The 72089-nt window shown below is 38.6% G+C and overlaps 1 protein-coding gene across 1 annotated transcript; it reads right to left on the bottom strand.

Moving 5' to 3' along the window:
- Nucleotides 1-57777: 57777 nt before the first annotated feature.
- LOC145167514 (epi-neemfruitin B synthase L1AT-like) lies at nucleotides 57778-59501 on the bottom strand. The gene has a single exon (XM_079086726.1). It carries the CDS (start codon nucleotides 59405-59407, stop codon nucleotides 57896-57898), a length of 1512 nt encoding a protein of 503 aa, XP_078942852.1. The 5' UTR covers nucleotides 59408-59501; the 3' UTR covers nucleotides 57778-57895.
- Between the last annotated feature and the right edge of the window lie 12588 nt (nucleotides 59502-72089).

Genomic DNA, 72089 nt, shown 5'->3' with positions numbered 1-72089 from the left:
TCTCCTTTGCTGAAGCCCTCTTGCATCCCGAGCCCCGACGACCTCGTACGCTGACCGTTTCTGCTTAGATTACATAAAATCACGCTATTAAGGTGAGTTTCACGGCCCCACTTTCTAATATTTCGGGGGAAAACGCATGCTAAATATTATATATACGTTATTATTATATCTATATGATAGTATATTAGTATCAACGTAGATAGTTATAATAACAGGGTTATAGTTATTTCGTATCTAAAAGTATACAACTATCATAAAGTTGTTAGCATGTTATTGTTATAGTAGTATAGTAATGTAGATATTGAGTTATACTTAGGATTCTATATATATGTTGTGTGCGATATAGTTCCGAAGTTATATTCGGAAGTTCTATATGTTAATTTATAAAGTATGTTGTTATTGTTAGTTTTATGACAAGATAAAACTTGGTATGTTATATGTTGTTTTTGTTATTGGTTTTATGTCAAGATAAAACCTGGTTTTACTTCAAGCTATAACTGTTATACAGACTAAATGTTATGAAGTTAGGAGTAATGTTTAAAAGCATAGTCTACTAACTTAGGGTTTTAGACATGAAGATGCTTTTGTTGTTAGAGCTATAGGAAGCCGTCGAAGTCTACATGAGTAATTGTATTCATCAACTAAGATTGGGGATCTTAGTGGAAATCCTCTGAACTATAACCGTTAATCCCGTGTGAGCGAGGAAGTCATGTATAATTAGTATACGGGTTGACCACCCCACTTGTGACTGTTAGCTATAGTCAACCATAAGCAAGTGACGAATTATCCTTTTTCTTGTTATTGTTCCGGCGTCGATGAAGCGTGCGGTGTTCCTCATGGAAATCATGAGTGGGTTTTCCTCATGTAAATCATGAGTGGGTTTTCCTCATGGAAATCATGAGTGGGTTTTATCAGAGGTATTATGTCATAGCAGCGGTTACAGGCTCATGGTAGCAAATTGTTAGAAACATTATACTTTGTCGTATACAAGTATTAATGTTAAGTATAAGTTTCCCCTACTTATACCCTAGGTACTACTTGTATATAAAGTAGATAATTATACCTAACACACATACTCGTATAGAATTGAAATATGTTTATACGTAGCGGTTTTACTCGTATAGAATTGAAATAAGATTTATACATAGCAACTTTCGTTTGTATGGAATTACAAACACTTATATTTATAGTATATGAGACTTATAGGTAAACTACTTATTTGGTAAGTAAACTTTTATACCTAGGATATATATACTAAACGTTGGAGAGTCAAAATGATACTTTCAAAACTATACTTTTCAAAACCTGTGGACTCACCAACTTTATGTTGACGTATTTTAAATTGCATGTGTTTTTTAGAAAGTTGATAACTATGATACGAGAAATGACGTTACATTGCCCGGTGTTTCCGCCGACGACCGGGGTGTGACAGATTGGTATCAGAGCTATTAACTATAGTAAATTAGTACTTTCTTAGGAAAGCACGACTATAGTTTAGGGCTTACTCTATTAGGTTTAGGTATATCCCTTAACTTACAATATAAAGTATTATTAAATATTCTACTGAAGGACTACTTACGGGAGCGGTGATAGGATAGACATGTCGATTTGGGTTGCTGGATTTTAGAACGGCTATATGCTAAAATGATCCTGCCCACCGACTGTCCTGACTGGCCGGTGCCTTATCAGCTAGACCTGAAGTAACAAACAATAATTAATAATACTCGTGAATACAACAAACACAAAGATATAGAGTTATGTATGAACTCAGTCCTGCGATGAGAACGCATGTATAACCCAAAAATATAGAAAACCCAAACCCTCGATAAGAATTCAACGCAAGGTTTTAGGTCAAACTACGTAGTCGAGTTTTACTGTACATGGGCCGAACCACAACTAAACGTAGACTGATCACCTATGTTTAATTATGGTCAGACTGATGCACAACTAAACTTGGATACGGTGGTTGATAGACTAAAACACCTGAAGATTCTAGAAGATTCAAGATAGATCTCAGATCATGATACCATCAACTCGAAGTACAAGAAGACGATGTTCCGAAAACAACATTTAGGACTCGGTATGGTCAATCTAAGTTCCTAGCTAAGCCTTTGGATTGACCAGCGCCCCAAAAGTGTTTATGGATCTCATGAATCGTGTTTGCAAACCATACTTGGATAAATTCGTGATCGTATTTATCGATGATATATTGATATATTCACGAACCAAGGAAGAACATGGTCAACACCTGCAAATAATCTTGGAACTACTAAGAAAAGAAAAGTTGTACGCTAAATTCTCCAAATGTGAGTTTTGGATTAGAGAAGTACAATTTTTAGTCATGTAGTTAGCAACGAAGGAATTCATGTTGACCCATCCAAAGTTGAAGCAATCAGGAATTGGGAAGCACCAAAGACGCCAACAGAGGTGCGTCAATTCCTAGGACTTGCTGGCTATTACCGTAGATTCATAAAGAATTTCTCCAAAATAGCCAAGCCGCTTACAACACTAACCTAGAAGGATACGAAGTTCAACTGGAAAGACAAACAAGAAGTTGCTTTTCCGAAACTGAAGCAAATGTTGTGTAGTGCACCAATCCTATCCCTTCCAGATGGGACAGAAGATTTTTTCACACACCGAAACCGATGACGGAAACGTTCCGGGGCGGAGGACGTCATGTGTAGCATCACAACCAATGAATAACAGCAATCATAGCAACACAACCATTACAATGAATACTTAAATAAAATGTTTACATCAGTTTGAAACTTAGTTTGAATTACATCCAATAGCTTTGTATAGTATAAACATAAAACTCTTATTGCTCCAGTTCCTTGAAAATCCAGCAAGTACCTGTCTACTGATTTCCTGAGAATACAAGCAATTTGAAAGAGTATCAGCATAAAGCTGGTGAGTTCATAAGCGGTGGTTTGTAGTGAAAATCGTTGATGAGTTCGTAAAAGTGTTTTGTATAAATTCAAGAAAATCTGATATTTTCTTTAGTGAAAATGTAGTGTTTTCAATTCTGTATAAAACCATGAATGCTTGTCACTGAAAACTGTTGTGAAATGCGAAATTATTACTTCATGTGACTAGCTAATGCTAATCATGATGTAATAGTATTTCGTGCGTGAAACCATTGTATGTTCATTTCTGTTTGAAACCCTGAAAGTTCTCCAGTTGTAGTGTGTATTAGTTCTATTTAATGTAAATAAAACCGTTGAAGAGTGTTAAGTTGTAAACTAAAGGTGATTTATACATATTGTGAGTCGTATAACCATGCTTGATATGACTAGAGACCTTTCAAACGTTCTTCAGGCGTCGAGTTAAATGACATTTGTCACCCTAGGCATGCCTGCCTAACTGTAGCTAGCAGTTCGAGTGTGGGATTGTCAGTCCCGAATAGATCTATTCACAAATCTCACGCTCTCCCTCCAGGAGACTCTGGTTATACTATGGTAGGATTTATCCCTGTACACCTAAGGGTACAGTAGTGAAGTAGCGCCTCACAGTATCGTACAATCTAGTTTACATGTAGTGTAGTAGCGTTCTATCGTAGTGAAAATCAGTATGTATGCCGTAGGTAGTGATAATTACAGTTATGAATACCATGATAAAGTAGTGATGTAAACTGTAAACGGTTTCTGTCTTAGTGAATATGTTTAGTAGTGAAAGTTTCTATACTTGATATGTTTTAGAAAATCCCAAACTATATACCGATTATAGTTTGCATGTATAGTGAATAACGTATCCGGAAAACTATGCAATTTTAGTGAAAACGTCCCTTATGCTCAGCATAGTACAAAAGGGTTAAAGTACGAGATTTGCATAAGTTTTGAAAACATTTAGGTTTAGCTTGTATTCCCCCCTAAAAACATTAAAAATACGAAAAATGTAGGGGTATGAACTCACAGTGGTTTCGTGAAATCGTTGACTGAATTGAAGATCCTCGAGTTGTTGCACGTGACACTTAACGAAATCCTATTATCAAATAAATACATATATGTATCTAAATTAGTGATTTTGATAGATAAAGTGTTAGAGGAACACTTGTATTCGGTTGAGGAATGTTACCGGGACTTGATCGAATCGATGAAAGTGGGTTTTCAGCCAAAAGCACCACCTAAAAGGTGTTTACGGCCGTGAACAAGGGTTTACGGTCGTAAACTGGGGTTTACGGTCGTAAACTAGGGTTTACGGTTTCTGAAGGATTGGTGAGTTTACGGTCGTAAACTCAAGAACAAGGTTTACGGTCTTTGAAGGCTCGAACCGTAAACTCAAGAACAATGTTTACGGTCTTTGAAGATGGACCGTAAACTCAAGAACAACGGTGCTGATTTCGAAGAGATAAGCGTTTCCAGACGTTCCAAGGTGGATCCAAACGGTGTTTCTCGATGTTTCCCGAAGTTTGAAGGTGTTTTCAGGTGTTTACGGTCAAGGTTCTTAGAGAGAGAAGGAGAGAGTTTTTGGCCATAAATGTTCTAATGAAGGAGGAGGCCTCGTATTTATAGGGCTGTTGTGGTCGGTGGCAGGGGGTCCACTCTTTACTGACCGTAAACAGGTTTACGGTCGTAAACGAGTTTACGGTCGTAAACCAGTTTACGGTCGTAATCTCACTTAGACCGGAAATGTTTGATTTTTCGAGATATTCGGGTTTCCACGCGATTTTTGGTTCCGACTCGTAAATAATTTAATTATATATAACTAGATTATTTTCTAAACCAAGAAGTTTGACGGAAGAGTTAATGAATTCGAAATTTAATTAACAGAAATCGCGTAACGGAAACGGACAAAGTTTCGGGTTGTCACATCATCCCCCCGTTAGAGGGAATTTTGTGCCGAAATTCGAACATAGAATACAAATCATGGATTAGGAAAGAGATGTGGATACTTCTGTTTCATCTGATCTTCGCGCTCCCAAGTGAATTCAGGTCCCCGCTTGTCATTCCAGCGAACCTTCACTATCGGGATGCGACTTTTTTTCGTTCGTTTGATCTCTCTATCCATGATTTCGACTGGTTCTTCCACGAAGTTGAGGTTCTCGTTGATTTCAATCTCATCGAGAGGAATCACAAGTGTCTCATCGGACAGACACTTCTTTAGGTTCGATACGTGGAAAACAGGGTGGATGTTGCTGAGCTCTCGCGGTAATTGGAGTTTGTATGCTACGGGACCGATCCTAGCAAGGATCTCAAACGGTCCAATGTACCTTGGGTTTAGCTTTCCACGCTTCCCAAAGTGTATCATGCCTTTCCAGGGTGAGACCTTCAGAAGGACGCGGTCACCAACCTGAAACTCCAAGGGTTTTCGTCTCTTATCGGCGTAGCTCTTTTGTCTATCTAGTGAGGCTTTCAGTCGTTCCCAGATTTGTACAATCTTCTCAGTTATCTCTCAGATGATCTCAGGACCAGTGAGAGTACGGTCGGGGACTTAACCCCTGGCTAGCTGCGTGTCGCCCACCTCAGCCCAGCACAGAGGGGATCTGCACTTACGGCCATAGAGGGCTTCAAACGGCGCAACCTTGATGCTGGTATGGTAGCTGTTGTTGTAGGAAAATTCAACCAAAGGAAGATGAGTGTCCCATGACGCGCCGAAATCGATGACGCGGGCTCTTAACATGTCTTCCAACGTCTGAATTGTTCTCTCACTCTGTCCATCAGTCTGGGGATGATAAGCTGTGCTCATATCCAATTTAGTTCCAAGAGCCTTCTGTAGTGACTGCCAGAACCTCGATGTAAACTTGCTATCTCGATCGGAGATAATGGATGCAGGTACACCATGAAGGCGAACTATTTCTTGGAGGTAGATCCGTGTGAGTCTCTCCATCTTGGAATTCTCTTTGATTGGCAGGAAGTGGGCGGACTTTGTCAACCGATCGACTATTACCCAAATGGCGTCGTGCCCACTCGGAGATCTGGGTAACTTGGTGATAAAATCCATGGTTATCCTTTCCCACTTCCACTCAGGTATTTCCGGCTGCTGAAGTAAACCTGAGGGCTTTTGATATTCTACTTTTACCTTGGCACAAGTCAGGCACTTGCCCACGAAAGTAGCAATTTCCGCTTTCATGTTTGGCCACCAATAGAGTTGTTTGAGATCCAGATACATCTTATCCGAACCTGGGTGAATGGAGTATTTAGTCTTGTGAGCTTCATTCATGACAACCTCTCTGTAACCACCGAACTTTGGGGTCCAGATCCGGTTCATGAAATAGTACACTCCGTCTCCTTTGACCTCCAAGTTCTTGTCCATTCCTCGCAAAGCTTCATCTGTCACGTACTCGGGTTTTAAGGCTTCCAACTGAGCCTCTCCGATCTGCACGGACAGGTGGGAATGGATGGTTATGGTCAGTGCCTTCACCTTACGCCCTGAATACTCCTTTCGACTGAGGGCATCCGCTACCACACTGGCCTTGCCGGGATGATAGTGAATTTCGCACTCGTAGTCACTGAGTAGCTCTATCCATCGCCGTTGTCTCATGTTTAACTCCTTTTGATCAAGAATATGCTGCAAGCTCTTATGGTCGGTGAAGATAGTGCACTTGGTTCTGTAGAGATAATGTCTCCAGATCTTTAACGCAAAGACCACTGCTCCCAACTTTAAATTGTGAGTTGTGTAATTGGCCTCGTGTGTTTTCAACTGTCTTGAGGCATAGGCGATAACCTTTCCTCTCTGCATGAGAACACACCCTAGGCCCTGATTGGAGGCATCACAATAGACTACGAAGTCTTCCGTCCCTTCGGGCAGAGACAAGATAGGTGCGTTGCATAGGGCATGTTTCAAGGTTTGAAATGCAGTGTCTTGCTTGGCTTCCCAACTGAAGGTTACACCCTTCTGTGTCAGGGTAGTTAAAGGCTTTGCGATTTTGGAGAAATTCTGAATAAACCGGCGATAATAGCCCACGAGACCCAAGAATTGTCGGATTTATGTGGGTGTCTTCGGTGCAGACCAATTCTCAATCGCCTTGATCTTGGAAGGGTTCACGTGTATTCCTTCCTTGCTAATCACGTGTCCAAGGAAATTCACCTTCCTGATCCAGAATTCGCACTTCAAAAATTTCGCGTATAGCTTTTCTGCCCTTAAAGTTTCCAACACCTGCCTTAAGTGCTGTTTATGGTCATCCTCACTCCGCGAATAGACAAGTATATCGTCGATGAACACAATCACAAACTTGTCTAAGAAAGGGCGGCACACCCGATTCATCAAGTCCATGAATACTGCCGGTGCGTTGGTTAGACCAAAGGGCATTACTACAAACTCGTAGTGTCCATAGCGAGTTCGAAATGCTGTTTTGGGTACGTCATTCTCATGAACACGCAACTGATGGTACCCTGATCTTAGATCTATCTTTGAGAAATAACTGGCTCCCTGAAGTTGGTCGAAGAGATCTTCGATTCTGGGTAAGGGATATCGATTCTTGATGGTCAGCTTATTCAGCTCCCAGTAGTCAATGCACATCCGAAAAGATCCATCTTTCTTTTTCACGAATAAGATTGGAGCTCCTCAGGGTGAGGAACTTGGCCTTATGAATCCTTTGCTGATCAGCTCATTGAGTTTACTGGATAATTCTTGCATTTCTGCTGGCGCTAAACGGTAAGGAGACTTAGCTACCGGAGTAGCTCTGGGGATCAAGTCGATACGAAACTCAACTTGGCGCTCGGGAGGGGTTCCTGGGAGATCTTCGGGGAAAACGTCAGGAAAGTTACAGACTCCGGGGATGCTCTCGAGGTCCCTAACTTTTTGCGTTTCGTCGACAACATGAGCTAGGAATGCATGGCACTCATTCCGCAGATACTTCTGAACTTTGATGCACGAAATGATACGGAGGTTCGAGCTAGGCTTATCTCCGTAAATCATGAGGGTTTCGCCAGAGAGAAGATTTAGACGGATAGCCTTCTCGAAGCAAAGAATATCAGCACGATTGGAGCTTAACCAGTCCATGCCGATAATGACGTCGAAACTCTTGATGGACACAGGCATAAGGTCGATGGGAAAAGAATAATTGTCTAGAGTAAGAGTACAGCCTATGAATATGTCGTTAGTGCTCTCCTTCTTTCCGTTAGCCATCTCGACGGTAAATGTTTCGGTTAGAGGTTGGGATTTACATTTGATTATATGCTTGAATGTATGACTAACAAAACTTCTCTCCGCACCAGAGTCAAAGAGAATGCATGCATAAGAGTTGTCAAGGAGGAACGTACCCGTAACAACGGTAGGATCAACAACTGCTTCCTCTTGGCCCATCACCAGAACTCTCCCTGTATTGCCACCAGTTGTTGCCTTGGGGCAGTTTCTCCTGAAGTGCCCAGCCTCACCACATCCATAACAAGTTTGACCAGCGCCCGCTCCCGGTGCCTGGTTGGTTGGTTGAGCCGGTGTCTTGCAGTATCGAACTGTGTGTCCTTTCTTTCCACAGTTGTTGCAACTCAACTCACGGCAGGGTCCGTGATGATGAAAGTTACACTTGTTGCACAGTGGTAGTTTTCTAGCATAACCACCGGTAGGAGATTGGGTGGTTGGAACAGCAGTGGGAGCAGAAGCAGGAGCAGTAACAGCATGAACTGCCACTATTTGTTGTTTTTTGGAGGGCTCCTGCGAAGACTGACCCTTCCGTTTGTTACCAAACTTCTTCTTCTTCCCACTGATTTCCTTTTGTGGCTCAGAGACAGCTGCCACCTCATCAAGATCGATTCCATGATCGATCAGAGTCTGTGCTAGATCCTTGGCGCTTTCAAAAGTGGTCGGCCCCGCAGCCAAGACATTCCCTTTTGTTGGTTGTGTTAATCCCCAGATGTACCTTTCGATTTTCTTGCTTTCCGGGGTGACCATTCCCGGACAGAGGAGAGCCAGATCACAAAATCTCGCGGTGTAGGCAGCAATGTCGGAACCCTTCATCTTCAAGTTCCAGAGTTCGTGCTCCAACTTTTGCACTTCGCCCCTCGGGCAGTACTCCGCGAGCATGAGCTCCTTCAGTCTTTCCCAACCCATGGCATTAGCCACTGGCAGGGTTAGGGTTTTGACTCGACCATTCCACCAGGTCAAAGCTCTGTCAGTGAAGGTGCAGGCGGCGAACTTCACCTTGTTTGCTTCAGAACAGACGCAAATTTCAAAGATGGATTCGATCTTCTCGAACCATCGAGTCAAGGCGATGACACCTCCATTTCCGTCGAAGGACTTGGGTTTCGCAGTCATGAAGTCTTTGTAGGAACACTCTTTTTGATGTCCCTGACTTCCATCTTGTCTCTGAGGGTCGGTTCCACCTCCAGCCCCACTAGCATTCACTTGTGCCATTGTTGCTGTTACGGCGGCGGTAACTGCTGCCTGAAACATGACAGGGTCGAACTGAGGGGGTGGTGGTGGTGGCGGAGTGTTGTCGTTCCTTCTGATGGGTCTTGGTCGGGGAGGCATCTTGTTCTAGAACAATCAGGAAGAAGAGGATGGTAAGTCCTCGAGATATATATAAAACAAAATATATCCCATCCTGATAAAAAAAAGCATTCTACCAAGCGATAAGCACAGAAAGGTTAATAACGCAAGTAAGTTATCGCTTAAGGAAGAAGAGGTAGCAACACTTAGAGTGAATCTGTATACTGAGTTTGGCTTTAGCTAAAATACTCCTATAGTATTTTATGTGGGACGATTTTGGTAAGTTTTAGGCCTGCTGTAACACCACCGTCACTCCCAAACACATGTTGGTCATGTCTCGACTGAATATAGTTGATCAGGCTATATTCACCCTAGACATGATTACATAACTACCCAGGTTTAACCGCAGCGTTCCAGCATCCAAATACTTCTGTTCTGTTCTACTAGCGGCACAAATTTTGTTATGTATGCATCCTCGTATACTTTTATAAAAATACTTTATATTTTGAAAGTATACTTTTAGCGTAGAGCACTTAGGCCCCTTAGTGTTTATAGTTGTATACCACGTAAGGTTCGGTATACTAGTTCGCTATAAACAAGGGCTCTGATACCAATCTGTCACACCCCGAAACCGATGGCGGAAACGTTCCGGGGCGGAGGACGTCATGTGTAGCATCACAACCAATGAATAACAACAATCATAGCAACACAACCATTACAGTGAATACTTAAATAAAAATGTTTACATCAGTTTGAATTACATCCAATAGCTTTGTATAGTATAAACATAAAACTCTTATTGCTCCAGTTCCTCGAAAATCCAGCAAGTACCTGTCTACTGATTTCCTGAGAATACAAGCAGTTTGAAAGAGTATCAGCATAAAGCTGGTGAGTTCATAAGAGGTGGTTTGTAGTGAAAATCGTTGATGAGTTCGTAAAAGTGTTTTGTATAATTTCAAGAAAATCCGATATTTTCTTTAGTGAAAATGTAGTGTTTTCAATTCTGTATAAAACCATGAATGCTTGTCACTGAAAACTGTAGTGAAATGCGAAATTATTACTTCATGTGACTAGCTAATGCTAATCATGATGTAATAGTATTTCGTGCGTGAAACCATTGTATGTTTGTTTCTATTTGAAACCCTGAAAGTTCTCCAATTGTAGTGTGTATTAGTTCTATTTAATGTAAATAAAACTGTTGAAGAGTGTTAAGTTATAAACTAAAGGTGATTTATACATATTGTGAGTCGTATAACCATGCTTGATATGGCTAAAGACCTTTCCAACGTTCTTCAGGCGTCGAGTTAAATGACATTTGTCACCCTAGGCATGCCTGCCTAACTGTAGCTAGCAGTTCGGGTGTGGGATTGTCAGTCCCGAATAGATCTATTCACAAATCTCACGCTCTCCCTCCAGGAGACTCTGGTTATACTATGGTAGGATTTATCCCTGTACACCTAAGGGTACAGTAGTGAAGTAGCGCCTCACAGTATCGTACAATCTAGTTTACATGTAGTTTAGTAGCGTTCTATCGTAGTGAAAATCAGTATGTATGCCGTAGGTAGTGATAATTACAGTTATGAATACCATGATAAAGTAGTGATGTAAACTGTAAACGGTTTCTGTCTTAGTGAATATGTTTAGTAGTGAAAGTTTCTATACTTGATATGTTTTAGAAAATCCCAAACTATACCGATTATAGTTTGCATGTATAGTGAATAACGTATCCGGAAAACTATGCAATTTTAGTGAAAACGTCCCTTATGCTCAGCATAGTACAAAAGGGTTAAAGTACGAGATTTGCATAAGTTTTGAAAACATTTAGGTTTAGCTTGTATTCCCCCTGAAAACATTAAAAATACAAAAAATGTAGGGGTATGAACTCACAGTTGTTTCGTGAAATCGTTGACTGAATTGAAGATCCTCGAGTTGTTGCACGTGACACTTAACGAAATCCTATTATCAAATAAATACATATATGTATCTAAATTAGTGATTTTGATAGATAAATTGTTAGAGGAACACTTGTATTTGGTTGAGGAATGTTACCGGGACTTGATCGAATCGATGAAAGTGGGTTTTCAGCCAAAAGCACCACCTAAAAGGTGTTTACGGCCGTAAACAAGGGTTTACGGTCGTAAACTGGGGTTTACGGTCGTAAACTAGGGTTTACGGTTTCTGAAGGATTGGTGAGTTTACGGCCGTAAATTCAAGAACAGGGTTTACGGTCTTTGAAGGCTCGAACCGTAAACTCAAGAACAGTGTTTACGGTCTTTGAAGATGGACCGTAAACTCAAGAACAACGGTGCTGATTTCGAAGAGATAAGCGTTTCCAGACGTTCCGAGGTGGCTCCAAACGGTGTTTCTCGATGTTTCCCGAAGTTTGAAGGTGTTTTCAGGTGTTCACGGTCAAGGTTCTTTGAGAGAGAAGGAGAGAGTTTTTGGCCAGAAATGTTCTAATGAAGGAGGAGGCCTCATATTTATAGGGCTGTTGTGGTCGGTGGCAGGGGTCCACTCTTTACTGACCGTAAACAGGTTTACGGTCGTAAACGATTTTACGGTCGTAAACCAATTTACGGTCGTAATCTCACTTAGACCGGAAATGTTTGATTTTTCGAGATATTCGGGTTTCCGCGCGATTTTTGGTTCTGACCGTAAATAATTTAATTATATATAACTAGATTATTTTCTAAACCAAGAAGTTTGAAGGAAGAGTTAATGAATTCGAAATTTAATTAACAGAAATCGTGTAACGGAAACGGACAAAGTTTCGGGTTGTCACAGATTTCGTCGTATATTGCGGCGCATCAAATCAAGGATTGGGATGTGTGTTGATGCAAAGAGGAAAAGTTATCGCCTATGCATCACGACAACTTAAGGTGCATGAGAATAATTACACTACCCATGATCTTGAATTTGGAGCTGTAGTTTTTGCACTAAAAATTTGGAGACATTACTTATACGGTACTAAGTGTACTATTTTTACCGACCACAAGAGTCTCCAGCACATCTTCAACCAAAAAGATCTTAATATGAGACAACGAAGATGGGTCGAATTGTTGAATGATTACGAATGGGAGATTCGTTATCATCCCGGAAAGGCAAATGTGGTAGCAGATGCCTTGAGCCGGAAAGAATATATTAAAACCCGACGGGTACGAGCATTAACCATAACTATCCATTCTAGCTTTGCCACACAAATTAGAGAAGCTCAACTTGAGGCTCTAAAATAAGAAAAGATCAATAACGAAGCTTTGCGAGGAATGGAAAAGCAACTTATACAAAAAGATGACGGAACGCGACGCTTTTTGAACCGAATTTGGACGCCTAAGTTCGGTGGAGTCAGGGACTTAGTCTTAGAAGAGGCCCACAAGTCCAGATATTCTGTGCATCCAGGCTCTTACAAAATGTACTTAGATTTAAAAGTACATTATTGGTAGCCAAACATGAAGGCAGAAATTGCTACTTATGTGAGCAAATGCTTGACTTGTTCTAGAGTAAAGGCAGAACATCAAAAGCCTTCAGGTTTACTTCAACAACCGGAAATACCTGAATGGAAATGGGAGCAGATATCAATGGACTTCATCACTAAGTTACCTAAAACTCCTAGTGGGTTCGACACAATTTGGGTGATAGTCGATAGATTGACTAAGTCCGCCCATTTCTTACCAATTAAGAAGAACGACAAGATGGAGAAGCTGACTAGAGTTTATCTTAAGGAAATTGTCAAATTGCACGGAGTTCCAAACTCTATTATTTCTGACCGAGATAGTAGATTCACTTCATGGTTTTGGCAATCTCTACAAAAATCCTTAGGAACACGTCTAGATATGAGTACAACTTACCATCCACAGACTGATGGTCAGAGTGAGAGAACCATTCAGACTTTAGAAGATATGCTCCGAGCCTGTGTAATAGACTTTGGAAATGCGTGGGATACTCATTTACCGTTAATTGAGTTTTCCTACAACAATAGTCATCACACTAGCATCAAGGCTGCACCGTTTGAGGCTCTTTATGGACGAAAATGTCGTTCCCTAATATGTTGGGCAGAAGTTGTAGATACGCAGATGGGCAGAGAACGTATAGGTGATACCTTATGTGCTGAGCCAGAAATAATCCACGAGAGAAACTCAAAAGATCGTGCAGATTAAGGATCGATTAAAGGCTGCACGTGATCGTCAGAAGAGCTATGTTGACGTAAGACGTAAGCCTTTAGAATTCCAAGTTAGAGATAAAGTAATGTTGAAGGTCTGTCCTTGGAAAGCGTTAATTCGATTCAGGAAACGAGACAAACTAAACCCACGGTATATAGGACCTTTTGAAATTCTAGCAAGAATTGGTTTTGTCGCATACCAACTCAAGTTACCTCAAGAGCTCAGCAATGTACACGATGTTTTTCACGTGTCAAATCTCAAAAGATGTCTATCCGATGACACTCTTGTTGTACCTCTCGACGAGATACAAGTCAATACCAAACTCAACTTTGTAGAAGAACCTGTCGAAATCATGGATCGATACGCCAAACGATTAAAACAAAGTCGTATTCCCATAGTGAAAGTTCGATGGAACTCTTTATGAAGACCTGAATTTACTTGGGAATGTAAAGAACAGATTAAATCCCCCAACTATTTAAGAAAACCCCATCCACAAGATAAATTTTGGGACGAAATTATTCTAACGGGGGGAGAATGTAACACCTGTCAAAATTAGGTCAATAACAATCACATGTGATTATGCCAATCATGTAATGTGATTTTGTCAAAACAAGTAATGTAGTAAACTCGCTATGTATTTCATGATAATTCTAATACAAATATGAACTTTCTTTATAATACAAATCAAGTATATGTCCATACGATTCCAAAAATATAGAGAATGTTTAAATCTGACTTCGCGTGAAGAAGTTATGATAAACCGAACACTATAAATCTCTATAATAAGAGGAATTTAAAATAGACTTAGAATTAGCTATTGAAGTCTAAAAGAGAGTTGTAGTACTCATAAATACCTACGCGTGCATATAAAGAACGTCAAAAACAGAGTTCGTATGCAAAAGTTACGACCTTCCGAAGATTCGGCTGTCAGAAACCCTAATTTGACTGAACTCACGACGTGAGCACAGAAACTCACGACGTGAGGAGTCATTTTGCCACATTTCGGATCTACAAGGTGCGTGATGAGGCTACGAAGTGATAAGATCCAAACTCATGACGTGAACATTGATATTTCACGACGTGAGGAGTCATATGGCCACCTTCGGAAGCTAGAAGACGGATGGCAAGTCTACGAAGAGATAAGTTCGAAACTCACGACGTGAACAATGAGTTTCTCACGTCGTGAGGGTCCAAAATCCTTCCTATAAATAGCAGGTCCGACTTTGACACTTCCTTACACCATTTCCCTTTCTCCTCTCTCCTTTGCTGAAGCCCTCTTGCATCCCGAGCCCCGACGACCTTGTACGCTGACCGTTTCTGCTTAGATTACATAAAATCACGCTATTAAGGTGAGTTTCACGGCCCCACTTTCTAATATTTCGGGGGAAAACGCATGCTAAATATTATATATACGTTATTATTATATCTATATGATAGTATATTAGTATCAACGTATATAGTTATAATAACCGGGATATAGTTATTTCGTATCTAAAAGTATACAACTATCGTAAAGTTGTTAGCATGTTATTGTTATAGTAGTATACTAATGTAGATCTTGAGTTATACTTAGGATTCTATATATATGTTGTGTGCGATATAGTTCCGAAGTTATATTCGGAAGTTCTATATGTTAATTTATAAAGTATGTTGTTATTGTTAGTTTTATGACTAGATAAAACTTGGTATGTTATATGTTGTTTTTGTTATTGGTTTTATGTCAAGATAAAACCTGGTTTTACTTCAAGCTATAGCTGTTATACTACCTAAATGTTATGAAGTTAGGAGTAATGTTTAAAAGCATAGTCTATTAACTTAGGGTTTTAGACATGAAGATGCTTTTGTTGTTAGAGCTATAGGAAGCGGTCGAAGTCTACATGAGTAATTGTATTCATCAATTAAGATTGGGGATCTTAGTGGAAATCCTCTGAACTGTAACCGTTAATCCCGTGTGAGCGAGGAAGTCAAGTATAATTAGTATACGGGTTGACCACCCCACTTGTGACTGTTAGCTACAGTCAACCATAAGCAAGTGACGAACTATCCTTTTTCTTGTTATTGTTCTGACGTCGATGAAGCGTGCGGTGTTCCTCATGGAAATCATGAGTGGGTTTTCCTCATGGAAATCATGAGTGGGTTTTATCAGAGGTATTATGTCATAGCAGCGGTTACAGGATCATGGTAGCAAATTGTTAGAAACATTATACTTTGTCGTATACAAGTATTAATGTTAAGTATAAGTTTCCCCCTACTTATACCCTAGGTACTACTTGTATATCAAGTAGATAATTATACCTAACACACATACTCATATAGAATTGAAATATGTTTATACGTAGCGATTTTACTCGTATAGAATTGAAATAAGATTTATACGTAGCAACTTTCGTTTGTATGGAATTACAAACACTTATAGTATATGAGACTTATAGGTAAACTACTTATTTGGTAAGTAAACTTTTATACCTAGATGTGAACAATGACAGTTGTACTATGTAATGTTGGTGATGTATGTGTTTAGTTTCATGTATATTCATTGTGATGATATTTCAATTTAAGTTACACGAGCCCTCGGACGTTTCCGCCGTCTGGTTCGGGGGTGTGACAAAAAACTGCACCCAACTTATTAAAAAAAATAACAAATAGTGGTTATATACTAAAATATCAAACGATAGTTTACAAGTAGTTATCATACGTATACAATACACCCATCGATCGAGATGGGTACTTACAACTATTTATACCAATAATCAAAACTATACAATCCTCTGAGCAGGATCACTAGTTCCTGAAAAGCACATCAACAGATAACGAGGTAAGTTATAAGCTTAGTGAGTAATTCTACCTATAACATAGTCATAATCATTATCACACCAATCAAAACAATTAACAATAAGTTAAATCATAGCAAGCCTATAAATTTAGATATATAATTATGTTTACAAATCAAATGGTATTACTGCCACCAAGGCTAGCATTTACTCATCAGTCCCCAATACGTGATATTACGGAAACGAATGCTACCATGGTTTTTCAATAACATTACATGTGATACTACGGTCACCAAGGCTATCACCAAGTTATACATTCCTCCCAACCATAGCAATACAGCCACAAGGGCTGCTAGATTTTATCTTATATAACTCATATATATACCTTTCATAATTCAATCATGTATACATACACACATTATTAGTAACTCGAAAGGTAGAATTGGTATTACTCGGTTTATGACGATTTGATCACTTAAAGTTCCAACACTCGTAATCAGGGGTGGAGATAGTAGGGGTTGCTGGATGGTTTGCCCCCCTCAATCTCTTTAAAAACTTCAAAGTATAGTAATATACTATGGATACATTTGAAGCCCATGGTTTTTTGTAATGCTAAGCCCCTTCCATTATTTTTTAAAATTTCAGTTATTATATAGAAAAGTAATGAGACAATAAATATGACTAAATTAAATCCCTACGATGGACTAAAATCTCACTGAGTTCATCCGTTTATTTTAATTGTTGATTTCCCTTCATTTAGTTTAATTGGTGTCATTAATAGCTTTATCAGTTACCTGCTAATTAACTAGTATAATAAGTATTACTTTTATTTTAATTTAACCAACATGGTATATAACTCCTATTTATATGATTTTTTTCTTTTATAAATTTTTCACTATTGTCCAATATCTTTGTGGAGCTCAATATAAGCCCCCCTTAACCTCAAATTCTAGCTCTGCGTCTTCTCGTAATTGTGTCTTTAACTCTATCTCTCGAAGTTGTTAAAACAACAAATCATGTTTGAGGTATTACAAATCACAATATAGTCTATTCCTTCCTTATATTGACTTAATACTTCATTAAGTCACATTATTCCATTATACCATAAATCAACCAAATTCCATATACTACTTCCATATATTTATCTTAACTCGTTAAGACATTAATTAAGTCATATTACTTCATCAAGACAATCATTTTAAATACATTAACTTAAGGTACAAGCTCCTTAAGAACAAGATAAGTTCCATAGCTAAACCCCATAACAAATTGATTATATTTCATGAAATAATCATCCATGTGTTTAATTCATTAAGATATATGTGCTATAACACCAATCCCCAATTTCCATAGTTAGGTTTTATCATGCTTCATTCCTAAAACCAAGAATTCAACCATAAATTTTCATCTTAAATATGTAATTAGGTTATACACAACTCTAATAACCTTAACACACCTTAATTCCTAACATCTGCATCATAATTTCATTATAGGGTTCTTAACCCTCAACTCAGTTTCAACACATTTCATGAGAATTATCAATTTATAAGAGTGATTACCTTGATTTAGATGCAATGGTGATGTTTTGGTGTACTTTCCTTCCAATTCTCCTTCGATTTGAGGTGAATTCGCTCCTAAACGGGTCGTCCCATTTGTTTCCTCTGTTTGTTTTGTGTTAAGAATGCGAATGAATGATTTTAGCTATTATATTGTTTTTCCATTTTCATCATAAGTGCACCATTCTTTTTTTTGGACGTGTCATGCCCACTACCACATTATGCTTCTTTATTTCACGTCATGATCCTTCACTTTTTTCCATAGCATTATACTTTGCACGCTTGTGCACTTTATTTCTACGTGCCGCGTATTCGTAAATTATGTTGCCTTTACCCATAATAGCAGCCTTAATCACCGTGTTAGGTTAAATGGACGCGGTGCACATATACTCTAGCAAGGCACGTCACGCCTTTGTTGCAGAACTAAAACTACATTTTCTAATTTACCCCTCTTAACCACAAAAACTATACCTGCAAATTCTCATTAAAACCCACTTCATTACACAACCAAACTAACATATATATATATATATATATATATATATATATATATATATATATATATATATATATATATATATATATATATATATATATATATAATCACATAAGATCTTATAAACATTAGCAAAATATCCAATAGGCCCTTTTTATCAAAGTCTTCAATATTTTACAAAAGTTTCCAATAAACGTATATAACTAGTTTGAAAATATGGTGTTACATAAACACTCTTTCAATAACCTACAACTATAATAACATGAATACAACAAATCACATTGTAACGTCCCAAAATTTTCAAAGAGATTTTTGAATTCTAAAATATAATAACCTTTTAAAACCTTTATTTCAAAACCGTTAAGTAAAATGCATTTGATCAAAACCATACATTATCAGAGTTAAATTACAAAACTGTGGAAATGAATGTCTTTGATACGTGTGTATAGTCTCGTTGAGCTCTTCTCACGAACGATCTACAAAATGTTTAATCCACAAATGTAAGCATAAATCTTAGTGAGTTACTCAATATAACGCATATTCCATCATACATATAATGCATCAAGACAAATATCCGACTCTAATGCCAAACAGCCAAATCTCATATACACATAAACATACGCAACATTCCAACATATAATCACGGGTCTGTTGTAAGGCCCGCAGATTCGGGCTAGCCGTTTTAGAGACAATAAGCATCAAAAATGATTTTTTGATAGAAGGTTATTTAGAGTAAATAATCTTAACTAAGTTATAGTATATGTCACAAGGATTCCGTACATATAAAGAACACTAAAATCCGAGTTATAACGAAGAAGTTATGACCTGTCGAAGTTTCGCGACAAAGTCGGCACGCCGTTGTGTGACGTAAAAAGTGAGTTTACGAGAAAGTACTCTTTAGCCTTAGCAATCTAAACGAAAGTCATAGTATACGTTAAACCGATAGCGTGCATAAAAAGAACGTCCAAATCTGACTCCGTATGAGGAAGTTATGATTTTTCTAAGATTTGGCATAGCAGTATGCAGTCTGGAATTCGAATATTAGATCGACCGATTTTTAGCCGACACAACCTAAACGAGAATCGAAGATCTCGTTATTAGGAGCTCAACGATAAAAGACAGACGAAATCGGACGTCGGATGACTAAGTTATGATTTTTTTAACAGACTTTACGTGTCCAGGCCTGTTAAAATATAACTTTAAAAAGAAAGTCAAAATTAGCCGACAGAGTCTAAATGAAAGTTGTAGAGTACGTCTCCACCTATGCGTGGATATAAAGAACGTTGAAAATAAAGCTCGTACGTGAAAGTTACGGAATTTAGAAGTCGGTTGTGTGAAATGCGAAGCTGCTCATGAACGCCCCGCGTAAGAAGCCGGAACGCCCCGCGTTCTCACATGCTTGGCCTCGGATCAGCCACTTCGCCCCAGCAGACTTCGGACACCTATCCTCTCATAAGCGTCGCGTAAGCAGGAACGCCCTGCGCACCGAGGTACGCACGGCATACCTGCGAGGGTACGCTCAGCGTAACCGAGGACTGGAGCTTATAAAAGGGGTGCGAGGGTCTCCCTCATTTATCACACCAAAGCCATTCTCTTCTCTCTCTAACTTCTCTCTAAGCCCTCCCAACCTCTAAGTATTTCTTAGGTTTACATTTATTATCGTTATTATGAACTTATAATAATAATATATATATATATATATATATATATATATATATATATATATATATATATATATATATATATATATATATATATTATAAAATGTAATACATAAAGTGTTAATATAATATCTTTTAACTACTCGTGGTACGGGGAATCTGGTGTGAAGGGCCGCATAGGGTTGTTGGATTTCATAAGTGCTATAATGCCAAAATGGTCCAGCCCTCCGGTGTTTCATGTCTGGCCCATGTCTCTACATAGTGGTTGAAAAGTATTGTTTAACACTTATAAAACAATATCGCTCATAAATAGTCGCGATAAATATTAGACTAAAATCTAGTGATAATAATACTATGTTTCGTCGAAGGAAATTATATTGTCAAGAAGCGAAGCATTGTCCGAGTTTGAAATCACCACTTTAACAAGTGAGTGCATAGTCCATTTCATGAACATGATTTTAATACATATATTAATTAAAGTATTAAATATATGTTGTGTGTGAAATATTTGATATTTCCTGAAATACGTGTTAAGAGCATATGTAATAAAATATGATGATTTAAGATATAGAGTAAACCTAAATTAATTAAGAGGAATATTGGGTAGTATCTCCTTATAAGTACGAGTGTGATATACAAAGAGAGTAGAACTTTAAAACTTGTCATTGATCCGAGAGCATGGATTTGACTCAGTCATTCGTCCTTAGTCCGAGAGTATGGAGAGGACATAGTTATTTGTCATTCATCCGGGAACATGGATTGAAACATAGTCAATTGTCCCTAGTCCGAGAGTATGGAATGGGTACAATTATTGATCTGAGAGTATGGATAGATATACTTGATCCGGGAGTATGGATTAAGTTAAGAGGTTAATTTTAGATCCGAGAGTATGGATCGTGTCGTTGTAAGGATCAACGGGGTGGGATAAGAATTGCTTATATAAGATGAAGTTGTATATTTTGTGAGTTCTAATATATATATATATATATATATATATATATATATATATATATATATATATATATATATATATATATATATTATAACATTGTGGGATTGAAATCCCTATGTGCTCACCAGGTTTCCCAACCTAACCCACTCAGTTTATTTTTATCACAGGTGTCGATACAAAACTACATTACACTGAGAGATTAAAGTAGATGTAAATCACTAGTGTAAATGAATGTATGGTCTGTTTATGTTTATGTTTCTATATTGACGATGACATCCCAATTTTTAATATAAACAAAATACATTCCTTCGAAAATGTTTTGATAAATTTCTTTATCATATTTTTTGAAACAAATTCCACAACATATTTATTTAAAAGTATACTCTGGTTTTCAAATAAAGCATAAACAAATCGGTCTTTTCTGGCCGTGAAAATGGGGATGACACAGTTGGTATCAAAGCATTAGTTTAAGCGAACTAGGAATAAAGATTTATTTCTAGACATAAACTAAGGATGCTAAGCGATGATCGTGAGGAGTGTGTCTAATATATTTTAGGAAGTACACCTGAATAGACACAAGCACTAGCTTATTTAAGGAAGATGCCTAAAATGCTTTTATGTGTGAAATGATTTGTGATGCTTTATGATGCTATCGTTTGATCGGATATATGGTCTATTGCCGAACGGATCTGGAAACTTTATGTGTGCAGACTTCTAAACGTTTAATTACGGTATTAGAACTGGCATGTAACTTTTCGAAAAGATAAGGAGATTTATACGTCAATCATAAATAAAGCTTTCCTATCTAAATTCTCGTCATTGCACACTGAACGTCTGATTTGCTGTATAGATCGACATGGTGAGAAATCGAAGCGGAGTAGGAAATGCTAATGGGAAGCATCAGCCTGAGCCACGTGTGATTGAGCGTGCACCAGAAGTAGTAGCTGCACCCGAGCCAATTACAATCGCATGAGTACAAGCCATGATTCAAATGATGTTGGATCGCCAGATGGAAGAGACAAGACGTCTACTTCAACAGAAAAGGGATGAACCTATGAACAACCTGAACTGAATGAGGGTCAGTTAGAAGAAAGAACCTACAATCGTACTGTTGGCCAAGCTGAACCGCTAGTGGTTAAAAGAAATAACCAAGATGAAGGGGTTGAAAGGAATGGATGCAAGTATAAAGACTTCACAACTTGCAAACCATCAAATTTTACTAGGAAAAAAGATCCAATCAAAGTTATGGACTGGATATCTGAGATAGAGCTAGCTTTCTCAACATGTGGTTGCAAGGGCAAACTGCAAACCACTTATGCAGTGCGTCAGTTTAGAGGTGATGTTGTTCGCTGGTGGAACACCTTGGGGAATACCATAAGCCCTAGTGAGCCACTACAACTGACATGGGCAAAGTTCTTGGTCCACTTTAAACGCAAGTTCTGCTCAGCGCAAAACATGCTGGAACTAGCGAATCAGTTTCTAACATTGAAGAAGGGCATCATGTCCATTGACGAGTATACCAATGCCTTCACAGACAAAATCGAGTTTGCTTTACGCATTATCCCTGACGAGATAACAAAAATCGATAAGTACACGAAGGGACTACCATGGGATTATGTTGTGCCAGTACGGCAGACACCTACTTTTAAGGCAGCCATCTGGGCTGCTAAGTCTGTTGAAGAGATGATCAAGAGTAGAGTCGCCAACAAGGTCGAAGTTGGCGAGAAGAGAAAAATTTGAGGGGTCTTCAAGATCCGACAAGAGAAATATGTTGTCAAGATCTGACCCCAACAACAAGAGGTATGTGGATAGCAATGAAGAAAGGTGGTGTGACAAGTGCAGAAGAAAACACATTGGCAGATGCTCTAAAGAAGTGACCTGCTTCAAAGGCGGGAAGACTGGTCATTGTGCCAGCGAATGCACAACCAAAATAGAAGTCTGCTTCAAGTGTGGTGAAGAAGGAAACTTCAAGCAATACTGCCCAAATAAAGAAGGAACTACAAGGCCAAACGTATCGCCGAAGTCGAAGGCAAGAGCATTCCAGATGATCCTTAATGAAGCAGGCGATGAGGCAAGGGATCAGGAGTGAAGATTTACATATCCAAAGATCGGGATATGAAGCAGCCATATAGATAGTATCATCTGGTGTAGCCTAGTATAAGAGGCATAGTGTAGGATGAACCTAAATATCTATGCAATCGTTTCACGAATTAATATCAACCTTCGTTATGTTATCCGATGTGTTAAATCATTATGTGAAATTCTTGTATGGTGACTTGGAAAACTGCGAGACAATACTTGGGACGAGTATGAGTATGTGCGAATGGTTGTAGAGGCCTATACTACTGGAAGAACAGGACTCGCACTTGGATCAGGGAATGTCACAAGATTACCAAGAAGCTAGTAATTGATTCTGTTTTGTTCAAGTATGCCGTTACCATCGTTTCGATAATGACTAAGAAGATGATTGTTATTCCGACCCTAGAGGTCATATCATAGCGAATCCAACTGAGATAAGTATGTTACGTGCTTCAGAGAACCAAGATCAATGTAGCATCTGGCTTAAGCCAGAAGATTGTAGTGAAAGATAGTCGAAGCAATCAATACCACGATCGTTGTTAAAGTAAGAAGCTTGTAGCTAGAAGTGTTGCATGCTAGAATGTGATCATATCACATTAGAACATGAAGGAATGTATATTCCGTTCTGTAATTTGACTCTAAGAGAGCTGAGTCTAAGCATTGCATCATACGATGAGAGGTCATTAGAACATGACCCATCGATCTGTCATGATAATCGAAGTAAAGAACTTCTCTTAAGTTTGTTTAAGAAGAAGTAGGAGTCTCCAATAAGGATCGATTTTGTAACTCGAAGGTTACGATTGAAGGTCCAACATAGGATAAAGAGCGGGTGCAAGATTGAGCACCGCATGCAGTCAAGAAGTCCAAGAGTTAGATACTTGTTCGAAGGAACATAGATGTAACACCCGAAATCTGGAAGGCCAATTAAGGAAAGATAATATTCATTTCTAAAGGTCACCTCGTCGAGTTTGGGCAAGAAACTCAACGTGTTGGAAAGTTAGGCCTCGTGTTTTTGGAAGACCAGCTCGACGATTTGGGGAGGAGAAACTCAACAAGTTGGACGGGGTTTGGTAAACCCTAAATCGGTACTTTGCACCCTATTTAAACAACTTAAGCCCTAGGGTTTGGCCTCATTTCCAGCCTCCAAGTTCCTAACCCTAAACCTCGAAACCCTAAAGCATATTTGAGTGATTGTGAGCCATTTTGAGTGTTTTTGTGGGTGCTTGAAGCTCTTGGAAGGAAGGGAAACTTGAAGGAATAAGGAGGAGTTGCTAGATCCAGAAACCTCACTCCATTATCGACACTTTCTGGTAATCAAGTCTCAAACTTGCCAAGTAGTTGATTAGATCCTCATTTAGTGTCCTTTTTGCTTGTTTTGGTCCAAAGGATATGATTTGTGAGGAGTTGGACGTCCCAAGTGGAAAACACCTCAGATATAGGGTCTTAAGGGGCTTTCATGGAATAAAGGTGCCAAATTTGTGGCCCCAGAAGCCCCATGCAACATCTAAGCTCTTGTTTTGACCTCTCAAGCTCTAAATGGTCATGCATGTGGGTAAAGTTTAAGACTTTACGTGCCTTTCTAGTCCCTAGAGTCTAGATCTATGTTCTTATGCCCTATCTTGAAGTTTTGAGGACTTTTAGATTTATATTTAAGCCCTTTTGGACTTAGGTTTTAAGCTTAATCTCTTTAGGAAGGATATTAATGGGTAAAGTTGGAAACTTTACCCTTCTAGAGGCATTTCCAGTCGAGATCTGAAGTATAGGGTTTAGATCTAAAGAATAATGGATTCATGAGTTAAGAAGGGGTTATCAGACTGAAGAACTCGATGAGTTCATGGAGGAACTCGACGAGTTGAATTGAAGTGTCCTGATTCTATTGATAAGGAAGAACTCGACGAGTTCATGGAAGAACTCTGTTGGGTTTTGTATACTACAACATCCTATTGTGCACATACAAACCTAAAAGCTTTGGATCTATGTTTTCTCTAATTATACATGCAATATTGTTTCCAAATCTTTAAGCCTACAACTAGCATACAATATGACAATTTTAACAATTCAACTAGTTATATGACTTACCTCTTATTAGGACTTGTAGTTCTTGGCCATTGAAAGCTTTAGCACCTCAAGTGTGATGCCTCTAATGTGTCACAAACACCATATGCAATAGGAGGCTTGAGAGAATAAGTTATCATACACAATTTCGTTCCTCACTCTCTACGAATGAACTAGGCAACGATTTTTGATCTAAGGGGATCTTTATATAGTGTTGCAAAGGTTAGGGTTTCATCCATGAAACCCTAAAGCTCCATGACCTTCCAAATCCCTTAGGCTCAATGGGTTAAAGCTCCTTGGACTATCCATGAACCATTTAGCCCACCTTAATGGATCATTGGCCCACACTACAAGAATGATTGATTTACATAATCAACCCCTTATATTTAATTAGTCTCTTTTGATCACTAAATTAATTCCGAATTAATTCTTGACCAATACTAATTAAATAATAAGATTTCTCAATTAATATATTATACTTATAAAATATTAATAAATCACCAATAACCTTATTCTCAAAAGTCCATCCTATCAAATTGCACTGGTGAAGGCAACCCAAAAGGACCATGCTACTATCGGGTCAAATACATACCAGTTATAGTTATGGTCTTAGACACCAAATCCAACAGTCTCTCACTTGGATAAGTCTAATAACTATAACTGCAAGTACGACTTCAAGAACCGACTAGCAATCGTAAGCTTTCAAAAGCCGATGTCAAACTCTGACCTAGTCAGTGACTGTCCTTAGATAAGTGATCATATATCCTCTGTTCTACAAGATATCAGCCGGAAAAATACATGGAACAATGTCATACTTCTTGTCCAGCAGTTTGTTTCCCGATTTCCGATTAGTTTGACATAGAACATAATTGAACACATCAATTTAGTGTTGACCGGGCCCGGTACATAGGTCAAAACAAATCATCGAGGGGCCCAAGATATGGCTTTTAATCCTCTTGGGATAAAAGGAACAGATAAAGTTCGACATTATATGCTTGTACTAACTACTCGTTAAATCATGCACAACGATACGTTTTATAACATCAAGTTACTGATTCGTTTTCGTATCATCAATGCACAACCGATTCATAGTCAACAACTCATATATATTGGTTTGAAGACTATATGATATTATCATCTCACAATCACTTGTGATAAATTCCATGAAGTGATTCAGGTAAGTGCGGGTTGATCCAATGCTTAAATCTTATTTCACAAGCACTCATGAATGGTGTAGCAGACTTTTGCTATGTCTAACACTTTAGACATCTACAAGCCAACTCATGACAGTCTTGCTTCATACCTACTTCCAAAGTATGATCGACTGTGGATAATTTGAACAATGTTATTATTCGGGAAGTCAAAACATGCAAAGTGAAACACAAGAATAATACTTAATCCTATATGGCCCCAAAACTTTTGAGTGCAAATAAAACACCTTTTATTTAATCGCCATATTGATTACTCATTTTTCATTGTACAATGTTTCGAATTATCCACTTTATACTTGAATTAAAACAATAGTTATCCCATGCTCCAAGCATGCACACTATTTTTATCTTGATCCTTTCTTTGTGAAATAGATCAATTGAAAACATTTCAATGATGCTCATTTCACAATTCCAAATCCCCATAGTAAGTGTAAGAATCCCAAATTCTTGCCTTTTACTATAATCTGTTTGATTCTAAACTTAAATGCAATAATCCTTTCGTAATGTCAATGCACAAAGTCACAAAACTATGCCAGTAACTTTACAAAGTATTCCCTTTGGACATTGGTTATTGAACCAATTCCATGGAAGCGAAGTCTCATATTCAAAGTTCATTCCTTTGAACATACTTCTTGCATTAATGTTTCTAATCTTACACAGATTTTACGATTAACTTCCACTTATGGAACATTTCCATAATTCCATATGACTAGCACTTCTGAACAAGAGTCACCTCTTCTCAGAACCTGTCAATATGGACCTTCCCAAACTTATACTTCCAACTGTCCATAAGCAACCAATCTTTGGTAAACCTCAGATTGTCCTCGACAATTACTTAATCATTTTAGTCATATCCAGTTCTGCTCCTTTTTCCCTCTTAATGCCTAGACATTTGGAAAATTCAGAACACATAAATATTATAGCATATGCAATCGATCCTATACCCGAATCATATGGGATACGATTCATAATGTCTCACATAAAGACATGACCCTTGACCAATCTTTTGCTATAATGTTTCTATTTTCCATGTTCTCACAATTTGAACTATGAAGATGGATGTCGTAATCATAATCAAATTTGAGAACGCAATTAACATTTCCATATATAGAATTTCCTTATGTTGAACCATTCCAACATAACATTCATATTTATACTTGACTAAATTTGAATAAAATCTCAATCTAAGCTTTTAGAATTGGAATGAAGTATAATTTCCTCTCCCTTAATTATAGCAAAACAACTTTTCAAACCCTGCATCTTTGCAAATTGAACCTTTTGTTTTCTATAATTAACATTGATAACTTGCAACACTTACCATAATAATCATGCTCCCACTAACATGATAATTATATCTTTACCAACATAACACTTATGCTCCCATTAGCTTTGACATGTATCCAGAAATCAGCTGGACTTCTAGAAATCAATACTTATTGACTTTCTTACCAAAGTTCAGATTTCTGATACTCGATGCTTTGATAAGTCTATACCAGACTCCTCAAGCTCATACACCTTTTAGATTAAATATCACAAGTGTGTGTTTGAACTTTCAGAACTTAACCTAATAAGTCCCGAATGTTCAAACTTTTTGCCATTTCTCACAATTCGAACTATGAAAAGGGATGTCGTAATCATAAACGAATTTGAGAATGCAACTATCGCAATTGCTAACTCTAATCCTTTAAAATCTACTTAGTGAAAGCGTTTCCTCACAATCATTTTCATGAATTGGAGAGAAACCTTATGACACTTAGATTTAATGGTATATGTGTTCCTATCCATATAAACCTGTCATTTTCAACCATTATCCCAAGATAAGGTTTATGACAAATCCAAACTCATATGGACTGAACTTGTTTAATCTTAGTTTCTTGCCATCTGGTAGCTCAAGGGCCTACCATGTCTTCCAAGTTGTTTAGCATCTCACCCTTACAGATCTATGTACCTTCCATTGATTAAGGTGCTTTGCCTTATGCAAACAAATGAGAACTCATAGAACTCTCCTGCATATTCAACTTTGATTGGAATGGGCACAGAAACAAGAATATGTCAACACGATAGGTTATAAACCTCAAGTCGCGTGCTAGTGTTAACTAACAATTTTATTCTTGATTAGTACTTGAAACCATTCAAAAATCTAAAGACTCCCACTGACCTCTTGACATATAAGATTCATTTTGTCAAGGAACGCTACTTGACAAACAAATATTCAAGAGTTGGTGCGGTTTTTTATCAAGACTAACACTTCTAACAACTGGTCTTAGTTGGTCTTTGTTTTATCCAAAACATCACATCTTACCAATTTCAAATGTACGATAGTAAGAAACATTTTACTCTACATTTGATAAGTGTTATAAACCTTTCTTAAGATTATGTCACTCAAGTTACAATCTTGGAGTACAACTCTAAGATATGATTTTGGAATGAAGTATGATTCATCTATTTGATTTAACCATCCCAACAATTCACGATTCCTCTTCTTAGCCATAAAAATTCACTAAGATGTCCTTAGAGGATCAATTGCGATAAGGTTTTCCATGATCAATAAGATAATCATAAAACATGATACTAAAGTACTCTCCCATCTTTTCAGATTGAAGAAACTTTTATCTTTCTACCCAATTTGATTCTTCTTATTCGTCCTGCTATACATTGAAACCCTTCCAATGATTCAGAATTATACTTAAACTTGTAAGTATAACCATATTTACTAAACTTTAGTAAATCATGACGAATAGTCTTATAGATCTTTGTGGTGGACCTAACCAGCACACAACCAAGTGCACCAGCTCTCCCAGTCCTTCACTTGACTCACATCTTCATGTGAACAAGGAATTAGTCTTAATTTTCCATAGATGAAAATTCTCATTCATCATACAATACAAGTTGCATGATTCCAAGTTTCTATCCAATTGAAACTTGGGTGATGAGAATCTTTCCTTATTTCGTAAATTTGACACTACCACAAACGAAAGAATCAAATCCACTTTCCAATATTGCCATCAATGGAAACACATAAGCAACAATTTTTCACAAATACCATTGTAAGGGTACTTTGAAAATAAGATAAAAACAAAAGTTTTCTTTATTTATAAAACTGCGGAAAACTTGTCCTTACAATGCAAATACAAGTGAAAACTATGTTGTTATATATTCCTAAGTAATTTATCATAACTATTTAAGCAGCAGCTCATAAATCTGATCACCGAACCATGCAATCAAAATTCATTTCTTCGCGATTAGACTCAGTATACTCTTCCTTTAAACTTCCTTTGATTCTACAAAACATCAAAATGCAATCTTTTCACATCATGTATTAAGAATCAATCATTAGGAGCTTAATAGAGTTAGATATTGGACTTATCTGAAGTAGAGTCAAACATTTTGACTTTACCATCTCCTAGATCTCTCAGGTGGTCAGGGAAGCTTCGCTTCTAATGTCCCTTCAAATGGCAATAGAAACAAATGGCTCCGGGAAGTAGATCTTCCAATCAACTTTTCTTTACCAGTGCGCCAAATTATTTCTAATTCAGCAGCAACAAGCAAATAGGTAAGATAAATAAGGGTCATGTTGTGGTCTGTCATATAGTAGTCCTTTAAAACTCACTATATGACTCAGGGAGTGACTGAAGAACCCAATCAACAGCCAACTTCCTCAAGACTTTGACACCCAACTCTCCCAGCATATGTCGACTTTCCATCCTTGGATTTGTTTGCCAATAGGGCTTGAGTGACCTTAAACTTTTCAAGTCTTTGAACTTGTGGGTTAGGGAGAATAATTCGAGGAGGTGGAGGAAGTGAAGTATAATTTCTAGTCCCATTAATGCACGACAAAGGGATTAATCTTTCACCTTGATCGCCATGTGGGATATCATCTTCATTAGAAAGCTTTTTCTAAAAGATTCGGGAAGACCATAGTTGTCAGAACTAGACATCTATGAGGGAGAAATTCAATTTAGTTGATTTAAGTCCTTAATATAACACCCAAATGAAATATTAAGGCTAGGACCCAACACAATATTTTACAATTCAGAAGAGGGATGCCGTAATCCAATTGAAAAATATTTGAAGGTAGGTAAATGACGATTTACCAATTCCCACCATGAAAAACGAAATTGATTAGTAAGTTTTAATTGGATTGAAATTCCTAGATCATTTGAGATTCATTGAACTTTTCAATGGCATGTTTAAATCTCGATTGTGCCCTTCAAGTTTGTGACTGGGATGTCGAGGATCACAAAGAAGGTGTGAATAACCATGCACTTGTTACACCCAATGTTACAAATCACCTAATCAATGTGCCGGTTAACCACACACGCTCCATTGATCTATGATTAACATCAAGTTACCCTTTGCCACACATTGTCAGTCCCAGATTAGTGTGTCGGTTAACCACACACACTCCACTAATGAATTAACAGGGTGCAAAGTGTAATTTCATGGATTAGCACCATTTTCACATTTTTCCTAAAGTAACTAAGATTGGGAATTTAATAAAAGTTTAGTTACTTTATATTTATCATTATACTTTTAATGAGGGAGAATTAATGTCCTATCCTACCCGTTCGGCTAACGACCCTCCACCAGTCAAGGAAGCGGTGGGTGAGAGTGGACACCCATTAAACTGTCATTTTATAGGCAGTAACCTTATACCCCCCCTTATAGACCGGCTTCGTGAATGAGGCCTACTAACGGTAAAACTGACTTATTCTTACATATATATATATATATATATATATATATATATATATATATATATATATATAATTATTAAACTTATAATAATATAATAGTATAAGGGTTGAATTTTAAACTTTTAAAATTCTAGGGTTTGGAATTAAATGTTTCAAAGTTAGACTTTACATTTACAAATTCCAAAACTTGAGGGCAAGGTTTGAAACTATTCAAAACTCTTGGTTTCCATAACTTATGAGTTAATGTGGTTTTAATGAAAAGACTCTAGAAATTCCATAACTTGAGGAAAAGTTATGGAGTTCATAAAAAACATTTATGTAAAAGACTCTTGATGTTCCATAACTTAAGGACAAGTTATGGAAGACTTTAAAACATTTAAGATCAATTTTTTCCAAACAAAAATAAAATATAATTTTCATGATCTAAGTTAACTCATAAGTCAAGACAATTCATATCAACAATTTACAAGAAAATTAGTTTATCATTTAAACTCACAATTCTCTTAAAATTTTGACAATTATCTTTTTATTGGATGAGAATCATCATTACCATATCAACAAAATCAAATTTTATGAACTAAAACATTTTGTGGTAATGATTCTAATCCAAAACAGGCCAAAAAACTCAAAAATTTGTTGTCTGGACAGGCAACTCATCGAGCCTCATACTGGACTCGACGAGTCCAAGACAAAACTCATCCTACTCGTCGAGTTCAAGCATGGACTCGTCGCGTAGGGTTGTCAGACAGTTTTTACAACTTTGAAAAAAAAACACATTTGCATCAAATATAATAGAAAACAATCCTAGGCTCTGATACCACTATTGGGTTTTGTATACTATAACATCCTATGGTGCACATACAACCCTAAATGCTTTGGATCTATGTTTTCTCTAATTATACATGCAATATTGTTTCCAAAGCATTAAGCCTACAACTAGCATGCAATTGACATAAACAACATAAAATACTAGTTAGGAGTTTACCTCTTTATGTGGCTTGTAGAACTTGTTATGTTTGGCCTTCAAGAACTTAGTGCCCCAAGTGTTGCACCTCAAATGGTTCACAACACACCTTAGACAAAGGATGACTTTTGAGAGAGTTTCTTGCACAGAAATCGCCTCATATGAACTTATAGAACATTAGGTAGTCGATTTTAGCTATGGGGTCAAGTATATATATGTTAGGAACCCAAGAGTCATGGGTAAAACCCTAATCCATACTATTGGGCTTATTATCCATGATCCATGATCCAAGTGGGCTAACTCTTTATGGATTCATCCATAAACTTAGTCCATCATGTATCATAAGCCCAAAACATATATGTAACTAATTTACACAATTAGTCCCCATTGATTTAATTAGTCTCTTTTGATCACTAAATTAATTCCAAATTACTTCTTGATCAATACTAATTAAATCATATGATTTCATATTAATATATTAGAAATTATAATATATTAATAAATCATAAATAACCTCTTCTCAAAAGTCCATCCTATCAAATTGTCGTGGTGATATGCAACCCAAATGGACCATGCTACTCTCGGGTCAAGTACATACAATTATAGTTATGGGCTTAGACACCTAATCTAACAATATGGGACCGTACTACTGAAAGCAGAGGGTCCGTACTCGAGTCAAGGAGGGCTGAGATTAAACCAGGGAACTTGTAGTGCGTGTGATCCCTCGATATATGATGAGTATTCTGATGATTGTTATGGTATATCTTCGATTATGGTGACGCTACGTGTAGGCCAGTTGGTAGTTCTGGTGCCGGCGAGGGATCTGGATCGGGCTCTGGAGCCGGGCAGCTTGATGATCAGATAAGAGAGTTTGTTTCAGCTGAGATTACGTTTAGTACATTGACCAGACTTTTGTGATCTTCGGTTTGGTCAATGAGGGAATTTTGGATATCCTTGATGAGAGGATGAGCGTTTTCCGCTCTGAGGTGATGGCTATGATGGGGACGCGTACGTTGACGTTTCAAGAGTTCAGAGCTTGTGGAGCTCCAGAATATCATGGGGCTAGGGACCCCATTGCTAGCAGTAGGTGGTTGGCAGATGTCGCCAATGCTTTTCGTACCATCTGTTGTCCCGAGGGAGACAAGGTCCGACTTGCTTCCTATCTGTTGAAGGACCAAACACGTGATTGGTGGGAAGAGGTTGGTAGTGAGTTGGGTGATAATGCAGTTGATGCTATGTTATGGGATGACTTCTCGACCAGATTCTAGGCGAAGTTTGCCACAGCAATTAAGGCGCAGCAGTTGGCGCATGAGTTCCAGGACCTCCACTAGACTACGGAGACCGTGATAGAGATCACTGCCAAGTTCCGGGAAAGGGATTTGTTGGTACCGCAGTATGTAGTTGATGAGGAGATGAAGAAAGTGAGGTATCATGATATACTGCGGGATGATATCAGGAAATTCGTGAGTATTTCGGGGTGTGAGACCCTGAATGATATGATTGCTAGAGCCCGCGAGTGGGAAATTGATCTGGAGCACATAGGGAAGAAGGAGTCGGATCAGTTGCATACCTTGGAGGGTTCTGGGAAGAGACCCAAGACTTTAGATCAACGATTGATAGGTCAGCAGGGCCGAAGTCAGTGCAGCACGTGCAGGAAACTGCACGATGGAGTCTGTCGCTCCAGGGGTTCAGGCTGCTATAAGTGTGGCAGGGTTGGTCATGCCATCAGGGATTGCCCTCAGGGGGGCAAGCCCATTATGTTTTCCCTGTGATCGGGTGGGCCATAAGAAGGCTGACTGTCCGACGACAAGGGGAGGATCAGTGAGCGCGCCTGCCTCATATACTTTGAGGATCAATGATAGACGAGAGGGTAGAGCAGGAGCCCCAGCAGAGAGGAGTCGGACTTTGCAGTGACGTGCATGAGAGATCAAGATTACAGTAGTTGATGTTGCGGGTATGTATCTTTTGGCCTTTTCGGTTCTATCTGTATTCTATGATTGTTTTCTGGCATCGTTTTTGGGTAAGTGTATCTATGGGTTTATTTCTCTGCATGTGTTTGGATTATATTTTCTAGAAATGTCATATGCCAATTGCATACCGTGAATTACTAAGTGGTTAGTGAAAGGTCATTTCCCCCTTTAGCTGGTTTGGAGTGTCAGGGTTATCTTGGGATAGGGTCGAGATAGGTTCAGAGCCATTATATGAAGGCCTACGGTCAGGATCTGTAGGATGGTTATTCAGCACCGTCAGGATTTGGGGGTGGTAGTGATGGTTCTTGGAGTGACTGTTGGGAGCACCGAGGAAAGGGGCTTGTTGCTGAGGTATTGGTCGGAGCATCTGTCTTTCGGAATTCAAGATTTGAGTGTGGCACCATTTCAAGGTATTTGGAGTTATCAGTATTGCTGGGAATCAGAAAGTGTTCATCTAGCCTTCAGGGGATGTATGGTCTTTTAAGTTGGCTAGTAATGGATCGCTAGCATTGGTAAGCGTCGATAATCAGCGGATCGATCATTGGAGGTTAAGAAGGATTGGAAATCCTTCCAATCTTGTGTCCTATAAGAGTTAGTCGAATTGAAGTGGGGGAGAATCGTCCAAGGATTCAGAAGCAGGAGCGGTTTTGAAACTGGGATAAGTTTCGTATGCTTGTTAAGAAGGAATATGGCCCAAGCGGCTGTATGGATTGAGGACAGTGTGAGTTGGAAGTTCGGAAAACTTGCCAATAATGGATCGCGTTCTCGGAATGTTTAATAGCAGGCTTTAGGGAGTCAGGTTGGGGATTCCAGTCAGGACCTGAGTTCAGTTTGAGATGTTAGACCGTGTGTGTGTGCTTGACTTTGGATGTGTTCGGATTGGTAACCAACGGTAAGACCATGACCATCGGTTGAGCCAGCGTGGAAAGTGTTGTAAGACTGCGGGATAGCCGTAGCATTCACCAGTGGTTGAGCCAGCATGGAAAGTGTTGTAAGACTGCGGGATAGCCGTAGCATTCACCAGTGGTTGAGACAGCGTGGAAAGTGTTGTAAGACTGCGGGATAGTCGTAGCATTCACCAGTGGTTGAGACATCGAGGTAAGTGTTGTAAGACTGCGGGATAGCCGTAGCATTCACCATCGGCCAGATGGCATGGGAAATGTGGTAAGACTGCGGCGTGGCCCGTAGCATTCATTAGTCAGCAAATAGTGTTGATGTGTTGTAAGACTATGGGGTGGCCTGTAGCATTCACTAGTTAGCAGGTAGTGTAGAAGTGTTACAAGACTGCGGGGTGGCCCGTAGCATTCACTAGTTGGCAGATAGAGTAGAAACGTTGTAAGACTGTGTGGTGGCCCGTGACATTCGTTAGTTAGCCGTTAGTATAGTGGTATAGTAAGACTGTGGGGTCACCCGTAGCATTCACTAGTGGTCAGCTAGTATGGGGGTGTTGTAAGACTGCGGGGTGGCCCGTAACATTCACCGGTCCCTATTCGGCAGTGAGGATGTGACAGATGTGTGATTCGCTCATGGATTCCTTCGGATGGGTTAAACCAGGGCGGGACGGTCTGTACAAATATGATTAGGCCACAATATGATTGGACTCGGGAAGCGATAGGTCGTTGGAGACCAGGCATGATGTAAGACTACAGTGGTTCTGGTAGCATTCACTTTACGTATTAGGTTCGGTGGTGACGAGTAGTCGGACTGTTATGACCGGGAGGATCAGAAGGAATAATGGAGCCAGGAGTGACAATATGTTTAGGGCAGATGTCGTTAGCCAAAGTTCTCTTCGAAAGTCGTGGGGAGCGACTGTGAGGTTGCTCTTTGGCTCAGCAACCGGGTAGGAATCTGGTATTCCAAATAGCGACAGTGGTTTGGGATTTTGCGTAGAGTAGCTTGTGGATAGGAAGACGCTAAGTCACTTGCAGTCGGATTAAATAATCTCAGAGTAATTGGTTTGACCATGTTGCGCAGCTCTCATCTGAGTCTAACCGTTGCAGGAATGGATCCTCTACTCGAAGGATTATCTGAGCCTTCTGTCGAGTATAAGTGTTCAGTAGTGGTGCATGGTCAGTGATTTTTCTCCGTTCGAGATAGCAATGCGATCAGGGATTGGAAGCAATGTTTGTGATGCGAGACTCTATGAGGATTGGTCTGGTGGCAGATCTGACAGGGAGTCAGGCCATTGAGACTTAGGCATCGAATTTCATGTGAAGTAGGGTTAGTTTTATTTGAGAGATTGAGGATTCGTTCTTCACCGGGCTTAAAAAAAATTACTCTAAGGATTCGTTGTATGATTAGAGTTGGAAGGGTTATGACTGGTTTGCCATCAGTTGAAAGATTGACCGAGAGTTGTTTCAGCATGGTCGAGCTTTCGGAAAGTCAGGTTATTGTAATTTTCAGGTCTCAGAAGGTAGAGTGACTTGCAAGGGTTAAAGGTTCGGGTGGTATTTCCAGGATAGAAGTTACAACTACCTTGGGAAGGCCATTGATTGCGCGGGGTGATGGTTGTGCCGTCGGGATAGTGGGTGTCAGTACTCGTGGGAAATATCAGTTGGCCCATAGCAATTAGCGGGAGCCGCGAGCGTAGCGCGTGAGCCATTTTCGGGGTAGGTGATTGCAGTGGACTTCGAGGATGAAGTCTAGTTTAAGTGGGGTAGAGTTGTAACACCAGGAATCTGGAAGGCCAATTAAAGAAAGATAATCTTCATTTCTAAAGGTCAACTCATCGACTTTGGGCAAGAAACTCGACATGTTGGAAAGTTGGGCCGCGTGTTTTTGGAAGACCAACTCGACGAGTTGGGGAGGAGCAACTCGACGAGTTGGATGGGGTTTGGTAAACCCTAAAATCAGGACTTTGCACCTTATTTAAACAACTTAAGCCCTAGGGTTTGGCCTCATTTCCAGACTCCAAGTTCCTAACCCTAAACCGCGAAATCCTAAAGCATATTTGAGTGATTGTAAGCCACTTTGAGTGTTTTTATGGGTGCTTGAAGCTCTTGGAAGGAAGGGAAGCTTGAAGGAACAATGAGGAGTTGCTAGATCCAGAAACATCACTCCATTATCGACACTTTCTGGTAATCAAGTCTCAAACTTGCCAAGTAGTTGATTAGATCCCCATTTAGTGTCCTTTTTGATTGTTTTGGTCCAATGGAGATGATTAGTGAGGAGTTGAACGTCCCAAGTGGAGAACACCTCAGATATAGGGTCTTGAGGGGCTTTCATGGAATAATGGTGCCAACTTTGTGGCCCCAGAAGCCCCATGCAACATCTAAGCTCTTGTTTTGACCTCTCAAGCACCAAATGGTCATGCATGTGGGTAAAGTTTAAGACTTTACGTGCCCTTCTAGCCCCTAGAGTCCAAATCTATGTTCTTATGCCCTATCTTGAAGTTTTGAGGACTTTTGGATTTAGATTTAAGCCCTTTTGGAGTTAGGGTTTAAGCTTAATCTCTTTAGGAAGGATATTAATGGGTAAAGTTGGAAACTTTACCCTTCTAGAGGCATTTCCAGTCGAGATGTGAAGTATAGGGTTTAGATCTGAAGAATAATGGCTTAATGAGTTAAGAAGGGGTTATCAGACTGAAGAACTCGACGAGTTCATGGAGGAACTCGACGAGTTGAATTGAAGTGTCCTGATTCTATTGATAAGGAAGAACTCGACGAGTTCATGGAAGAACTCGATGAGTTGGATCACGAAATCACAATTCTCCGATTTATAGAAACTTGGCGAGTTGTAGGGTAACTCGACGAGTTGAGTCAACTCGTAGCGTTGACTTTGACCTTGACCTTGACTTTGACTTGAGCCTAGCTGATCCTAAGGGGTTATGAGTATGAAATGGTATCTAAGAAGTCGTTTTGGTTTAGGGGATAGAGTAGAGCTGATTACGGAGCAGAGACGTTTCAGCTACCATCCGACATTCGAGGTGAGTTTCCTCCTGTATGAACGGGTCGAAGGCACCAATGCCGGCCCGTATTTATGATTGTATGTTACCGAACTACGGTCGGATTCCGGTTGGTGCCCGATGTATGTTTATATGTTTTCCGGACTACGGTCCGATGTCGGGCAATGCCGAGGAATTTTTGTATGCTTGATGTCTTCGTGATTCTTGCATGTATCTGTGTTTTTACGTTTCTGGACTAAGATTTGATGCCAAGCGGTGTCCGATCCATGTTTTTATGCTTTCCGGATTTTTGTCCGATGTCGGGCGGTGCCCGATGAATGTTTGTATGCTTATGTTATGTGATTATTATATGTGTATTGTTGATATGTTTATATGCATGTCGAGCTCAGCTCGATGCTGGGCGGGGCCCGATGAAGGAGGCAGGGCCCACGATATGTCTATATGTGATTATGTGATTATGTGTATGGTATGTGGTAGTTTGGGGAACCTCACTAACCTTTGTGCTTACGGTTTTCAGTTTTGGTTTCAGGTACTTCTGGTAGCAAAGGGAAGAGCTCGGGGTGACTACATTGCACACACCATGATGTTTAGCCTGAGATGTTTACTCTGATGTTATGATTTGGAAACTATGATGATAATGTTTTGAGATACTTTGACTTATGTTTTGATAGAATGTTTTGATAACTATGGTTTTCTTTAATAAGTAAAAATGAAATTTTTGGGACCATATTTTACGAGCGTTACAATAGTTATTATGGTTATTACCTAGGATGAAGAGATAATGTCACAACTAGCATTTTTAGCTAGGAAATTCTATTTTCATGTAATCAATCAACTTTTGTAAGGCATGTACTCTAAGTGAATATCACTAAATGCTCATTCAAATACATCTCTCATGTTCAACTAAGGGTTGGAAACCCTAAAGATCCCGGTTCAAGTTCTGTATGGACTAGGATTTTCTTATTGGGCCTAAAGGACCAATAAGCATCCAATTTGACTACTTTGGGCTTAAAACCATTAAATGGGCTCTAAATGGACCTACGTCTTCAAAATCTAATATTTTGGGCCATGTGGACCTAAAATGGTTTAGTTTATCCCTAATGGGCCTTATTGGGCCATAACAACTTCAATCACCCTAAAGAGCCATAAAACTACCTAATTGACTTTCATTGGGCCGTGAACGCACCTAAAGGCCCAATGGGCCGAAAACCTTCTCTATGGGCCTCATAACCTCGAGCCAAATCAAGAAAAGGCCCAAGCCCCTCCATTCTTTCCCTTTCTCGGCCCACTAGATGTGTATATTCATATATATGTAAAAAAAGGAATAATAAGAGAATTACCATGCATTGACACATCACAATTGCATGGTGGTTCTCCATGCTAATTACCCATTAAGCAAATATAAAGCTCATAATTCCAAGCATCCATCACATCTTCACCTCTCTCTCTCCCCTCTCTTCTTATCCTCTCGGTCGAGAGCTAGCAACACACACACACACACACACTTCCAAATTCTCTCCAAACACTTCCAAGATCATCCTCCTTCTTCCACCAAGGATCTCGAAATTTTGCTTGTGTTTCAAGGATCTTCATCAAGTGTTTTCAACCTTTGGTAAGTTGTTATCAAACACAAACATCTTCTTCCATTTTAACATTAAGAGCTCCTTCTTACATAGCCTTACAACATGATCATGCTCTTAGAAACTTTCTAAGTTCGAAAATCACTCAAGAAAGCTTGCTAAAGGCCAAGATCCCTCCATTTCTTCTTTAAAACCGAAAACAACAAGCAAAGGTGAGTTCATACCCCCTTGTTTTCGGTTTTTACATGTTTTTGGGGGAGAATACAAGTGTTCATGTGTAGATCTATGTATTAATGCATGTTGTGTGTGATTTTCTTGGTTTATGTTGTGATTTTGTGATAAATCTTGATGAATCTCAAATACTCTAACAAAAATGGGTGAGATTCATAAACTAAAATACTCTAAACATCATACTACAAGGATAAAAGTGTTATAAATGCTTTAGATGTGAAAAACAAAACAAAAATCTTGTATAAGGACCATTTTTGACAAGTAAACAAAAGATTGGGATAACTTTTACCACTCACGGTTTTTGTAAGGATCAAAAGGGTCACATTTGTATAAAAATGAGTTTTTATAACAACAATACTTTCCAAAGGACCAAAAGTGTAATATTTTGCATTATGAGCCATACGACGTTTTGGGCCCAAATTGCAAAAATATCAATTTTTGGGGATTAAAATGTTATTTAATCAAAACTTGAGCCAAAAATGAGAATAAACGAAAATAAGGGCTGAAAATGACACTTATTTCAAAATTGGGCCAAAAATGTTAATTTTATAAAATTTGGGCCGAAAATGTCATTTTATTCAAATAAGGGCTGAAAATGTAATTTTCTGCAAAAATGGGCTGAAAATGTCATTATATATATTTTTGGGCCAAACCCGTAAATTACTAAACATTTGGGGCGAAAATATAAATTTTTATAAATTTATGGATTAAAATGTTATTTTTAATTTAAATAGACAAAAATGACATTTTATGTAAAAATAAGCCTTTAAATGTTCAAATTAGTTCTTAAGGGACCTAAAGTGTAATTTTTAATAACTACGGGTTCAATTTATAGAATTTTGATGTATCAAATTAAAAATATCATTATAACGAAACACTAGACTTTTTATAACGCTATGGATAAATGTTTCAACTAAATGAAGTACACTATAGCAAATAAACGAAATACAACAACGGTACGATTATTGGGCCTAGTACTTGCTATACATGCTTATTGGGCCTTCGTGATCCATTTGCATGTTTATTGGGCCAATATATTCATTACATGTCTATTGGGCCTCAGTGACCCAATTACATGCTTAATGGGCCTAAATTAGCCTTTACATGTTATTGGGCCTTAGTGGCCCATTTACATGCTAATTTAGCCTGAAATAATTCATCATGTGCTTAATGGGCTTTAATGCGTCCATGACATACACAACAAGCCTGGAAATAACTTACATGTCTAATGGGCCATAGTTGTTTTTTTTTCATGTTTGTTGGGCCTTATCCTTTCATATTCATGTATTATCTGGTGTTCGAAATTCTAAATACATATAGCGTATACATATTCATGTGGCAATAATTGGAATCTAGTGAGACTTATCGGTTGACTCCATTGAGTGTATGGCCGTAGCATGTAGTTATAATCAGAGTCTCCTGGAGGGAGAGCGAGATTTTGTGTGTAGATCTATACGGGGGTGACTCCCCCACACCTGAGCTGTTCGCTACAGTTAGACTAGGCCAGTCTAGGGTGACAAAACCTTGATTAAAATCCGGCGTTTGGAAAAATGCCAAGACAGGCAATTCAGTCACTATCTTGCATGGTTATAACGACTCATATAGAGATCCAATACCATCACGACTTTACGGAAATCAAAAATTTGTAAACCATATTGATACAAAATAAATCATACTATAATGCAAGGACTACAACATTTTTTTATAAATCAGAAAATATCGGATTTTCTGGGGAAATACTATTATGCATCACCTTCTATTTACAACGGATATAATACAAGGGAATTTTGGATCGTTCACTTATACATGTATTTACTATAAAATTCACGCATGTATCTGTACTCGATTTTCACATCATTTTTCATACTTTTTACAGAAAATATCAGATTTTCTGGGTTTTACAAACAATACAAAATCTTTCATTCAAATATGCTTATGAACTCGCCAACATTATATATGTTGACTATTTTCAAAATAACTTGTATTCTCAGGTAACCGTTAAGCAGAAGAATCTTCAAGTGTGTGGATTTATTTTGTGTAATATCAATCATCGTACAATTAATATTTTGGAACATGTAACCTAAGACAATATACTTGATGTGAACAATACCAGTTGTAATATGTAATGTTTGGTGATGATTGTTTTATGCTTCATGTATATTCATTGTGATGATATTTCAATTGATAGTCACACGAGCCCTCGAACGTTTATGCCGTCTGGTTCGGGGGTGTGACAGGTTGGTATCAGAGCATTGTTTATAGTGAACTGGCATATCTAACCATACTTGATATGCAACTATAAATACAATGGGACTAAAACACTTTGAATAAAGTGCATACATTAAAACAATAACATTAAAAGTCTCTAGAGGAAATGGAACGATGTGATTAAACCCGGGCAGTTATGTAGTTATATTGGGGGTAAATATCGCCTGATCAACTATATTTATTCAAAATATGACCAACATGTGTTTGGGGGTAATTATGGCGGGAAATTGACCTAAAAACTTACCTCATATCCAAAACTTCTCAGAAATTCAAACATAAGTAATGAAAATACTATAAGAGTATTTTGAAATTCTATATACACCCCTTTACACACTTCTCACTCCCAGCTTCTCGCGCAGCCACCATGGATGGAGCGCATCAGGGCATTCTTTTCCACCAGAACCTAGTGGCTCACGGAGAGATTGAAGAAGACCCTGTGGTAGGACCAGAGGCAGCCTCTGACCTTGAGGGTGAGGAGTATACAGATATGGACTACGAGTTTGACGAGACTGATGACGACGAAGAGGACGATAAGAACACTGATGAAGTTCTTGACGAGCCTCCTATCACAGAAGTGCATCAGGACCACCCTATACCGCCAAGGAACTCCATTGGTGGAACCCGCTCTTCGGAAGAAGAAATTGCCGCTCTTCGACAGCAGCTGCTGGCAATGGAGACGCGAGTCGTGCGAGCGGAACAGGAAAGGGAATCAGTTTTTGAAATTTGCGAGTGTCCGGATGGGTGCAAGGTCAAGTTTGCGACCTGCACATTCACTGATCAAGCTCTCTCCTGGTGGAATGGCCACATAGAGGCCATGACACTCCCGGTGGCGAACGCGATGCCATGGGAAGAGCTTAAAGAAATAAGTTGGCTGAATACTGTCCAAGAGGCGAAATTCAGAAGATGGAACAAGAGCTGTGGAACCTCACGGTTCAAAACTCCGATATCGATGCATACATATCCAAGTTTAGTGAGCTATCTCTCTTGTGTCCCGGAATGATCACCTCAGAAAGGAAAGAGATTGACAGGTTTATCTAGGGATTGACTACACCTATCCAAGGGAATGTCATTGCGGCAAACCCTGAGACGTTTGATAGTGCCAAGAGGCTGGCCAAGAAATTGTATGATCATGGCAACAAAAAGGGTGCCAAAACAGGAGAAGCGGAAGTTAAGAAAGAAGGTGAGAGCAAGAAAGGGAAAAACAACAAGCGGAAGGGAAAAAAAACTCCGAATCATCAAAGAAACAACAAACTGTGACTGTCCATACTGCAACTCAAGCTACCACCACACCACATGCTCCAACCTCATCCATGCCAAATGCTCCAAAGCAGTACTCAGGAAATCTCCCCAAATGTAACAAATGCAACTTCCATCATCAGGGGGAATGCAGAGAGATGATTTGCACAAGGTGCAACTGGAAAGGCCATACAACAAAGTACTGTAGGACTCAGCTTCAACAAAACCAAACGCCAAACAATAACAACAACAACAACAATAACAACCACAACAACAACAACAACAACAACAACAACAACACCAATGTTGGGGCCAGTCATACCTGTTACGGATGTGGGAGAATCGGGAATTTCGGGCGCAATTTCCCCAATGTTAACAATCAAGGAGCTGGGGGATCGGGAAGAGTTTTGACTTTGGGACAAGGTGAAGCAGTCCAGGACCCTACCGTTGTCACCGGTACGTTCCTACTTAACAACACATATGCATGCATCTTATTCGACAGTGGAGCAGAGCGAAGTTTCGTTAGTAACAAGTTTAAACATTTACTAAAACAACGACCCCGGAAGCTCAATGAAACCTTCACCGTGGAAATGGCTAATGGGAAGACTGAATCAACTAAAGATATCTATATAGGATGCACATTAACACTAAACAACCACTCTTTCCAAATAGATTTGATGCCTGTAAATGTTAGGAGTTTTGATGTGATAATTGGCATGGATTGGTTAAGCCCCCATCATGCTGATATTATGTGTCACGAGAAGGCCGTTCGCCTTCATCTTCCCAATCACGAAACCCTAATAATCTATGGAGATAAACCCGGCACAAATCTTCACCTTATCTCGTGTATCAAGTCACAAAAGTGTCTACACAAGAAGAACAACGCATTCCTCGCTCACGTCGTAGATAAAACCAAGGAAGAAATAAACATTCATAACATCCCAGTGGCGTGCGACTTTCCAGATGTATTTCCTGAAGATCTTCCAGGAACAACCCCAGAAAGGCAAGTCGAATTTCGAATCGACCTCGTGCCTGGAGCCACTCCGATCGCCAAATCACCATATAGGTTGGCTCCCGCTGAAATCCAAGAATTATCAAGCCAACTAAGTGAACTCCTGGATAAAGGATTCATAAGACCAAGCTTCTCTCCATGGGGAGCTCCGGTTCTTTTTGTTAAAAAGAAAGACGGATCCTTCAGGATGTGCATTCACTATAAGGAACTGAATAAGCTCACCATCAAAAACCGATATCCCCTTCCACGAATCCATGATCTATTTGATCAGCTTCAAGGGGCTAGTTACTTTTTGAAGATAGATCTGAGATCCGGTTATCATCAACTCAAATTCCGAGATGAGGACATTCCTAAGACTGCTTTCCGAACTCGCTACGGTCATTACAAATTTGTCGTGATGCCCTTCGATCTAACAAATGCCCCTGCTGCATTTATAGACCTCATGAATCGTGTCTGCCACCCATTCCTTGACAATTTCATGATCGTTTTCATAGATGATATTCTTGTATACTCTTGAAGCAAAGAAGAGCATAGCCAATATCTCCGACAAATCTTAGAAAAACCCTGCGGGCTGAAAAGTTGTATGCGAAACTCTCCAATGTGATTTTTGGATCCGCAGTGTAAATTTCTTGGGTCATGTTGTCAGCAAGGAAGGAATTCATGTAGTTCCTTTCAAGGTCAAAGCCATTGAAGGCTGGGCAAATCCGACAACACCAACAGAAATTCTCCAATTCTTGGGTCTTGCAGGCTACTACCGAAGGTTCATTCAGAACTTTTCCAAGATAGCCAAACCTCTCACCACAATGACACAAAAAGGCGTACCTTTCAACTGGACTGAGAAGCAAGAGATTGCCTTCCAAACCTTGAAGCAAGCCCTCTGTAGTGCACCAGTGCTATCCTTACCGGTGGGAACTGAAGACTTCGTAGTCTACTGTAATGCTTCGAATAAAGGTTTAGGTTGTGTCCTTATGCAACGCGGGAAGGTAATTGCGTATGTGTCCAGGAAACTAAAAGCTCATGAAGTAAATTACACCACCCATGACCTTGAGCTGGGAGCGGTTGTCTTCGCCTTGAAGATTTGGAGGCACTACCTTTACGGTACCAAGTGCACCATTTTCACCAATCATAAAAGCCTTCAACACATTTTAAATCAAAAGGAACTAAACATGAGGCAGCGGAGATAGGTTGAGCTGCTAAATGATTACGAGTGTGAGATCAAGTACCATCCATGCAAGGCTAACGTGGTAGCCGATGCCCTGAGCCGAAAGGAGTATTCAAGTCATCGTGTGAAAACTCTATCAATCACCATTCAATCTCACCTAACCTCACAGATCAAGGAAGCCCAATTGGACGCATTGAAACCGGAGAATGTCGCTAGTGAATTACTGCGTGGAATGGATAAGGGATTTGAAGTTAAAGAGGACGGAACTCACCACTTCATGAACAAAATCTGGGTTCCTAAGATTGGGGGATTCAGAGAAGTAGTCATGCATGAAGCCCACAAGACGCGATACTCTATTCATCCGGGGTCAGATAAAATGTATCTGAATATCAAACAACATTATTGGTGGCCAAATATGAAGGCAGAGATAGCCACTTACGTGGGCAAGTGTCTTACTTGCGCCAAGGTAAAAGTGGAATACCAAAAGCCCTCGGGATTATTGCAACAGCGAGCGATACCCGAGTGGAAATGGTAAAGGATAACTATGGACTTTGTGACCAAATTACCAAAGACAGCAGACAGATTGGATGCTATCTGGGTAATCGTCGATAGGTTAACAAAATCCGCTCATTTCCTACCAATAAAAGAATCCTACAAGATGGAAAAGCTGACCCGAAATTACATCAAAGAGATCGTGAGACTCCATAGAGTTCCAGTGTCTATTATCTCGGATCGGGATAGTAGGTTCACTTCAAGATTCTAGCAATCTCTTCAGAAGGCAATGGGAACACAGCTAGATATGAGCACTGCCTATCACCCACAAACGGATGGTCAGAGCGAGCGTACCATCCAGACACTTGAGGACATGCTCCAAGCTTGCGTGATTGACTTCGGCAAGTAATGGGATGCTCACTAGTCTCTGATCGAATTCTCATACAACAACAGTTATCATACGAGCATCAAGGTTGCTACTTTCGAGGCTCTTTATGGTCGTAAATGCAGATCGCCTCTATGCTGGGCCGAAGTGGGTGACACCCAACTAATAAAAGGACAATCACTGAACAGTACTTTAACAGGGCCAGAAAATTATTCGTGAGACGATAGAGAAGATAATCCAAATCAAAGCTCGACTCCAAGCATCGCGAGACCGACAGAAGAGTTATGCTGACAAGCGGCGAAAGCCATTAGAATTTCAAGTCGGGGACCGCGTGTTATTGAAGGTCTCTCCTTGGAAAGGAATGATCCGCTTTGGGAAACGGGGAAAACTGAACCCGCGATACATTGGACCGTTCGAGATTCTTGACCGGATTGGTCCAGTGGCTTACAAGCTGCAGCTACCTGCCGAGCTCAGCAACGTACACCCCGTGTTCCATGTCTCGAATCTGAAAAAGGGCCTATCAGATCAAACTCTTGTCGTTACTTTGGAAGAGATCGAGATTAACGAGAATCTTCTGTTCGTCGAAGAACCAGTCGAGATATTGGACAGGGAAGTGAAGCTTACAAAGCAGATCCGCATTCCAATTGTGAAGGTTCGGTGGAACGCTAAGCGTGGACCGGAATTCACATGGGAACGCGGAGACCAGATGAAGTAGAAGTACCCTCACCTATTCTCTCATTCATGAACCTATCTTTCGAAAGAATTTCGGGACGAAATTCCCTCTAACAGGGGGATGATGTCACAACTAGCATTTTTAGCTCGGAAATTCTATTTTCATGTAATCAATCAACTTTTGTAAGGCATGTACTCTAAGTGAATATCACTAAATGCTCATTCAAATACATCTCTCATGTTCAACTAAGGGTTGGAAACCCTAAAGATCTCGGTTCAAGTTCTGTATGGACTAGGATTTTCTTATTGGGCCTAAAGGACCAATAAGCATCCAATTTGACTACTTTGGGCTTAAAACCCTTAAACGGGCTCTAAATGGACCTACGTCTTCAAAATCTAATATTTTGGGCCATATGGGCCTAAAATGGTTTAGTTTATCCCTAATGGGACTTATTGGGCCATAACAACTTCAATCACCCTAAAGAGCCATAAAACTACCTAATTGACTTTCATTGGGCGTTGAACACACCTAAAGGCCCAATGGGCCAAAAACCTTCTCTATGTGCCTCATAACCTCGAGCCAAATCAAGAAAAGGCCCAAGCCCCTCCATTCTTTCCCTTTCTCGGCCCACTAGATGTGTATATTCATATATATGTAAAAAGAAGGAATAATAAGAGAATTACCATGCATTGACACATCACAATTGCATGGTGGTTCTCCATGCTAATTACCCATTAAGCAAATATAAAGCTCATACTTCCAAGCATCCATCACATCTTCACCTCTCTCTCTCTCCCCTCTCTTCTTATCCTCTCGGTCGAGAGCTAGCAACACACACACACATACTTTCAAATTCACTCCAAACACTTCCAAGATCATCCTCCTTTTTCCACCAAGGATCTTGAAATTTTGCTTGTGTTTCAAGGATCTTCATCAAGTGTTTTCAACCTTTGGTAAGTTGTTATCAAACACAAACATCTTCTTCCATTTTAACATTAAGAGCTCCTTCTTACATAGCCTTACAACATGATCATGCTCTTAGAAACTTTCTAAGTTCGAAAATCACTCAAGAAAGCTTGCTAAAGGCCAAGATCCCTCCATTTCTTCTTTAAAACCGAGAACAACAAGCAAAGGTGAGTTCATACCCCCTTGTTTTCGGTTTTTACATGTTTTTGGGGGAGAATACAAGTGTTCATGTGTAGATCTATGTATTAATGCATGTTGTGTGTGATTTTCTTGGTTTATGTTGTGATTTTGTGATAAATCTTGATGAATCTCGAATACTCTAACAAAAATGGGTGAGATTCATAAACTAAAACACTCTAAACATCATACTACAAGGATAAAAGTGTTATAAATGCTTTAGATGTGAAAAGCAAAACAAAAATCTTGTATAAGGACCATTTTTGACAAGTAAACAAAAGATTGGGATAACTTTTACCACTCACGGTTTTTGTAAGGATCAAAAGGGTCACATTTGTATAAAAATGAGTTTTTATAACAACAATACTTTCCAAAGGACCAAAAGTGTAATATTTTGCATTATGGGCCTTACGGCGTTTTGGGCCCAAATTGCAAAAATATCAATTTTTGGGGATTAAAATGTTATTTAATCAAAACTTGAGCCAAAAATGAGAATAAACGAAAATAAGGGCTGAAAATGACACTTATTTCAAAATTGGGCCAAAAATGTTAATTTTATAAAATTTGGGCCGAAAATGTCATTTTATTCAAATAAGGGCTAAAAATGTAATTTTCTGCAAAAATGGGCTGAAAATGTCATTATATATATTTTTGGGCCAAACCCGTAAATTACTAAACATTTGGGGCGAAAATATAAATTTTTATAAATGTATGGATTAAAATGTTATTTTTAATTTAAATAGACCAAAATGACATTTTATGTAAAAATAAGCCTTTAAATGTTCAAATTAGTTCTTAAGGGACCTAAAGTGTAATTTTTATTAAATAAGGGTTCAAATTATAGAATTTTGATGTATCAAACTAAAAATATCATTATAACGAAACACTGGACTTTTTATAACGCTATGGATAAATGTTTCGACTAAATGAACTACACTATAGCAAATAAACGAAATACAACAACGGTACGATTATTGGGCCTAGTACTTGCTATACATGCTTATTGGGCCTTCATGATCCATTTGCATGTTTATTGGGCCAATATATTCATTACATGTCTATTGGGTCTCAGTGACCCAATTACATGCTTAATGGGCCTAAATTAGCCTTTACATGTTATTGGGCCTTAGTGGCCCATTTACATGCTAATTTAGCCTGGAATAATTCTTCATGTGCTTAATGGGCTTTAATGTGTCCATGGCATACATAACAAGCCTGGAAATAACTTACATGTCTAATGGGCCATAGTTGTTTTTTTTTCATGTTTGTTGGGCCTTATCCTTTCATATTCATGTATTATCTGGTGTTCGAAATTCTAAATACATATAGCGTATACATATTCATGTGGCAATAATTGGAATCTAGTGAGACTTATCGGTTGACTCCCTTGAGTGTATGGCCGTAACATGTAGTTATAATCAGAGTCTCCTGGAGGGAGAGCGAGATTTTGTGTATAGAACTATACGGGGGTGACTCCCCCACACCTGAGCTGTTCGCTACAGTTAGACTAGGCCAGTCTAGGGTGACAAAACCTTGATCAAAATCCGGCGTTTGGAAAAATGCCAAGACAGGCAATTCAGTCACTATCATGCATGGTTATAACGACTCATATAGAGATCCAATACCATCACGACTTTATGGAAATCAAAAATCTGTAAACCATATTGATACAAAATAAATCATACTATAATGCAAGGACTACAACATTTTTTTATAAATCAGAAAATATCGGATTTTCTAGGGAAATACTATTATTCATCACCTTCTATTTACAACGGATATAATACAAGGGAATTTTGGGTCGTTCACTTATACATGTTTTTACTATAAAATTCACGCATGCATCTGTACTCGATTTTCACATCATTTTTCAGACTTTTTACAGAAAATATCGGATTTTCTGGGTTTTACAAACAACACAAAATCTTTCATTCAAATATGCTTATGAACTCACCAACATTATATATGTTGACCGTTTTCAAAATAACTTGTATTCAACATTATATATGGAGTCATTATATAATCCCTTTTTCGTTGATGATTCTGGGACGTAATCATCCTAAGGGGAGATAATTGTAATGCCCGCAGATTCGGGCTAGCCGTTTTAGAGACAATAAGCGTCAAAAATGATTTTTTTAATAGAATTTTATTTAGATTAAATAATCTTAACTAAGTTATAGCATATGTCACAAGGATTCCGTACATATAAAGAACGCTGAAATCCGAGTTATAACGAAGAAGTTATGACATGTCGAAGTTTCGCGACAAAGCCGGCACGACGCTGTGTGACATAAAAAGTGAGTTTACAATAAAGTACTTTTTAGCCTTATCAATCTAAACGAATGTCATAGTGTACGTTAAACCGATAGCGTGCATAAAAAGAACGCCAAAATCTGACTTCGTATGAGGAAGTTATGATTTTTCTAAGATTTGGCATAGCAGTATGCAGCCCGAAATTCGAATATTAGATCGACCGATTTTTAGCCGACACAACCTAAACGAGAATCGGAGATCTCGTTAATAGGAGCTCAATGATAAAAGACAGACGAAAACGGACGTCGGATGACTAAATTATGATTTTTTAACGGACTTTACCTGTCCAGGCCTGTTAAAATATAACTTTACAAATAAAGTCAAAATTAGCCGACGGAGTCTAAACGAAAGTTGTAGAGTACGTCTCCACCTACGCGTGGATATAAAGAACGTAGAAAACAGAGCTTGTACGCAAAAGTTACATAATTTAGAAGTCGGGTGTGTGAAATGTGAAGCTGCTCATGAAGCCCCGCGTAGGAAGCCGGAACGCCCCGCGTTTTCACATGCTTGGCCTCGGATCAGCCACGTCACCCCAGAAGACTTTGGACACCTATCCTCTCATACGCGATGTGTAAGCAGGAACACCCTGCGCACCGAGGTACGAGCAACGTACCTGCGAGGGTACGCCCAGCGTAACCGAGGACTGGAGCCTATAAAAGGGGTGCGAGGGTCTCCCTCATTTCTCACACCAAAGCCATTCTCTTCTCTCTCTAACTTCTCTCTAAGCCCTCCCAACCTCTAGTATCTTCTAAGTGCTAGAGGAAAGCCCCGGAGCGCCAGAAGGCTCCGAGAAAAAGAGATTTTCGGCTCGGAAAGTTCTGCCCCCGCAGAGCACGGTTTCTAGCAAACCTCTCGGTAAATGAGTTATGCTTACCCTGCTTTAAGTATAGCTTAGGTTTAAATTTATTATCGTTATTATGAACTTATAAACAATATATATATATATATATATATATATATATATATATATATATATATATTATAAAATATAATATATAAAATGTTAATATAATATCTTTTAACTACTCACGGTATGAGGAATCTAGTTTGAAGGGCCGCATAAGGTTGTTGGATTTCAGAAGTGCTATAATACCAAATGGTCCTGCCCTCCCGTGTTTCATGTCTAGCCCCTGTCTGTACATCGTGGTTGAAAAGTATTGTTTAACACTTATAAAACAATATCGATCGTAAATAGTCGTGATAAATATTAGACTAAAATCTAGTTGTAATAATACTAGGTTTCGTCGAAGGAAATTATATTGTTAAGAAGCAAAGCGTTGTCCGAGTTTGGAATCGTCACTTTAACAAGTGAGTGCATAGTCTCTTTCATGAACATGATTTTAATACAGGTATTGATTAAAGTATTAAATATATGATGTGTGTGAAATATTTGATATTGCCTGAAATACGTATTAAGAGCATATCTGATAAAATATGATGATTTAGGATACATATTAAACCTAAATTAAATAAGAGGAATATTGGGTAGTATCTCCTTATGAGTACAAGTGAGATATACACAGAGAGTAGAACTTTAAAACTTGCCATTGATCCGAGAGCATGGATTTGAATTAGTCATTCGTCCTTAGTCCGAGAGTATGGAGAGGACATAGTTATTTGTCATTAATCCGGGAGCATGGATTGAGACATAGTCAATCGTCCCTAGTCCGAGAGTATGGAATGGGCACAATTATTGATCCGAGAGTATGGATTAGACATACTTGATCCGAGAGTATGGATTAAGTTAAGAGGTTAAATTTAGATCCGAGAGTATGGATCGTGTCGTTGTAAGGATCAACGGGGTGGGATAATAATTGCTTATATAGGATGAAGTTGTATATTTTGTGAGTTCTAATATATATATATATATATATATATATATATATATATATATATATATATATGATATAACATTGTGGGATTGAAATCCCTATGTACTCACCAGGTTTTCCAACCTGACCCACTCAGTTTATTTGTATCACAGGTGTCGATACAAAGCTACATTACACTGAGAGATTAAAGGAGATGTAAATCACTAATGTAAATGAATGTAAGGTCTGCTTATTCTTATGTTTCTGTATTGACGATGACATCCAAAAGTTTTAATATAAACAAAATACATTCCTTCGGAAATGCTTTGATAAATCTCTTTATCATATTTTTGGGAACAAATTCCACAACATATTTCTTTAAAAGGATACTCTGGTTTTCAAAGAAAGCATAAATAAATCGGTCTTTTCTGCCCGTGAAAATGGGGATGTCACATATGCTCTTACCCCGGTGAATGATATGGGTCAAATCATAGTCTTACATCTTGTCATGGGCTCCCCCCATGGTCTTTCCCTGCAATGCCATGGGTTGTGGTCTTATAGGAAAGTGATATGGGCTACCCCCATGGTCTTTTAATTCCGATACCATAGACTACCACCATGGTCTTACAAGTAGGTGTCATGGGCTACCCCCGTGGTCTTTCCCTTACAATGCATGGGTTACCCCCATGGTCTTAAAAGAAAGTGCCATAAAGTCACATGTAGTCAATGATCAGATAGATAATCGAACAAATGATCCACTCGATAGGGAACAATCAAACAAGAACATCACAATCAGGCATTAAACCGAGAGTTTTCAAGCTATCCAAATTAGACTACATAGAACCCAAGCTATCACTACCACGTAACCATATAACATAAAATACATAGAAAATATTGGTATATACATACTCTTATTAACTATTATTCCCTAGTTCTCGTCCATTGACCACTTCTCAATTAAGTCCTTCGCTAGTCAATCATACATAATCCTGATAAATTGTCTACCCCAGTTACCTTAACCAAACATAACCCCTAACAATATCATACGATCAACAAGCAAGACCCTACCAGTCTAGCATACAATGACACTAAGTGTCCCATACTGCACATATACTAAGAAGTCATCTCAGCCACTAACATACTTGTACTCTAACAACATCTTTATCTTATCATGCAAAGGACATATAATGGCATATGTGGCATAATGAAAAACTCACCTAAACTAATGAATTGATGAACTGAAGAAGAACATCAACACTCTCACACTTGTAATGCTCAATCCCGTGAATCGACTAATCACCAAAGAAATGAATCCTCAATTAACAACCTAAATCCTCAAAATTTGACCCCAAGTCAAACTGGTCAAAAGTCAACGGTCAACGTCGCGAAGTGGGCCCTTTTTGGCCACGTCGTGGGAACACAAGGTCAAACAATCAACATGCAGAACATTGTCATGTCGTGGGCCCTCCTTCGACACGTCGTGGCAATGCCAAGACAAAACGGTCACAATGACGGGTTTTATCACGTCGTGACCATTCCTTGGTCATGTCATGACAACTGCCAAGAGTTACATTTTTTACATTAAGGACTTAATTCATTAATTCCTTTACTCCAACTTTCTAGAAGGCTTCATTACTTTCTAAAGAACCATAAAAATCCTTACTTTATGGACATGCATGTCCAATGTATGTCCTTCCCCAAAACTAGGTCACATGGTGAAAATGGAGTCAAAACTCCATGCATTGCACCAAACAGCATGAGAATCTAAATCTGGAGCATATGATAACCAATGGGCTTCAATGAGTGATAAATTTGCCAACTTTATCCAAACCAACCAAGCATAATCACAAATCATGAAGGAAAAGGCTCAAAACTTAGATCGACAAGGGATGAATCAAAAAGATGGGAACTTGGAGACTTACTCAAGTCTAGAAGGTGCATCAATAGATGTAGACAAGCTTGTTAGCCGATCATTTGCTCAACAAAGTCCTCCTTCAACCTTCTAGATACCAAAACTCCATTACAGAGCTCAAAAGGCAAGTGAAGGGGCTAGGTTTTCCTTGAGAGATGTTGGAGGCGGAAAAAGGTGCCCTAGGTCATGAACTAATGGCTTTAAATATGGAACAAACCCTAAAATCATGGGCTTGGGCTGCAGTTTTTTGTCATGTCGTGACCATCCTTTCGTCACGTCATGACAGGCATCCCAGATTCGCATTCTTCATTTGAGACGCCACGTCGTGACACCCTTAATGTCACGTTGTGGCATATGGTTTAACTCAAAAACCATGCCTTTGACTCATTTATACCTTCTCCTGGTGGCATATGGTTTTCCTAAAAAATCATGCATTTGACTCATTTATATCATGTCTTTCACTCCTTTATACAATCCCCTGTTGTTCCAATCTGGAAAACGGGTGTTACACACATTCTCTCATAAGAAAGTTAAATGTAATATATTTTTATTAGATTAGTGTAATGTATGTATGGAGTATTAAATATTAAATGCATCATATTCTTTAAAATTGGTGTTAATTTTTTGTTACAGTCTAATGTGTTATTCAATCATATGATACAGTTGCTGCTAATTTGTTTTTAGAATTAATTATTTTTTTAAATCACATTCTTTCAAGTATGGTGTTAAATGTTATATTGTTTTATAATATTAATTTAATGCAAGTAATTACTTAATAACATGTAATATGAAGTGTATTGTTTAAGAATGACACTACCTTTTATATTTACTATGTTTGTTCAATAATCATAGGTTACTGTTGTGAATCTGATCTCTTGCTAGCACAAATTATTGACACTAATGAAAATGTAAAGCCAAAAATCAAAGACAAAATTGATTCTTATAACGTAGTTGTACAAATGTACAAAACTTATGCATTAGAAGTATGATTTGATATTGGGCTTGGAAGAAATAAGAAAGAAGATTGATGATATCTTTACTACTAGATACTTACTATGCAATAGATAAAAAAAAGCCTAACAGCGGTATACGTTGATACTATCGGATCGCGACAGATTATGTATTTCACATCATCTTGAATATATTATTCTAAAATAAAATTGTCTCGGATTTTACCAATTTAAACATATTGATAAAAGCTTTTAACAATGAAACTTTTTTCAAGTGATACATAAATTTATAGTATATATTTTTGGTAAACGAATCAATAAAATAAAAAAAATGATGGGGCTGAAAATTACTTAATGAGGTTGGAAAATGACTTAATAAGGTTGGAAAATAAATTAACGGGGCTGAAAATGGCTTAATTGGTTAAAAAATGACTTAATGCGGTTGGAAACAACTTGATGGGTTTGAAAATGAATTAATGGGGTTGGAAACAACTCAATGGGCTCCAAATAATTTAATGAGGCGGGACACCGACTTGGAAACTGAAACCGACCCTGGCGCCTAAATTGGGTTAGTCTGTAACGGTCTAGTTCTTGGTTCTTCATTTAAGCTTCAATTGGTTGTGGTTTCTTTCGGCGTCGAGTCGGATCTAGACGCGTGGTACCCAAATGTCACACATCAGTTTTCCATCTCCTTTCATTTTCATCTTCCATCTCACAACCCATGAAAATCATAAACAACAATTAAAATTCTAAGACAATAATAAAAATCCTAAACGATAATTAAAAACCTAAAATGAAATGCTACATCTCCAAACCATAAATCATTGCAACTTGAGGCCTCTTGGCTAGCATTGCACTCAACATTGCTCGAGCATGCGGTTGAAGGAAGAACTTCATATTTATTTTCCTTTCGTTTTTCCCTGAGCGTCCGTATCTCCTCCACTAAGAGTGTCATTTTCTACAATTTTTCCTCTCGTGTTTCTTTCTCTCATCGGCATATACTTTGTTCAGATGGGCAAGGCCAACGATTTGGTGACAATATCTGTTATTTTGGGAGGCTCTGAGGATGACGATGTCGATGTCGAATTCTTCCCTTTTCTTGCCTCCATGGCGGTGTGTCAATAGGAATTTGAGAGATTAGAATGAAATAGGAGAAAGTTGGAATTATATTAGAAAAATGTGTGGTTTTTGAAATGGTTGGGTAGTTTGTAAGAAGAAAAAAAATGAGTGTGTTGGTCAATAGTCTTAAGAAAGGGTAGAGAAAGAGACGGCTGACAATGGTTTAGGTAACCCTGTAATCTTCCATTTTTGCAGTACCATGGGTACAAAGTGGTGTAGCCTCCCGTACCGCCTTGAACCAACCCTCATAAATCGTCGGGAAAATGACCTTTGAGGGTAACTAACCGTTGCGTTTGTTCTCATTTGGTCCTTTTTTTTGTACTCAATATACCATTGAACTTGTTGTTTGTGTTCACCATAACCCTTTTGACCGCCTTTTGACCGGCTATCACCTGTGATAGTCGGTCAAAGGGTTATGGTGAACACAAACAACAAGTTCGATGGTATATTGAGTACAAAAAAAAAGGAAATGGACCAAATGAGGACAAACTCAACAGTTGGTTACCCTCCTGAGTCATTTTCCCTTTACTCATTTACAGAAAATCTCATGTCATCTCCTGCTTATATTAATGACTTTATGAGATTCATTTTTGCTTCTCTTCAAAACATAAACCACGAAAGAACATTATTCATACATGTACAACTTTGTAATGCACTTGAATATTTATTAGGGGAATCTTAACTAATCAGGTGCATTTCATGACTACATTTGCATTTCCAATCAAATGATTTATCGTATCATGGATTCTGGACAAGTCTACAAACGAGTGGAATCACAAGTGCTGTGATTTTTGAGTTTACTTGACTTTAAGATCGAATTCATGGGAGAGGATACAACATTAATATGTACAAGATCATGCAGTTTTTGCAGACACATCACCATAATATACCTTGAGGTAAACGTTTATGTTGATAAATATACCTCTCATACACAGTCATATCCTTTTGCTGAGAGGTGTTGACAGTTAACCACAGTAACCATAACATAGACCATGTTTTAACGAAGCTACCCCTCCGAAACGCTCTTCATGTACGTTATGGCCAAAGAAGGTTGCGGTCTTTGATACTTTTGTCACTTTAATTTTATTTAACTTTTTGGTGAAAATGACTCAGGAGGGTAACCAACTGTTGAGTTTGTTCTTATTTGGTCCTTTTTTTTGTACTCAATATACCATCGAACTTGTTGTTTGTGTTCACCATAACCCTTTAACCGGCTATCACAGGTGATAGCCGGTCAAAAGGGTTATGGTGAACACAAACAAAAAGTTCGATGGAATATTGAGTACAAAAAAAAGGGACCAAATGAAAACAAACGCAACAGTTAGTTACTCTCAAATGTCATTTTTCCTAAATCGTCAACTCAAGCACCATTTCAACATAATTTAAAAATGCTTTATTCTTACAAAGCTTTTCTTGACAGAATATAAAACCATAATAGCAAAAAAAAACCAAAAAAAAAAAAAAAAAACTCTTTCGAAAACAAGGTTCTCCCTTTTAACTCTTGCAATATTCTAATATTCTAATAGAAATAAAATAAAAATAGTGATAATATCTTATCTTGGCTCAGTTATTGCATAGTGTTCGTTTTATAAGAAAGGAAAAATATATAGTATCGCTTAGAAGAAATGAGGCAGAATAAAAACTTAATATGTGAATTCTGAACTTAGTTTCAAACTTTCAACATAACCCAATCCATGATTTAAAGTTGTAAAGCATTACAATTACTTGAAACAAAAATACACTCAAACACATCACATATTGATTCTTACTTAATTTAGAAATCTTAGAGGGCTAGGGTTGACAGTAGCATATGATAAAACCTCTGGATCACACTCGAAAATCTCCATTTCTTCCGAACTCAACGAGACTACAGCTTCCACACCACCACCCTTCTTCACTTCATTCAAAGAGACAATCCTCGAGCATCCAGGATTCATATGATAGAACCATATCGGCTTTCCCCATCCGAAATCCATCTCATAGATTCCAGTATTCAACAAGCTGGTAGCAAAAAGGCAGTTTTCTTCGTTCATCACTTCGATCAAATCGTTTATTATCTTCTGAAAACCAATGAATGTCTCGTGCCCCTTTTCACGTTTTAAAGATTCAACGTAACCTGAATCCAGTTTGGATATGGATTTTCTCACTTCATCGATCATGGTCGCCAGATCCGGTTGTTTGTTCGGAAAGCAGATCGCATTCCCTGCACTGATAACGTTTCCGATCAACTCAGTCGGCAATGGCGGCGAAGCCCTTTTCCGTAGATTCACGAATGTGAACAAAGCGTGAGGTGAATCCGGGCTAAATCGTCGAACAGTGGAGGCGGCTTTGGCAGCAGCCTTCCACACGACGGCGGCCGTGACCTCTGTGCGAGTTGGCCCACGTAACGCCGGTGAAACAGGTTGCGCCTTGAGGGAAGCCAACGCCATGGAATCAAACACGAACCGTTTTGTACAAGGTAATTTCGTATTCCATAACTTGGAAGGCCATTGTTTTATGAATGGGTTATTCGGGAAGATGTCAGAGGCCACAAGACATGGTGGAATTATCTGCGATGAACCTGATCTGGCGGCTGTAGCCCATGCTTTCATGAACGTGAAATACGTAGTTCCATCGAAGATCTTGTGTGATAAGCTCGTGCAAAGACCAATCCCACCACAATTGAAAACATTCACCTGAACACTTATAACAAAGTTCCCTAATGAAGATTCGGTTGTGATACTCGGGTGTTTTGGAATCAATTCTTTCAGTTTCTGATCATCAGGTTGATGGAGGAATTCTTGGAGAGTTTGATTGACTCGGGCTTCAACGAAATAGACACCTTTATCGTTACAATCAATGCTAAATATGTCCACGATTTCACCAGCAAAAGGATAGTATTGTGTTAGAAGCTCAGATAACGATTCCTTCAGACGCCCTGATCTTGTTGCTATGACGTCTGAAACAGAAGTGTTGTCAGTGTTGGGAAGAAATAGGATCGTAGGGGTGTTGGAATCGAAAAACATTTGATCGATAATGGATAAATTGAATGTTCTTAAATGATTTGGAGTTGGATAAGCTGGTTTTATGCTTCCTATTGAGATTATCTCAAGATCGACTCTTTTGGTAATATTGTTTTCATCATCAAACCTGCATGAGGAGTCATGAGTAGTATAATGGTGACGGAAGGTTGAAGATGAAAGAGTGGACATGGATGGGTTTGGTGTATGTGAGAAGCGAGAATGGAGTAAGTATTGTGGTGCAGAGATGGTCCTCTTCAAGTACGATCTCATCATCATCATGTTGATTCACTTGATGATACAAAATATGAAAAATCTCCACGGTTTTGGGTATAAGGATAATCTATGTCCAACTTCATTCTTAATATAAAGGCTGCACATCCATGAATAGACTACGTAAGATCGGGACAACTTAATGTTCAGTACGTTATGGTACACTTGTACTTTGTGTATATTACATAATTCATATATTAACATTCTTTGTTAATAATTAATAAGAGTAAATTACTAAAATTGTCCCTATAGTTTGGTCAAAATTGCACGTTTGTTCCCTAAGTTTTCTTTTGCACTCGGATCGTCTCTATGGTTTGATTTTGTTGCGTTTTTCGTCCCTTATATACATAAAGTTAGGGACCAAACGTACAATTTTAACAAAACCATAGGGACGTTTTCAGTAATTTACTCAATTAATAAATAAGGACAACACAACATATTATTTTATTAAAATACTTTCTAATAAATTGTTTTGTTTAATAACCTCTAAAGGTTTGGATATATTGGAATAGGAACCGGAACCAATTGGAAACCAAATATGTAATCCGGTCCGGTTCCAAAACTGAGCTCTCCCCCTCTTGTATGCTAGAGCTTCAAAGACAAATAAGATTTTGATAGGTTGCTTATAAATTTACAAAGTATGGTTGACCGAACAAACAAATAAAATTTCTTGTTCATGTTTCTTTAACAAGGCACGCTTGTTTTTGTGGGTTTATTTATGTGTGTTAAATGAACATAAACACACATAAAAAAATAAGATAAACAAATGTAAATGAACATACACATTCAAATTAAATCGTCAACACTTCTAATATATATGTTGAACATTCTTAGTAATGCCACTTTTGATATTTTTACGAAATCTAAAACTTGTAAAACTTAAATCACTCTTAAAAGTTTCTCTTTTGCTTTCACCGATTATATATATATATATATATATATATATATATATATATATATATATATATATATATATATATATATATATATATACATACATTAAAAATAAGATAAACAAATGTAAATGAACATACACATTCAAATTAAATCGTCAACACTTCTAATATATATGTTGAGCATTCTTAGTAATGTCACTTTTGATATCTTTACGAAATCTAAAACTTGTAAAACTTAAGTCACTCTTAAAAGTTTCACTTTTGCTTTCATTCTTAGTAATGCCACTTTTGATATTTTTACGAAATCTAAAACTTGTAAAACTTAAATCACTCTTTAAAGTTTCACAATTTTTTTGAATTTTTTATGTAGACATCACAAAACTTTTTTTTGAATTTTTTATCAAAAAATAGCAGCCTTTTTTACAATTTCGCTGAAAAAAAAAATCAATTTTTTTTTTGTAAAAAATTTTTTTTTTTCAAAAATTTTTTTAGCGATTTTATGTTAAAAGATGTGATTTTTTGATAAAAAAATTCAAAAAAAAGTTTTGTGATCTCTAAGTATTTTTTTATGCATTATATATATATATATATATATATATATATATATATATATATATATATATATATATATATATATATATATATATATCAAACATAAATATTTTATACTTATTTATTAAATAAACAAATACGAATGAAGTTTCCATCAAACGAGTTCATTGAATTTTTTTATTCGTTTACTGTACTATAAAAACTTATAGTCGAAGAAGGTGTGACACTATGCAAATTGTTTTTCAAATGCTTTTACGAAATAATATATAAATATAAATAAATAACATGGATGATGTTGAGCTCTATTAGTCCACAAATAAAACAAATATAATTTTATTAAAAAAATATGCTTTCTTTAGGAAAGATTCCCATAACAGACACTGCAATTTTGTTAAAAAAATAAAAATAAAAAAGTAACATTTGGCTTGAACTACCTGGACTGGTTTGGGTGGGCATCTTTTCTCTGGTTATGGTCCTTTATGGTTTGGGTAATCTGAGTGGTTGGTCCCTAAGAAGATTTTTTAACTTGTAAGGTCCCTATTCTTTATTTTTGTTGCGTGTATAGTCCCTCATTAACCTAAAATGACTTTTTTTTACCCTTATTAATTTCTTATGTGTTTACATATCATTTATTTTATTTATAATAATAAAACCCACCACCATACGAGGCTATCCAAACCTACCTTATTCTTCTATACATTCTATTTGTATCTCATCTCAACCAAGAAGAAAAGAACCCTAAATTGTTGCAGTTGCCTTGGATGTTTCTGGAGAACGAAGAGCACAATTTTCTCTCTTTTTCTTAACTCTGCACCATCAAGCTTCTCTCATATCGTCTCTATTTTTGAACTCTGGTAAACACCCTAACCCCTGCAATCTCAAAATGTTAGTGTCGGAGATCTAAGTTTGTCTGATGCGGTGGATCACAAGATGTTGGTGCTGCTGGAGATCCAAATCGATAAAGGGAAGTAGAAAGACTATCATTTTCTCCGATCTGCAATCGATATGAACAATTTCGTATTCTCAAATCTACAATCGTGTGATGGTAGAGGTTATTTGTCTCTGCTATAGGTGTCGTATTTAGGGTGGTGGTGGTATACGCTCCGATCTTGTCTCACCACCAAAATGTGTCAGCAACCTCATGAATTAGATTTTGATTTTCATCTTGATTTTGATTTTTATCTTCATTATTTGATTTGGTTTTGATTATCATAAAGTCTAGTTTCAATTAACATTAGTTTTGGTTTTCATTTCCTTCGGGTTTGCTTTTGACTTTCATATGTTTGACTTTAACATTCATCAATGTTGTCAGAGATGAAATGGATGGGGTATCATTGGGTCTTCTATCATAGAGGGAAGAAGATGAGTTGGTTGGGTTGGTTTGATACATGCCTTTTTTCCGGTGGGAGATGAGTAATAGAGGTTTCCAGAGGAGCTGGGGAGGTTGACGGCGGCTTTGTCTAGTACTTTTACGTATTTCATTAATTTGAGAGAGAGGGAGAACGGTGGGGTAGGAATGAACCAGTGAATACATGGTGGGGTGGGTATTTTTTATTTTAGAATTATAAATAAGAAATAAATTAATTAATCAAGAAAATAATAAGGGTAAAAAAAGTCATTGCAGGTCGAACAGGGACTAAAGACGCAACAAAAACGAACAATAGGGACCTTCCGAATTAAAAAATCTACTTAGAGACTAACCACGCAGATTATCCCAAACCATAGGGACCGTTCATGTAATTTACCCATTTTTTTATTGGTGGATTTATTTAATATTATTATATAAAGAAATTCGTAAAAATATTTTAAAATTTTAAAGAATCTAATTCTAAATTAATTTTCCTTAAAAAAAGTCAGAAATATATTGGCAGATTTGGTCCATAGACTTTTTAACATTGGCAATTTTATCTCCTTTATTTTGTAGAACGACACTTTCCACCTCCTTACTTTATAGAATGACATTTTTCATCTCATTTACTTTATAAAATGTCACTTTTTTCCAACTCAAATTTGAACAATGACAGTTTTCACCCCTTCAACTTTTGTATATTACCATGTTTGCAGGTTTGGTCTCTATACTTTCGTATGTCAACAAGTCCCCCCCCCCCAACGGAAACCGTGCACACAAAACAATAAAATGATGAATAATAGTATTTTCTTTTTGTATGAGTAGAATAGCGTAAGCAAAAACCTGTCTACATCCCCCGCGAAGTTGGAAATGGGCAATTTCTAGTATGGTAATAAATATCAAATATTCAGATTTTATTTTTGATAAAAAAAAGTAAAAAAATACAAGATGAGCATTTGACTTGGTGAAACCGAACCGAATCGGAAAATAATCAGACTCGGAACTGGGGCATTCGTTCTGGTTCTTGATTCTCCATTTTTCACTAAATCGTTTCCAGTTCTTCGGTTCTCGGTTTTGTTCTGACCGATCTGGAACTGAACATATCCGTAAAGAGCACACTTCCTTGTAGAACTAACCGGAACTGGAACCAGAACCAAGGTATATGGTCTGGTTCCCGTTTCTTCATTTCTTACTAAATTGGTTCCCGGTTCTTCGATACTCGGTACGGGTCCAGATCGATGTTCATCCCTAATATATATATATATATATATATATATATATATATATATATATATATATATATATATATATATATATATATATATTAAAGTTTTTTCTACAAATAAATATCAAAAATGATATTACATTGTTTTTCGTTTAACTATAAAAAAAATAAAAATAAAAATAAAGAAAAAGAAAAAGAAAAAAAAGAAATACACGAAAAAAACCCAACCTATTATACTCTAATATGTCAAAAAAAAACCCTTCCATTTATTTTTTGTTCAGCAAAAACCCAACCTATTTCATTTTACCGTTTAAAAAAACCAAATAGCAGGTTTTCATATAAATTGACCGACTAATTATTTGACGTGTCAAAAAAATATTTATTAAAATATTTAATGAGATGGATATTTTTTTACCATACGTCAATTACTTAAAGGGCAAAACAAACTAGGGTTATCATTTGTGAAGCATCATCAGAGGAATTCGAAGATGTGGGTTCGTCATAGTGAAACACAAGCCAACAAATGCAGGGAAATTTGTAGGGTCGACATTCTTGATCTTGGTTGTAACGACCCAAAAATCAAGTGTAAAAAATTCATTTTTATTATAGTTAAAACACAGATACCATTTAATCCAAACATTCCAAAAACGTTGCTAATTAAAAACATTTATCAGAGTTCATCCCAAAATCACATATTGCAGAAAATATGGGTGTGTGCGCTGCGATCAAGCCGAGCTCTTCCTTTCCAAACCGATGATACCAGAAACCATAAGCAAAACTGTAAGCACGAAGCTTAGTGAGTTCCCCATAACATACCCCACACAATCCATATAATCAGATAAACCATATCAATCACATAAGCCATGCATATAAACATATAGGGATACTGTGAAAACCCTCCAAGGTCTTACTCCGGGTGCCATGGGAACCCCCACATGGTCTTAGCCCATTGCCATGGGAACCCCCACATGGTCTTAGCCTGGAATGCCATGGGAACCCCCCAATGGTCTGACATCCAACTGCCTCGGGAACCCCCCGGGGTCTTCCATACAAGTATCACAGAGACAACTAGCATACCACATATCACAAACACAACTAGCATATCACATAACTAAAAGGAGATGTCATACAAGCCATATAAGCCATACATGAAATCATATAAGGATGTCATGGAAACCCTCCAAGGTCTTACATCGGGTGCCATGGGAACCCCCACATGGTCTTAGCCCACTGCCATGGGAACCCCCACATGGTCTTACAAACATATAAGGATGTCATGAAAACCCTCCAAGTTCTTACACCGGTGCCATGGGAACCCCCACATGGTCTTAGCCTAGAATGCCATGGGGGTTTGATATCCAATTGCCTCGGGAACCCCCCAAGGTCTTCCATGAAAGTATCACAGAGACTGCTAGCATAGCACATATCACATAAACAACTAATATATCGCATATCACATAACCATCTAGTATTCCACATATCACATAATGGGTCGGCCTTAGTGCATTCGACCCATTGATATGGCGAGGAGACTCACCTCGCACTGCTGAAGTCCCACAGATAAAACTCCAGCTGTTGGCTAACTTATTGCCGAACTATCAACATCAAAACAACACCCAATTAATAATTAGGTTCCAATACATAACCATAAGTCCATGCTTGGGGTAAAAAGACTACTTTACCCCCAACCTAGCTTGATCCCAGCCCAAGGCCCAAACACACACTCTGAAGGCCCAAAAGCCAAACAATGAACCAAGGCCCATCATATGGCCCAATTTTCCAAATTGGGCCCAAACCCCTCACATGGGCCTTAACTAAAGCCCATCCAAATATCCTAGTCCATATATTTGTTCTTAGATGGCCCAACAAGAACCCAAACACCTAAGCCCAAAAGAAAGGCCCAACTCAAAGCCCAAACAAAATTAGGGTTTTCACATAAAATGACGATTAGGGTTAAGTAAGAACACTTAACCCATTGAGGACTTAATCCCTTAAGTCCATCACTCCACTAGGCCAAACATACAATGTAATCGGGCATAAGTCATAACTTCAATCCAATGGTCCAAAATGCGGGTCCCGACAACTCCTAAACTAACATCTCTAAAATTAGGGTTTTCTAAACCCTAATTAGGGTTTCCAACCGAAACGCATGCTAATTAGTCGAATGGTTAAGTTTTTAGGTCAATTATGGTTTCACTGGGCCGGACACCATCCACTGCTACCTCGGGCGGTGGTGGTCGACGGCGGCAGCCACCACCTCGTGGTGGTGGTTATGATTTTAGACCAAAACATGTCTAAGCGTCCCAAATAGCAATCTAATCACACACAAATGCACACCGCCACCCAACACGGCGGCTAGTGGCGGCAGAGGGCAGCAGCCACCACCTTACGGTGGTGGTGGTGGGTTTCTTCGGTTTTCCGACCAAACAATGTACATACAACATAACGCCATCAACACACGCCTAAATACACAACAAATCACACACATCCACCACCACACAGCGGATGGTGGTGGCAGAACGGTGGTACAAGGTGGCAGAAAAACATTATGGGCGGCAGTCACCATCGTTGGCTGCCATGGTGACCCTCTTCACTAAGTCGACCAATAAACTCCCACACCCATGCATCTAACGCAATACAGTAGCAACATACACACTCGACTTGCGAAACACGAACACAACCACTCCTATACGGTGGCATCCGGCGGACCGAGCAACTGGCAGCCACACGACAACCGCTCGGAGTGGCGGTGGCGGCAACGGCTCGTTACCAGAACGAGATGGAGAAGAGAAAAGGTGATGCAGTTCCTTCCGAGTGCAGCAGCAGCGACAGCAGAAAAGAACATTCGGCCACTCGCAATCCTAGTTGTCGCCGGCAACGAGAAGTACGACATGCAAGACAACGGCTCATAATGGCGGCGAGGCGTCGACTGATATCGGTGGTTGATGGAACAGTAACACGCGAAGTCCACCACTCCACAACGGTCTTGAGCTATCCCAACATGGAGGAAGAATGAAGGTCGAAGGCGGCTCCCTTGGTGGCCTTGGCTGATCGGAAAAACGAGAAGGAACCATGGTGGCGGCTGGGAGGTCACAAGTGGCTGTTGACTAGGGTTAGGGTTTAGGTGATGCAATGAGAGGGAAAGAAGGCACCGGGTTTAATCTTGTGTCCCATTTCAAACTTCATATGAAATTTACACAATCGGTCCCTCCCACTCATAATCTTTTCAAAACAAATCCATAAATTACCATTCAGCCCTCAACATTCCAAAATCCTTTCAATTTAAGTCCAATATTTACCAAACACCCCCTGACTTCTAAAATTCTTTACAAACCAATCCGGAAATTACACTTAACCCCCAATAGTCCAAAATTATGACGTTTAACTCCCGAAACCAACACCGTGCCAAATTATTATGGATTTTAGGGCTACTATAAAATGATATAAAATATAAATTTACATCTTGGGGTTCAGGGTTTATTATTTAATTACTTAATTTCAAACGGAATGTTACAACTCTCCTCCACTTAAATTAGATTTCGTCCTCGAAATCATTCCTTACCAATCCTGCCACGCCAAACAACTTGAGCAACACAGCCACAACCACAAACATACCCCAGCCTTTCCAAGGCAACCAAAACCATCCCTCGCAGGTTTCTAAAACCCGAAGATGAATGAATTCCTTGCAACATGATCACATCTACTCAATCTGAAATCTGAAGTCTCGAGATGGTCTATCTCCCTGACAGACCGCCCATACTGAATCATTGCTGAATTCATTGCACTTATCTCCCAACTGGATACTCAACTTCTGATAACTTGAGGTTCCAACTAGAAAATATAGTCAAAGACCAAATTTCCTTACAGTGCACTTATACTTAACAGAAAGCTCAGATAATCTTTCGAGTAGGAGACTTATCATGTCACACCCCCGAACCAGACGGCGGAAACGTCCGGGGGCTCGTGTGACTATAAATTGAAATATCATCACAATGAATATACATGAAACATAACACAATCGCCACCAACATTACATATTACAACTGACATTGTTCACATCAAGTACATTGTTTTACATTACATAATTCAGGAATATAAATTGTATGATAATTGACATGTGCATAAAGAAATGCCAAAATACTCTTGATGGTCCTTCAGCTTAACGATTATCTGATAATACAAGTTATTTTGAAAACGGTCAACATATATAATGTTGGTGAGTTCATAAGCATGTTTGATTGAAAAATTTTGTATTGGGAGTATAACCCAGAAAATCCGATATTTTCTGTAAAATTCTTTGAAAAAGATGTATTGACTAAGTATAAATGTATGTGTGATTTTCATTGTAAAATCATGTGTAAATGAAAAATCCAAATTCCTTGTACTATATCTGTTATGAGAAAAAGGTAATGATTAATAGTGTTACCCCCAGAAAATCCGATATTTTCTGATTTATAAAAATGTTATAGTTCTTGCATCATCACATAAACACTTGTATTCTCCCCCAAAAAACATGTAAAAACCGAAAACAAGGGGGTATGAACTCACCTTTGCTTGTTGTTCTCGGTTTTGAAGAAGAAGTGGAAGAAGTTGATGTGATTTTTGGCTCTAGCAAGCTCCTTGAGTGGTTTTCGAACTTAGGAGGTTCTAGGAACTAAAATCACGAGAATAGGTGTTTATAATGAGTGAGTTAGCTAAACATAGATTAAATCAACTCAAGTTTTTAAGATCTTACCACAAGAGTGTAGCTTGAAGTGATTTTGGATGAAAAGTCTCCTTGGAAAGCTCTAATTATCGAAAATTTTTGATGGAAGGGGAGGGATGTTCTTGAGAGTGTTTGAGAGAGTGTTTGAAAGATTTTGAGAGAATAAGGGTGGTGTGAGGTTTTTCGGTCGAGAAGAAGAAGAGAGAGGAGAGAGAGAGTGGGGTGAGGTGCATGGAGATCCACCATGCAATAAGGAGGTGGCTAACTCTCATTAATCCTCCTAATTTCCTTTTATTTTTCTTTTCTTTTACTCATTGGGCCGAGAATGGGCCTAGTGAGATGAAGAAAATGGTGTTGGGCCCAAACTCTTGGCTTGATCGAATTTTTATAGGCCCAATATTATTTTTCGGCCCATTGGGCTCATTAAATGGTTCACGACCCATTTGAATGAAAGAAAGGAAGTTTATGGCTCCTTAGAGTGATTGGAGTTGTTATGGCCCAATAAGGCCCATTAGGGTTAGGATGAATCATTCTAGGCCCAAATGGTCCAAAATGTTATGGATTTATGAATTGGGTCCATTTAGAATCCAAATAGGGCTTCCAAGTCCAATATAGTTGAATTGAATGCTTATTGGTCTATTAGGCCCAATAAGGAAATCCTAGTCCATAATGAACCTGAACCTGGATCTCTAGGGTTTTCAACCCTTAATTGAACATAAGAGATATATTTAAATGAGCATTGATTGATATTCACTTAGAGTACATGCTTTACAATAGTTGAATGATTACATGAGAATAGAATTTTCCTAGCTAAAATGCTAGTTGTGACATCATCCCCCCGTTAGATGGAATTTCGTCCCGGAATTCTTTTGAAAAGTAGGATTCTGAAGGAGAGAATAAGTGAGGGTACTTTTGCTTCATTTGATCTTCGCGTTCCCATGTGAATTCCGGTGCACGCCTGGCGTTCCATCGAACCTTCACAATCGGAATGCGGCTTTGTTTTGTACGTCTTACTTCTCTATCCAATATCTCGACTGGTTCTTCGAAGAACAGGAGATTCTCGTTGATCTCGATCTCTTCTAGAGGAATGACAATAGTTTCATCTGATAGGAACTTTTTCAGATTCGAGACGTGAAACACGGAGTGTACGTTGCTGAGCTCGGCAGGTAGCTACAGCTTGTAAGCCACTGGACCAATCCGGGCAAGAATCTCGAACGGTCCAATGTATCGTGGCTTCAGTTTTCCCCGTTACCCAAAGCGAATCATTCCTTTCCAAGGAGATACCTTTAATAACACGCGATCCCCAACTTTAAATTCTAATGGCTTTCGTCGCTTGTTAGCATAGCTCTTCTGTCGGTCTCGTGATGCTTGAAGTCGAGCTTTGATTTGGATTATCTTTTCGGTCGTTTCACGGATGATTTCGGGTCCTGTAAGAGCACTGGTTGGCGATTGCCCTTTTGCTAGCTGGGTGTCACCCACCTCGGCCCAGCATAGAGGCGATCTGCATTTACGACCATAGAGAGCCTCGAAAGGAGCAACCTTGATCCTCGAGTGTCTGTATTGTACGCTCGCTCTGACCATCCGTCTGTGGGTGGTAGGCAGTGCTCATATCTAGTTGTGTTCCCATTTCCTTTTGAAGAGATTGCCAGAATCTCGAAGTGAATCCGCTATCTCGATTCGAGATAATAGACACTGGCACTCCATGGAGTCTCACGATCTCCTGGATGTAGACTCGGGTCGGCTTTTCCATCTTGTAGGATTCTTTTATTGGTAGTAAATGAGCGGAAATTTTTAATCTATCGACGATTACCCAGATAGCATCCAATCCGTCTGCTGTCTTTGGCAATTTGGTCACAAAGTCCATAGTAATCCTTTCCCATTTCCACTCGGGTATCACTGGTTGTTGCAATAATCCCGAGGGCTTTTGGTATTCCACTTTCACTTTGGCGCAAGTAAGACACTTTCCCACGAAAGTGGCTATCTCTGCCTTCATATTAGGCCACCAATAATGTTGCTTGATATCCAGATACATCTTGTCTGACCCCGGATGAATATAATATCGCGTCTTGTGGGCTTCATGCATGACTACTTCTCTGAATCCCCCAATCTTAGGAATCCAGATTCTGCTCATGAAGTAGTGAGTTCCGTCCTCTTTAACTTCAAGTCCCTTATCCATTCCCCGCAGTGATTCATCAGCGATATTCTCCGGTTTCAATGCGTCCAATTGGGCTTCCTTGATCTGTGAGGTTAGGTGAGTTTGAATGGTGATTGATAGAGTCTTCACGCGACGACTTAAATACTCCTTTCGGCTCAGGGCATCGGCTACCACGTTAGCCTTGCCTGGATGGTACTTGATCTCACACTCGTAATCGTTTAGCAGCTTAACCCATCTCCACTGCCTCATGTTTAGTTCCTTTTGATTTAAAATGTGCTGGAGGCTTTTATGATCGGTGAAAATGGTGCACTTGGTACCATAAAGGTAGTGCCTCCAAATCTTCAAGGCGAATACCACCGCTCCCAGCTCGAGATCATGGGTGGTGTAATTCACTTCATGGGTTTTTAGTTGCCTGGACGCATATGCAATTACCTTCCCGCGTTGCATCAAAACACAACCTAAACCTTGATTCGAAGCATCACAATAGACTACGAAGTCTTCAGTTCCCTCCGGTAAGGATAGCACTGGCGCACTACAGAGGGCTTGCTTCAAGGTTTGGAAGGCATTCTCTTGCTTCTCAGTCCAGTTGAAAGGTACGCCTTTTTGTGTCAATAAGGTGAGAGATTTGGCTATCTTGGAGAAGTTCTGAATGAACCTTCGGTAGTAGCCTGCAAGACCCAAGAATTGGCGAATTTATGTTGGTGTTGTCAGAATTGCCCAGCCTTCGATGGCCTTGACCTTGGAGGGATCTACATGGATTCCTTCCTTGCTAACAACATGTCCCAAGAAATTTACACTACGGAGCCAAAACTCACACTTGGAGAGTTTCGCATACAACTTTTCAGCCCGAAGGGTCTCTAAGATCTGTCGGAGGTGTTGGCTATGCTCTTCCTTGCTTCAAGAGTATACGAGAATATCATCGATGAAAACGATCATGAAATTGTCAAGGAATGGACGGCAGACTCGATTCATGAGGTCCATAAATGCAGCGGGAGCATTTGTTAGACCGAAGGGCATCACGACGAATTCGTAATGACCGTAACGAGTTCGGAAAGCATTCTTAGGAATGTCCTCATCTCGGACTTTGAGTGGATGATAACCAGATCTCAGATCTATCTTTGAAAAGTAACTAGCCCCTTGAAGCTGGTCAAATAGATCATCGATTCGGGGAAGTGGATACCGGTTTTTGATGGTGAGCTTATTCAGTTCCCTATAGTCAATGCACATCCTGAAGGATCCGTCTTTCTTTTTAACGAAAAGAACCGGAGCTCCCCATGGAGAGAAGCTTGGTCTTATGAATCCTTTATCCAAGAGTTCACTTAGTTGGCTTGACAATTCTTGCATTTCGGTAGGAGCCAACCTATAGGGTGATTTGGCGATCGGAGTGGCTCTAGGCACTAGGTCGATTCGGAATTTGACTTGTCTTTCTGGGGGTATTCCCAGAAGATCTTCTGGAAACATATCCGAGAAGTCACATGCCACTGGAATGTTTTGAATGTTCACTTCCTCTTTGGTTTTATCCACCACATGAGCAAGGAATGCGTAGTTCTTTTTATTTAGACACTTTTGTGCCTTGATACACGAGATAAGGCGAAGGTTTGTGCCGGGTTTATCTCCGTAGATTATTAGGGTTTTGTGATTAGGAAGATGAAAGCGAACGGCCTTCTCGTGACACATAATATCAGCATGATGGGGGCTTAACCAATCCATGCCAATTATCACATCAAAACTCCTAATATTTACAGGCATCAAATTTATTTGGAAGGAGTGGTTGTTTAGTGTTAACGTGCATCCTATATAGATATCTTTA

Source organism: Lactuca virosa, chromosome 3 (assembly GCF_052849685.1).
Source record: "Lactuca virosa cultivar CGN04683 chromosome 3, Lactuca_virosa_CGN04683_v6, whole genome shotgun sequence".
NCBI classification, from domain to species: Eukaryota; Viridiplantae; Streptophyta; class Magnoliopsida; order Asterales; family Asteraceae; genus Lactuca; species Lactuca virosa.
Note: the sequence above shows the minus strand (reverse complement) of the source record. Positions and strands in the feature narration are given on the sequence as shown.

Excerpts from the sequence above, each read along its gene's own strand:
- LOC145167514 (XM_079086726.1), bottom strand. The coding sequence starts at position 59,407 with ATGATGATGATGAGATCGTACTTGAAGAGGACCATCTCTGCACCACAA.